This window comes from Strongylocentrotus purpuratus, unplaced genomic scaffold (genome assembly GCF_000002235.5).
Source record: "Strongylocentrotus purpuratus isolate Spur 01 unplaced genomic scaffold, Spur_5.0 spur5_scaffold_15, whole genome shotgun sequence".
NCBI lineage: Eukaryota > Metazoa > Echinodermata > Echinoidea > Camarodonta > Strongylocentrotidae > Strongylocentrotus > Strongylocentrotus purpuratus.
The window spans coordinates 25,263,409-25,328,017 of record NW_022145600.1 but is presented as its reverse complement, the minus strand read 5'-3'; the positions used below and the strand labels follow the sequence as shown (position 1 = coordinate 25,328,017).

The window sequence follows — 64,609 nt, the reverse complement described above, 5'->3', positions numbered from 1 at the left end:
TAACAAAGTGTGACTGTATTTGAATTTCCCATACTCTCGAATAAATTGTAGCCAAAAATACACTTTGGATTAAAATGTTTTGTTAATAATGATAAGGTTAATCTACATCGATCTGCATATTTCAACTTTAGCTTATGCAATTATAAGGATTTGAAAATCCAATTTAGCTCTTCAGATTCAAGTCATTCGTAAATTTATGCGTAACTTTACGCACAGCTTTATAAAACACGCCCTATTCTCATGAGAAAACGACACCATTTGGGTGTTAACCTGTTATTAACAGGTGTTCTCAATCAACCTGAGTGAACTTCACTTAACCCTAATAAGGCCTGGGGGCCATTATGCCCCCCCCCCCCCCCACAATCTTTCCGATTGCTCGGGAACGCATATGGATGGCGCCCCGCCGCTCGTTGACTTTTTTCTTTCGAGTCTTGCGCAACTTTTAAAAGAATTTTTTTGAAAATCGGACCTACGGTTACAAGGTCACGTGACTTTTTGTCTTTGCATGTCAGCCCGAAAATCGCTCATTTTCGTAATTTGTGTACAAAACATATGGAAAAGTCATTTTTCCTAAAAACAGATCAAACATAGTGGGTCTTGTTTAAAGATTAGGTGGTTGTTTTTGGAGTCAAAATAGTTGAATTGTAGTAAGAAATGAAATAAAACAACAAAAACATTGAAATACATAAGTTTAAAAAACAATGAAATACATAATAAATTATGAAAACAAGGGATAACATAAGGAATAAGCTGGCTCTTCCAAATTTTGTTGACGTTTTATTATTCAGAATGGTCTAATGAATATATGTAGTGAAAAAGAATGCTTAAGTATGAATAATATATGATTTATGGGTAAAAATGTGATTTTTATGACTTTATTTGCATAAATTACCATAAATATGCAATTGAGTAATTTTTCAAAAAATTGAAATTATCATATTATTCTATACACTTCATTTGACATGCGTGCAAATTTTCGCGGCAATCGGCCTCTTCGCGGCCGAGATATTAAGGGGGGCCATAATGCCCCCCCCCCCCCCATATGGAAACGTTGTATCATCCGCTCAATCTGACTTGCGTGCATAGAACAAATAAGCATTTTTCCATGAAAAAGTGAAGTTTTCTAAAATGTGCGTTTCTTTCCAGCATTGGGGCGCCCGGAAGTCACTCGGGTAACATTTCATAAAGTATAATATAACAAGACCATATGCACATTTTCTGTACTTTTGTCGGAAAAAATACATTTATCCAGCACAATGTCGTCTCTTTTTGCGTTGGAGAAGAGCAAATAGCGAGTTTCAATCACACTTTGGCCGATGTCGCAAGCTCTCACTCGTTTCACTGTGGTCAAGAGACTTTGGGGCAAGCGGTTAATGAAAATACTAATCGTTAGCTTTCTTCTGGTATCAAACTTATTTTGATTGATTGTATAATTTTGTCGGAATAAAGGAAACAAAAATGCTCGACCAACAACTCATCAGCGTCTGAATTGACCTTTTGACCTTGAATTCCCTGATGCAAGCGCACTAATGACGTGATCTTTGCTAAATCGGTGTCTTTTATCGTAAAATGCGACACTTTCACAATGTTTATACATCTTTTTTTAATTATTAGTAAGATATAACATATTTTTTCTGATATCACTGAAGTTTTGGGTTTCATTTAATGAGTAATTTTAAAATAAGAGCCATTTTATTGTTTTAATTTACTGGATCGTACCATTAAAGTTGCAGGGTAGAAAGATGCATTTTCCAACCGCGCCAAATTTAATTTACGTACCGACATTATGTTAAATGGTTCGTGTTGTTAAGAATCCACTGCTTTCTGCTCCAACAAACGTCCACATGCGGAGTCGTTTATCAACTAAATTATTCAAATTTATGGATGCTTCCTAGCTTCCCAGGTGTTTGTGTTGCTGTTGAAGCATTTCATTCACCTGCTATCATTCTTTGTACTCCAATTGCCAGAACGCAAATTTCATTTTGGTTTTATAGTTTCATCGGAGTCGTTTATCATATGTATTCAAATTTATGAATGCTTCCTCCCCAGGTGTTTGTGGTGTTTATGCATTTCATTCACCTGTTATTATTCTTTGTACTCCAATTGTTAGAATACAAAATGCATTTTGGTTATATAGTTTCATGCAATAAGTAAGTCAATAAAAGAGTATGTTCTGCACAATAAAAACAATGTGTGTCCCTATTGTACAATGTAATGTGTCCCCTCATTTTGTAATAGTTAATTTACCCATTCACATAATGGAACTACCTGCCCGATGAAGCCATTGGCCTGTGACCCCTGAGCACTCAACACCGTGTGGGAGTCAGTTCGTGCTCATATTCTTTTATGAGACAAATACAAGCAAACGTTTCCATATGCCCCCCCCCCCCCCGGCCGTACTAAGACCTCAAATAGCCCGGCCTTTTTAGGGTTAACGACGCGCATGTCTTATGTCATGTGCGCACCCCCGGCGTCTGCATGGGAACTGCATGCTCCATAAGGAAAGGTCCTCATACTAAATTTCCTCACCGGAACGTTCTCTATGGGCAATTTACAGTAACATAGGTTGGCTAGCGACCCGTAGCACAGTATGCACTGCACACAGAAACTGATGAACGGATGTTTCTAACAGCTTATTTGTTTGTTAAATTTTGGTTGGAAAACGACAAGTAAACATGATAAACAATCATTTACGGTGAATATCTGGGCCCTGTTTCATAAAAATTGTTATCAACAACACGTTACAAGCTACTGTTATAAGCTACTTAAAACATCACATCTCATTGGCTGAGAACAAATTTGTCATAGAAATTTAGCAGTTGTTATAGATAACAAGTTTTATGAAACGGGCCCCAGATATTTGCGCTGTATACACTTGCTAAATGATTGGTTGATAGGAGAGTAGTGAAGGTGAGTTGATCTATTGAATTTATCAGCGAAGCAGTCAGCATTTTCATTCACAATAACACCGTGCAAAACAAAACAAAATTGTAATAAAACAAAACAAAACAAAGCAAAAGAATTTATGCGATTGTATATTAAGTCACTATTCCGATGATATACTAAGACGAACGATTGTCAGCCATTTTCAAATGAGATTTAGATTTAAAAACACAGCCAAAACATTTGGTTAGTTTCATAGGAAGAAATGGAAGGGGACGGTTTGGTATCGCTTTAAACATCTATCCTACGGGAGGCAACGATTTTCATTACCAGCCGAATAATAGTCTGAAGAAAAAATGATTCTTTAAAAACGATTTAGCAATAATTGTATCCTGGAGAAAAAAAATTCCTTCTCTTTATTCCATCAAATTGTAACGTGGGAACTTAACCTGATAGGTGCTGACAACCCGTTCTTTTTTCACACTTTTGGCTCATATTTTGTCTGAAATATTGGACTGACCTCTGGTAAAATTGATTTGTTTTTTCCATTTACTGTATTGACAATGGACTAAAGCATGGTCTATACTCTATAGTGTCGTAAATTGACACATGTAACTCATTTAACGCTCTGGTAGCTACAGATTTCATTTTTGTAAGGCTGGTGACTGACTGTAAGTGTAATACCCAATCATCATCTCGAAGAAATGGGCCAAAAGCAATTTCCATTGCGGATATACAATATTTTGAGGGGAGGGGTACAGATTTCTTCGCCTAAATTCCAATGATAGAAAATGCAACATTAAAGAGGTTTCCCCTACAACTTTAAAGAGAAGGTTCATTGATTTAAAAAACTAACTTTAATGTCATTATTGCAAAGGTGACACTTTGATTGGCCAAGGTTATCAAAAGCCAATGTTTGGAAACATTCGAAGTACTGATTATTAACTATTACAAAACGCTTAGATACAGCCCGACATATAGCACCTGAAAAGCTCTCCGGTCGCTGCTGAGATATGACGTCACATGCTGAACATGATGTCCTATGACATCTCACACAATTTCAGTGCCCGTTTTGTCATCTTTTCTTCAGTTATTTCTCTAAATGCGACGGTCACAAAGGTTCGTACGAACGATAAATTCGTACGAATCTCCCTGTTTTTCCACTGTCTCCCCGAATTTCCATTGTCTGAAAATCGCTCGTGCGGCGTTCGTAGCAGTTCGTAATGGCATTGGTGACAGAGGCTTTACTTCAATACCCTCAGGCGAAATGTGTAATTTGTTGTCTCACTGTAAACACCGTACGAGGTATTATTTTGATGAAAAATGCAAGGATAAAAAAAGAAAAAGGAATCTGTCGCTTGTAAACAAAATAAGACGCCATTGTATTTTCAGCTGCATACACCGCGGCATGTTCGGTGTTTCAAGAGGAAACAAAATCATCCATGCTATCATTCCGGAGGTTTTTTTAATTTGAAAGTCTGGTTTCTTTGATTGTTCATTAACCCCTATCCTGTGTATTTACAAACTAAAGATTTTAGTTATCAGAATAGGGGTCATATCCCTTTTTGAATTGTGTAAAATTCCATCACATTTATATACACTAAACTCATTATAATTTGAGAAATAAAAGCATTGCAATTATGTTCATTCTTTATGGGATGTCGTCTGCTTAGGCAAGTTTGGTTCATATTGTGACTTCATAAAAACATCGTTATGTTTCCGGCAAATCTCTAGCATATCCCAGATGCTATGGAGGTTGTTTTATTTGTATTTTTATAAATCACCCGATATGTAGTTGACCTTAAGTTTGCATGATGGCCATCTGTTACCTTACTAGTTTCTAGTAATACGCTATATGCAATATTCATGAATTATTAAGAACCCGCACTTTAAAGCAAATATCAGGGCTGTGTGTTCGTATTAATTAAACATTAATTGCTATGTCTGCAAAACTCTCCGTGTGTAGCACTGGATACTGTTGGCTCGGTAATTGTTTAAACCATATCAAACAACGGTTCCCCTCGCTTTCAAATCGTCATATACATTTCCCGCTACCTACCATGTTTCACAGAATCAACCATAGTAATATATCGCCACTTTTTTATATCATCATTCACATAGGTGATAGCTAAAACATTCCAATAATGCGAATAGGTGTTTAGTTACAAACATGTTTTACTCCGGGTGTGAATCTTCACGGTCTGCGATATACACATTCTATCTCACACACACACACACACACGCCGCACAAGACTTTCTCTCCCAACATCTAGTCCTAAATTCTTTCTCACCCTGTGTGAAAATTATTGATGTGCACTTAAAAATAACGGCCTTCAATTACCAAGCCATTACGAGAACTTGACCCTCATTTGTGTAATATACTTTTTCAAAGTACCGCCTTTCGGAGAAAAATCTGTGCCTTGAGGACAATGAAGATTTGCAACACGGTATCAACACAATATTTGCTTCGTATGTTCGCTCGGCTTAAGCTACGTAGGGGGAGGGGGTCTTCAAATAGATTTAAAAAAATAAGATTTATGAAACTTGTAAACGTTATACTTACATATCGTTTTCAAGAGGTGTTCAGTGCACCTACAAAGAAGTATAATTACACTGGCTTTAGCTCAGCTGTCCTAAGACACTCAAAGCATTCAAAGAATACATTCCTACCAGGTACCCATTTACTACACCTGGGTTGATAGTGGCACATGTAGATTAATGTCAAGTCATAGAACATCAATACCGTGGCGGGATTCGAACTGCAAACTAAGTGATTTATTGTCCAATGACATATCCACTAGATAATGACATCTCTACTATTCTATAATTTCTAACATGAATAGGATTTTAGACAGAGGAAATTTCTAATAAGTTACATTTCAAGATATGGGTATGGGGTGTAATTACAATCAGACTAAATTCTTCTTTCATTTAGTATACCCTTGATAAAGTGCCAACAATAATATTCAAAACTTTGTTTTCTCATCTCCCCATATTTTTGTTTTGAAAGGAAGATTTAAACCAAATCTAAGCAGCCTCGAAACAATTTAATGGACCCAGTTCTCCTCACATGGACTGCTTGGATGACAAGCAGTTTACAATATGGTTAACACATTTTCCTTTCCAAAACTGACGTTCCTATATTGTTCGCATATACACAGTAAAAAAAACGTAAAAAAGCTCTAACTTTGTAATGGGTAATGCCATAAGTTAATATAGTGACACAATACTATAGGCTACTATAGGCTATTTATTATCACTATGAACATGAAGGACAAAGAAAGATGACAAAATATACAGTTCCTCAGGTAGTTAAAGGAACATCCTTTCGATGCAGTTATGTAAAAATGTGTAGAACAGGTGTCACATGCATAATCACCTGTTCTACACATTTTTACATGATAATAGCAGTGAAGGGATGTTCTTTTGTCTACCACAGCAATTGTTGAGGGTAGAATGAGGAACTGTATATTTTGTCCTCATTCTTTGTCCGTCATGTTCATAGTGTATACACGTTCACCCATAGATACGCAACTTACACCCACACGTTTCTGCAAACCATGACAGAACCACTTTCAAATTCAACTACGGGTTTGCTAAATTATCAAGTTATTACACAAAATTATGAGTAGTCAATCAACTTTAGGCATTTCACGTCAAACTGGAAAAAGATTGAATAGTGTCACTAGCTCGTAACACTCAAATCATTCGTCTTTGAATCTTTCTTATAGTAATTTTGTCACATCTCCACGTTTCTTGTATAAACCAGGCATTTAAGGGGAACTAACCTCAGGGACTAAATGTAGATTTTCTGTAAAACCAGATGAATCCCTGCCTTTTGATGTACAATAAATCTTACGAAAGTGTACAATAGATATATAAATGAAGATTTCTTGGCATGATGTTATGCTTTTTAGCATGACATGGGCGCAGCCATTTCCTTGAAAATGTGACGTACCAGTTGGAGTTGTACATTTATCATGCACTAAGCTGTAATTGGAAAACTTTTTTATTTCAATATCAAAACCTTTACTTTTCAATGAGGGGAAATCATAGACAAGAAGGTAAAAATTATATTTAGTAAAAATTGTATTTGGTGAAAAATATATAATAGGGTAACAATTGTAACTCCTTTATTTAAAAATAATAAAATATAACGGTTGAAAAATCTATTTCATTTATATGGGAAACCTTCACCCCAAAACAGCATCAACTTATTTATGCAATTTGCGTTCTGGCAACTGGAGTAAAAAGAATAATAGGGCTCAATGGAATGCTCCAACAGCACAAATACCTGGGAAAGAAGGATCCATAAATTTGAATACATTTAGTTGATAAAAAAAACTCCGCATATATAGTACCCCATGACATCAAGAAAATGGCGATGCCCATGTCTTGCTGAGAAACTGTACTTTATTCTTCCTTTGTGACTTCCTTAGACACGTTGGTGGGAAATCTTTTAGAATGACGGGCAAGAATACAATAAATCCCATAGAACAACCAAAGTTATTCTGTGGGGTTATAGTTCTCCTTTAAAGATAAAATCGTAATCGTGATGTTTGCATGGATTCAAATTGAAGCAAACCACATGAACACAAATCAATGTCAGTGACCCTAAACGTTTCTCCTCCTGTCGTGTATCAAACCTGTATCAACTGATTTCGAATTCTAGTATAAGATCCGTTTCCTTGCTAGTATATCTTCAGGTACCTGATAACATTCTTGTGACAAAAGACGAGATGATATTCAATCATTTTTTTAAACACTACTTTTGTATTGAAAAATCAGTTACTAGGTGTGGAGTTTGATAGGGAAATAAGAATGTCTGGCAATGTCATCTACCCACGTCGTACCCTCATCTGGCAAATTTTCAATCCAATTCGCATCAGAGGGTACATAGATCGAGGCACATGCCATGATGTTGTTAGAGTACTTGTGATCTCCAGGCTGGACTATGGTGGATGTTCGCTCGGGGGCATCAGTTAACAGGACCTTGGGGTGTTTCACAAAGACTAAGATCGACTTTAAGTTTGTCTTAACTATGGCAGGCCTTGGTTTCTCAAGGTATGTACAAATCGTGGTCAAAAATCTACAGAATTCACCTTTTTTGATAGTTCATTATTGAAGGAAAACATATTATCTAAAGATCATATTGAGAGACCAATGGTTGGAGCAACCAGTGGTATGAATAGCCTACCATAGTTAAGTCCAACTTTCAGAGATTCAGATTCAAATAAATTGATTGGTCCATTTGGAATTCAGTTGTTAGCGTTACATAAAGAACATGAAAATATCTAATAGAAAATATTATACACAAATAGGTTATACACAGTAGCAAATGTACAATGACATATTCATATGGAAACACGGATATATTAAGTCATTTTTACACAGTGGAATGATATAAGAAAATAGGATAAATAAATAAAATGACTCACAACACTATTGAAAATGTACGATTACGTAGAATTCGGAAATAATATTGTTATTATCTTTCATTATTATTATTGTTACTATTATTATTATTATTATCATCATCATCATCATTATCAACAGTATTTATTACACGTATCATTATTTGTCACGGTTATATAGCTGGATTTTTGTTCTTTTTTTCATAAATTAAACGGTATATAACTAAAACTTGGAATAACATATGATATCAGAGGGTATTCTTTATTTCTTTGCTTGTGATACTGGTACATGTAGTTGAAAAGAAAAGGGTACAATGCAATTGATGAATAGCGAAGTGGCAAGATACAGGCTTATTCAATTTGACTGGAGTTGTTCATTATATTTACGAATGGAAAGCGGGACAAAGGAATTAAGGAATCGTGAAGTTCGAGCCTTCATTGATCTGTACCGCTTCCCCGATCGCATTAAGGTATAGCAATGATGAAGGGGGTGATTATCATTTTCCAAAATCTGGGGTACCTGTTTCAGTATTGTACTATTAAACGCATTCCTGTTTCAGATCTGTCACTTCGCCAGTCATCTTGCCAGCATGATTAGAAATTCTCTGCAATTTCTTAAGTTTCACCTGTCTACACTCACTAAACCAAACCGCACAATTAAAAAGCATTACACTTTCTATTACTGACTTGTAGAATAACCTCAGGATGGTTCTATCAACATGGAACGAATTCAGTTTTCGTGGAAGGTACACGCGTTGTTGAGCCTTTGCATACAGAGATTGGCATTAGTCCTTTCATGATAGTTCATTATCAATTATTGTACCAAGGTACTTAAAACTCTTGACAATCTGAATATCATCTCCTTTAAGCATGATTAAATTTGCTTGACCTTTGTTTGAACGAAAATCGAAAGTCATCTCTTTCGTTTTAGATCTGTTTAATACCAAGAAATTGTCTTCACACCAATTCTCAAACATGAATAACTCCTCCAGATATTGGCGTTCATCGTTGCCATGGATCACGTCAATGATAGCCGTGTCATCGGCATATTTAACAATTCAGACATTATCATTTGGCGAGATACAATAATTTGTATACATGATAAATAATGGTGCTGACAGCACGCAACCCTGGGGAACTTTGTGTTCGTAGTAATGTAATCAGACAAAACATTTTGTGAAACGAGAGTATCAGAGAGGGTTTTACATTCATAGCGGTAAGCTTATTTATCAAGAGGTGGGGCTGAATTGTGTTGAAATCCGACGAATAATCGACGAATGACTGACATAACGACCAAATGTATCAATATGCTGTGCAACCAAGTGAATTAACACATCATTAACAGACTTACGTAGTTGGTAGGCAAATTGTAGAGGATCTATGTCAGGAAGTATATGTGGTAGAATTTGCTTCTGAAGAATTATGCGTTCAAAACATTAAATCACCAATGAGGTGAGGGATATTGGCCGATAGTCATTGGGTTAAGATGCTTAGGGTGTTTGGGCTGCTGGTATTAATGTCGGTGAATTCCAGCACAATGGGACATGGTTTTGGTTCAGAGATTCTTGAAAAAAGAGTGATAAAAGGGGTGGCTAATTACCAGGCACATGTTTTGAGGACTTAAAGTTGATCTAAGTCATTGTGAAACACCCCCCCCCCCCTGGACAGACTCGATCGTCTCCAGATAAAGTGTACTCGGTTAATTTGTCGAAAACAGAAATGGTCCCTTGCCACCCCATTGTTAAACGAACTACAATGGGTTCCAGTTAATGAGAGAATACAATGCTTGATACTTGTTCAAAATTGCTAATCATTATCAACCCCACTTCATCTATACATCTCCTCACTCTTTCAGCAACATCATTATGCTCTTCGATCTATATCAACTCGTTCCTATCTCATTCCAAAATCCCGAAAACAGGCTAGCTTCAAATTCTTTCATTCCGTTGTCCCCACGCCAATGGAGAAAAAAAATGTGTGAAAATGTTCCTCTGCAATTCTTAATTTGTCCTTAGACTGAGGGCCAGCGCTCTGTAACCTCCGGAAAAGATGCTATGTAAATCCTAGTATTATTATTATTATTACACATGTTAACAGTTTGTTGGAGAAATTTATATTCCGAAATTCTGTTGACACAATTACCTGATGATATATATTCACCAAATAAATAAACACAAACATAAACAAAAACAAGAAGAGAGGGGGGGAGAGGAAGAGAGAGACTTACTTGACATGACGAGAAAGGTAATCCCAAGCAATAGAGTCCATGCACATTTTTGCGCACCTTTATGAACAACGGTCGCAATGTGTTTTTTCTCACAAATCCTTTTATTGCAGGTTCTATCCATTTTGAAGACGTGATGATCCTTGGCTCCAAGAAACACTAGTGATAAAGTTTTGACCAAATTTGCTTCAATACATCCGCTTTTGCAAAAATACATCCGTTTTGCAACCAAAAAAGACCAGAGCAGACAGCAACGGAACGACGACCCGCTTGCGGGGACTCGTTTTCGGTGAGATGCACAAGTAAGCGGTTGTGCGTATTGTCTCGCTACCTTCAACCAATGGGATTGCACAGATTCAACACGCTGCCTTCTTTTGGAGGCAAATTACTGGATCAACGCAAGCATGTCGTCTTTAATGGAACCCCATATTTCACCTGTCATCCACGAAATCGATCCCAGGCGTCCACCAAGAGATCACGTTGCGAGTCTCGTGTTCTTTTGTCATCATATGTCGTTGATAACACAAACCATGCCTGGACACTTCATTAGGAAGGTTATTCCTTTTAGTTCTATCTTACTTCGAAGTATGAATATGGTACGTATCCCTCCGCGATGGGCAAAGCATGTAGTACGGAAAATCACGGTCTCTAATCGGCTTCCTACTGCTAAATAAGTGCCGTCTGCAAATAGTACATTATTTCACAACAGGTTTAGCTATTGGGAATTGCAGTTTTCATAATCCACGAATTTCATAAGGAGATGAGAGAATATTAGTTTATTTTTCGTGATCATATAAAAACTGTATCATTATATAAATTGAGTAAGCCTACCACCTAAAATTTATATCAGTATTTCCAGTGCGGCCTGTGTTTTATTAATATCAACTAGGTGACAAAATCTGACCTATAATTGGTCATTTTTTACTGTTTGAAGATACACTCTTTGAAGGCAAAGGGGGAAAGATAAATATGAAATCATGCAGTAAGCCAGTCTTGCAATGAAGAGTTTTACCTCTGTTAAGACTTTTATGCCACGTGCAATCACATGATAAAAAAGATTAGTATTTATATTTATGTGTCCAGTCATTTCATTATACATCATTAAAAATTGAGTCCAGGGGGGGGGGGTGGGGGTAATCACATATTAAGACCTACGGGGGTGTGCCGCTCTTATGGGAAGCTTTTTCACCCAAAATCCCTAAACATGGGTCCCATTTAAAAAAAAAATACCCCTAAACATGGTTCCGCTTTTTCTTTTCTTTTCAATGGGCTTTACTTCGAGAAATATCTGCCAAAATGACCCTAACAAATGAGTAGGAGTTTCGAGGCTTCAGCGGCACACCCCCGTCATAACCAAATCTGATTCCCCCCCCCCCCCGGATTTAGTTTACGTTGAAGTTTCGTTACCTTGATACTTACAACACAAATTTCATCGATTCCTAGAAGAAAGAGATCGTTTTGTAGCTGTCTACCAGAAAACATCCAATTGTGATTTAAAAATTGTATACACATCTCACGGTATCTTGAAGAAAAAAACACATTTCGTTTCATACACAGGCATTGCAAAGTTCTATCCATTTTCTCTCTTAATCGATAATTTGGGCTAGAAGTGGAATTCAATTATTAATGGTGTTGATCGCGATAACATTAGAATGCCGCTTTCCCGCCATAATCCTGCGGCGCATAAAAGGCGCGAGTCCGGCGAGTCCGTCAACACTCGGCTCGTATTGCCATGCGCCAGCCCGGCGCGCGCTCAGGATGCAAGTATGATCAGCCTGTGTGGAAAGAGTGATCCGCTGGCTCGAGAACAATCGAGAGAGCGCCGCCGTATTGCTTTCCCGTTAATGTAGATTAATACGTTCATGCACCTGGAATTGACACGCGCATTTACAAGTTGAATGGCCCTATTCGGGAGACAGCGAAAGAGAGAGAGAGAGGGTGTGAACGATACAAAATGAGAATGATAGACAGAGAGTTAGAGAGAGAGAGAGAGCAAGTTTGTTTGAAAGTTAAGGGAGAAGCAGGCTGGGACGTGGCGTTTTTCAAAAGAACGTGCTAAGTTTACTGTATTTTATACAACACCTATAGTAAGTAGATCCTTTTCATTTGATTGGAGGATTGTTGGTCACATGATATTCAATAGATATACTATTGCACGGGCGTGCATTTTTGGTACTATTCGCCGTAGTACTATTCAACGAGCGTGCATTTTTTGGTTATATGCAGACTGGGTAGTTCTCTGTCCTGCGCATATCCCATTGTTAGATTCGCACGAAGACAATGGGAAGTGCTTCGATCGACGTCCTTTTAATCCACAGCCTTGAATTATCGTCACACGTATCAGTACACGCAAATCTAAAAGTCCCTACTAGCTGTGTGCATTTGACGTGAAGGCAATCTGAATGTAATCGAGAAGGCCTGGCTTCAACTTTAATTTATCTTTAATATAAGGAGCAAGCATAATTTTGTGAAAGATTAATGTTCTATTAGAAATACTTCGATGTTGTATAAAACAAATAATGAACGTTTTTCATTCGTTCAATAGTGCGAATATTGAACGCCTCGTTGAATAGAATTAACGTTAATCTTCCAAATGTTCATTATTTTTATATTATTCAATATACAAGTAATATTTTTGGCAAGTGCAATAGTGTACATGTATTGCACGCAGGTTAAGTTAACATATACTAGGATAATGACTTGATGAACGAGATTCGTTGAATTCATCCCTGATGATAAGTTTGTTTTAGTAGGCCTATTAGGTGAAAAAGGAAAAGAACATATCAGTTAAGGTTTGGAAAAAAAGACAATAAATCAGAAAGTTATTTATTTATTTATCTATTTATTTATTTCGCATCTTCATACAGAGTAACATGTTCAGCTATAAAATCATTACAAAACATTGTTAAAAACATTAAAATAGGCTGGTTTACAACAGGGCTCTGTTTACAAACAACATAAAAATGACAATGAACAATATTATATATAGAAATGACAGGGGTAACGAAAGCTAACACACACACACATACCTGTTTACCACCTGTTTACAAAATAGAAATTACATTAAAATCAAGCATAAAATGAATTTGACCTCATTGCAACCCCCTCCTCCACCTTCATTAAAAAAGAGCTATTTATTTCCAGGTTTGATAAAAAAAATTGAAAATGGCTAAGGACTGGGCAGATCGGCATTCATCGGACGAACAGTTCCATTCATTTACACTAACTGGTACAAATGTCCTCTGATAAAATTGAGTTTTGCATTGAGGGATACGTAATAACAACCTCTTGGTGCTTCGTGTTACACGTGTAGAGACATTGTCATTTAGTACAAATTTACTACTTAACTGGGATGGTGCTACCCCACTTACACATTTATACACCATGCATGATATCGACTTGTTAAACAGTTATTTTAGAGTAGGCCAGGCTAGTATTCGAAAAACTGTTTCCGATGAGGTTTCCCAAGTATATCCACTTACAAAAATGCTGCGCGCTTGTGTAGCGTGTTTAATATTTTTTGCAGTTAGATTCGGATGAAGATGACCAGACGGTTGAACAATATAATGCATGTGGGAGAACAAATCCCCAATATAATCTTTTAAGTTGATCAGCATTAAATATATACTTGTTTCTTCTAATTAGGCCAAGTTTTTGTTTCATGACTTTTGCAATAGAAGTAACATGAGATTTGAATGTCAGAGTATCATCAATCGACACCCCCAGACACTTATATTCAGATACACATTCTAGTAAGGTACCATTAATTATAACAGATATGTTTTTATCCTGCAAGTTATTCAATCGTTGTCGAGAACCAAGAAGCATCACTTTCGTTTTTTTATCATTTAGTACCAATCTATTTTTAGATGTCCACTTGAAGACTTCATTCATTGCAGAATTTAGTTGACTTTCAACCGATTCAAGATTACTACCACTAACATACAGAGTTACATCGTCAGCAAACATGACAACTTTTCCTGACTTTATACTGGAAACCAAATCGTTAATATATATTGTAAACATCAGGGGCCCTAAAACCGAGCCTTGTGGTACCCCAGAGATAGTTGACCTTGTATTGGATAATTTACCCCCTATTTCTGTCAATTGATCCCTAAAGCAAAAGTAAGATTTAAACCATGCCAATGCATTCTCAGAGCATCCTATTTTTAGAAAGTTTGTTCAGCGATACATCGTAGTTAACAGATTCAAAGGCTACGCATATTAATAAACGCTATCCCACAAAATTTACTCCTATCAACTTCAGTTGCCCAGTCATCAACCATACACAATAGAGCACTTTCACATGAATGCTTTGGTCTAAAACCATATTGACTTCCGCTGAAGAAATCGCTATTTAATAAATATGTTTGTAAATGCTTTTGTACCCATTTCTCCAAAAGTTTTGAAACAATTGACAATAAGGATATTGGTCGATAATTTTCTATACATAATCGATCACCGCTCTTAAAAATAGGGCGAATTTTGGCCAAGCACCATGCTTTTGGAAAATGCCCTTTTGACAAAAATTGATCATATCCATAACTTTTCATGAAATACTTCAAAATATGAATGATGTCACCCAGGCGCGCCGGAAGCAGTTTGGGATTGGGGGTGCAAACATTCCAGGGGGCTCACCTTCCGAGGGCAGTGACGTAATGAGAAAAAACCTTCGGAAGGGGGGGGGGCAGACGAAAAATCTGCATCACCACCAGTCTTACACGTTACATGCAGGTCCCGCGGAACGTTTTTCAAAGTGAAGTATTAACGATCAGGTAGAGCGTAAATTGGCGTGGGGTCCAGCCTCGGCAGGGTGTCAAGGGGCTGAGCCCCCGGAAGCTCAGGGATTTTAGGTATTTAATTACGGTTAGATGAGCATCCAGGGGCCTCTTTAAGGCCATTGACGTGTTCCAGAGGGGGGGGGGGCCCCCAGAAGCTCAGAGGTTTTAATATTTAACTACGGTCAGATGAGCAACCAGGGGCCGCCCTAGGGCACTTGGTGGGGTCCAGGGGGCAGGGCCCCCGGAAGCTCAGGGGTTTTAGGTATTGAATAATGGTCAGATGAGCATCCAGGGGCCCGCCTTATAGGGCCCTTGGTGGGGTCCAGGGGGCAGAGCCCCCGGAAGCTCAGGGGTTTTAGGTATTTAACTACGGTCAGATGAGCAACCAGGGGCCGCCCTAGGGCACTTGGTGGGGTCCAGGGGGCAGGGCCCCCGGAAGCTCAGGGGTTTTAGGTATTGAATAATGGTCAGATGAGCATCCAGGGGCCCGCCTTATAGGGCCCTTGGTGGGGTCCAGGGGCAGAGCCCCCGGAAGCTCAGGGGTTTTAGGTATTTAATTACGGTCAGATGAGCATCCAGGGGCCCGCCTTAGAGCCCTTGGTGGGGTCCAGGGGGCAGAGCCCCCGGAAGCTCAGGGGTTTTAGGTATTTAATTACGGTCAGATGAGCATCCAGGGGCCCGCCTTAGGGCCCTTGGTGGGGTCCGGGGGCGGAGCACCCGTAAGCTCTGGGGTTTTAGGCATTTAATTACGGTCAGATGAGCATTTTTTATGCCTTATTTGTGACATTGGCAGGTCACTTATTTTTTCTCTCCGTCTTTCTTTCTTTTTCTCTTTAACATACTTTTTCAAAAAGTGAGGGGGGAGGGGCTCGAGCAGCCACTTTGCAGACCATGTCATAAAGGCTTCTAAATAAGCGTATTTTTCGCCCGACTGTAATTTGGGAATTTCTTATTTTCCAACAAACGCATAAAAAGGTATGACTTACAAAAAAATGGAGAAAAAATACCGGAAAATCATGTCATAACAGCAACATGTGTAAATCACTGGTATCGTATAGATATACCCCCCCCCCCCCATCAGTACGCCAGCGTTCAGGGGCTCATGTCTTCTCACCCCTATAACAAAACCAAAAAAACAGACACGTTTTCCCATTCTCGCACAATATGTCCACGATATGCGCGTATCGCTATTATAAACCGTATAGGTAGCATGCGCAATGTTTATAAAAATTTAATTCCTGTGAACTTTCCTTTTCTTTGAATGGAATGGTATATGTGCTTTAATTCAGGTTTTTATTATTGTTATGTTCTTTTGGGTTAAAAATACAAACCATGTTTATTCCTTTACTGCTTTTTTTTTTTTTTTTTTGGAGGGGGGGGGGGCGTTTTGGGGGGGCAAAAATGCGTTTTGCCCCCCCACTTTTTTGACTGGGGGGGCAACTGCCCCCCCTGCCCCCCCACTTCCGGCGCCTATGATGTCACCCTTTCACATTTCATCCTTTCATGAATGCAAGAAATGTCATTTAAGTCCATTTTGGTCAAAAGATATATTTTCTTCATGCCTATCTCGATTATGTATATCACTGATAACACGTTTTGTTCTACATTACATCAGTTTAGTCACATAGCACAATAAACTGTGAATAAGTAGGCTTAGCCAGCTATATAATTAGCATAGCAGCCGTCTTGGAAAAAATTGCAAAAAAAAAGCAAAACCGTAACTAATTATGCCGTGTGTGTGTGTGTATTGGGTTTTTATAGACGTGTATCAATCAGATATGATTATTTACGTCTGGGACCGACCTTTAAACCTCACCATCCGAAAGACGTGACTCAGTTTCTAACCTGCGTCCTCGGCTGAATCAGTTTGTAACTTCCACTTTTTTAGCTGGATTACAGGCGCACGCCACAACGCCTAGTTCGTTAATAATGCCCTGCCTCCTACTTTTATTTAAAGTCCGGATGAAAAACACGTTCTTTTTGATATTTGGCCTGATCATGATAATGTCCTTAAAATGACTTCGATTTCTGAAATTTTGATATCGGGGACGCTGTAGGTCATTTATCATAGGTTAATGATGGGGAATCAGGACACCATGCACGAGGTTCAATGTGCTGTCGGCGAAATTGTTCGTATGATGGTTTCGTGAAACACTGCCCCGATAAACGAAGGTATCTAGTACGCAAACTTAGGGTGACTGTTTTTTTTTCTAAATTGGGACTCGGATTCTATTTGTTATCATTTATAAATATCCCAGTGGATGTTTAAAAAAGTTCCATCGTGTATGTTATAAGTTTCATGTAGCTTGCAATACATTCTAAATATGAGCTTCGAAATTTAATACTATTTCTATAAAGAAATACTGTAAGTTTCAACACACTTTCATTTAGAATAAAACGGATTGGGAGGTGATAACACGATCGCAAAACGGGACACAAGTCGGAACATAAGTCTGACTTGGTTCTGTGCGGGGTAAAGAGAAAGATGCAGGGCAAGACACATGACTTCCGGATGGTGGCGCTATACTGGAAATCTGGGTATTTCTTTATTCATTTGCTGTCAGTGGTGTGCTCGTCTGTTGGTCTGTCTGTTCCTTATATATTATTTTTGTACATATATCTTGTGTGCATGTATGTGGGTGGGTACTTTATTTAAGTTTGTTTCTTGTTGCTATTTTCTTTTTTTTTATTCCAAGTTAAACTGACAAGTCATTATTATGTTAAACAACATCGGGGTAATGAAATCAAGAGAGGATGGGGTGGAGGCGGGTTGGAAAAGAAAGCTAAAGCATTCGAGGCATTACTCCCATGTACTGGCGTTATACAAGAAACCATGGTGTTAATTTTTCCTTCTTTATGTAGAACAATGCAAGACAAAACGATTTCTGATTGTTCTGCTTCTATTGAAAATAAATTATTTTTGGAGTGGACTTGCATGCCCTTTAGATCTCGAAGATTACTATTCAAATCTCTCTCTCTCTCTTTCTCTCTCTCTTCCCTCCCGCGTCGTTTGTGTGAGAGCGACTAAGCGTGTATGTTATTATGTGAACAATAACAATTTCAATCGTTATAAATGGGCACTGTAGTACTGACTTCGGCTAAGATAAAAATGGTTGAGATAGGGGGAAAATGATATGCTATTTTTTTTAAATAATCAGACCGTGTGGGTGTATCACTGTTTCTATTTATTGGCCGATCGATTTTAAGGATCCGTTTATTCAATTTGTTGTTGTTGTTGTTGTTGTTGGGTTATAATGTAATTTGAACAACCCATTTTTCTGACACTCACATTTGAACTTTTTGGTTTTCTGTTCATATATTTTATATTTGATTTTTAATTTATGCCGATCTATGTTCATTGTAATTGATATGTGTATTTTTGTAATTTTTAAAAAAAACTTGAATTGCCTTCTATGGCTGCGGGGATATTTTTTAATAAACCTTGAATCGATTTGAATTGGTTATACGGCTGTCCAATCTGAAAATTATTTTTTTTGCGCCTGGCTATACTGTTCTTCGAGTTATTAATCAACGATGATTAGATGGCGCTGTTTATTTTCCTCTGGCTCTAAAAATTGATTCAGTCCCTTCAGTTTTGAGTTTCACAGCCTCCTTCGATGGTGGTAACCGCAAAAATGCGGGCATATTTGAATTTCGCTGCGATCTCTATTGGTTTACGTGTTAAATATTACTTTGCGAGCTCGAGCGAGGATACCATAAAACCAGTGCGATTTGATCGCTAAATTGTCCTGTTCCACTGGAGCACAATTCCGATTTCCCTGTTCTTCTTGTGCACAGTTTGATGCAAAATGTTAATGCGATGACGCCACGATTGGTAAGTGAGGGGGACATATATTCTTTGACTCTGTTTACAGTATATAAAAGATCGATCGACTAAAAAGAGACTAATCGCAAAAAACCGAGTGAACGCCAGAGCGAGTGGCCTTTAGTAATCTGGTTTAGATTTCTTACGTTAACCCTTGTTTCCCACTGGAGTTCTCTACCGAAATGGTAGCGTCCAATCAGCGAAACTATCATCGCGTGACGTCGGCATATATTATCCATCACGTTCACATTAATTTCTATGTAGTACGAATATCTATAACATTGAACGAAATGAGTTGGACAGGTTCATTTTATATACAGGGAAAGTCCAATTATCTCACTTACAATTGTTAGCTCAATGTAAATTAGATTTGGATGTGATCTTTTGTATTAATCATTTATATGTTCATCTCATAAGCAAAGCTAATTTACGTCTTTTACCTTTTCTAACATGTTTTGATAATGAACGAATCACGAACGAAATCAACTGGAAGATGGCCATTCTGATTGGTCAATAAATCCAAAGTCATGAATAACTCATGCGCGCAGTTAAAGCCAGACTCCAAAAGGCCTCGCGGCTAAATGCCACTCGATCGCGCGTTCAACCCGGGTCTCTAGACACATCTCAGCCGCTGATTGGGATTAAAAATAGCCAGAGTCACAAGGCCTTGTCAAAAGGCTAGACACCTACCCGCTGGACATCCACCCCTTGGTAACCGCCTCCAGTCAACTACCCCCTAGGAAAACTACCCCCTAGGGCAACCACCCTCTACCCAACTACACGCAGACAACTCTACTAGGGGGTAGTTGTCCGGGGGAAGTTGTCCTGGGGTCAGTTGTCCTAGGGGTAGTTGTCTGGGGGTAGTTGTTCGGGGGTAGTTGTCCCGGGGGTAGTTGTCCAGGAGTTAATTGTCCTAGGGGGTAGTTGTCCGGGGGTAATTGTCCTAGGGGCTAGTTCTCCTAGGGGTAGTTGTCTGTGGGTAGTTGCAACCATCCTCTACCCAACTACACCCAGACAACTCTGCTAGGGGGTAGTTGTCCGGGGGAAGTTGTCCTGGGGTCAGTTGTCCTAGGGGTAGTTGTCTGGGGGTAGTTGTTCGGGGGTAGTTGTCCCGGGGGTAGTTGTCCAGGAGTTAATTGTCCTAGGGGGTAGTTGTCCGGGGGTAATTGTCCTAGGGGCTAGTTCTCCTAGGGGTAATTGTCTGTGGGTAGTTGCAACCATCCTCTACCCAACTACACCCAGACAACTCTGCTAGGGGGAAGTTGTCCTGGGGTCAGTTGTCCTAGGGGTAGTTGTCTGTGGGTAGTTGTCTGTGGGTAGTTGTCCGGGGGTAGTTGTCCAAGGCGTTAGTCGTCATAGAGGGTGGTAGCCCTAGGGGGTAGTTTTCCTAGGGGGTAGTTGACTTGGTGTGGTTACGCATCCCGGGTGGATGTCCAGGGGGTGGGCGTCCTAGAACCATAAGAAATATATTGACTGCTTTAATATTAAAAGCATAGTTGTTTCAATAGGCTCTCGGGGACGTTACCTCCTGTTATGATCCCTCGGCGCGGCGCGCTTTAGGGGTCATAGCAGGATGTAACGTCCCATTGAGCCTATAGAGACAACTATATATGTCTCTCATAACAGTCAATATATCTATACTAATAAAAACATATTTAGATATTTCTCTTTATACTGAAAATTGGATCAAATTTTAGGTTAGTTCGAATAGTAACAGTAACATAGTTTGAAACGTGTACGTTGGAATATATCAAAGACTCCTTTTCATTAGTATTAAAGAATGGACAAGGACCTAGGTCAATGCAAGTAAGACCTTTTTTAGTCTGATAGAGTATAAATTTTAGATCTAAATCTAGCATTGAATTTAGATTTTAATCTATGACTATGGATCGTGCTTGGATCAATAAGAGATCTCAGTTTACACCGTGCTATATTGCCACTTGAAACAGGTTATTTTATTGTATTCAAATCTGCAGGAAAGATATCAACAGACTCATGAATAAATACATGGTTTATGCTATCAATAAATGAATTTAGTTCTCTAATACATGTAAAATAGTTTCCTTTCCTTTTCTCACTGCATGAATTATCCATCTAAAATAACAACTCCAACCCCTTTCAGAAGCCTGTGTTTCAACTGAATTCAACTAAACTTTCTATCTTTTATATTATTGTTGTGTTGTATTTAAACATTCTAACATGCCAAATAAGATGATAAGTTCATTGTATGTCTCACGAACTGCTGTTATCTCATAATTAATTAATCTCCAAAGAGCAAATATTACTTGCCCTCCTGGGTTCTAACAAGTAACAATTTTCAACCTTGTCCATCGCATTTTTTGATGAGACAATTGTATACATTACAATTCATCATATATTAGAATATCTCTTTGAGTTTGAGTTTATTGGTTTCACATTTCACATGCAGATATAATACAGATAACAAAATATACATAAAAGACATATTGTTTCATAATTCAAAAAAATGATTATAGTAATTTACAAATTGTTTATATCATATCATATTTTATATGTACAAAACTCTAAATAGCTCTAAAAGCATATTGGTTTTCCTTCAAATTATGCGCCACTTATACAATTCGTAAAACGCCACCTACGGTCAAACCAATTACAATTACACGAATGCAATACACTCCAACTCCTGGGGGGGGGGGTGTTTCACAAAGATCCTAAGTTGAACTTATCTCTAAGTTGGACTTAAATATTATGGTGAGCCAATTGTAGCCATATTTTGACAAATATTCAAAAGCAAAAATTCAAATATTTTAGACTTTTCATAAATTCCACATCAAGAACATGAAATCTCTCATGATAATAGGAAATATAAATGATTTGAATCAACATTTTATGCCTTTTAAAATAACTTTTACAAAATACTTTCAAGGATGCTAATGGCTTTCGATAACTGTTAAGTCCAACTTGGAGATAAGTTCAACTTAGGATCTTTGTGAAACACCCCTCTGCACATATACTAAATAGAAATGTCAATTTCAATACCAGCTTATTCTTTTTGCTTGAGGTCTGACAATCACGCATTTCTAACACTTCTATTACACAAAAATGAAATCACTGAATATTCAATGTCAATTAAATAAAACTCATTTCCAATCTGGTGCCACAATTAATTTGTCTCTCGACAACTGCTCTGACTTCTTGTTCTGTATTCTGTCAAGTAGCGTAATATGGTTTCTTTAAAAACCAAAACCTATAGCGATTTTAAACTTACTTCTTATGATCCTTCTTTTTCTTCTTCGTTTGGAATTATAATGGCTATTATTCGAATTTGACTATTGTTGCCAATTTCATCGCATCTCTTTCTCGTTGGTAAAAAAAAAATCCCAATCTCATTTTAATATAATATTAGTCATAGTCCACCCAGTGTTATGTAACAAAAAGGGAATATTATATCAAATTAAACCACGATCCGCACACAGTTCCAACTCACGCTGGCCCTGTCATTTCTATGATGCCTTCTTACCAGCCCAGCGAGTTACGTTACGCCGTACGCCTCTCGGTTGATAAACTCAACCCCGAAATAATGGTGTCTTCAAAATGACTTTCAATAAAAAAAAAATTTAAAAAAAGAAAAAGAAAAAAGAACAAATTAAGTAGAAATACAAACTACGGTTTGTTAAACAAACCAGTGGTCTTGACATTTAGAATTACATCAACAAAAAACACCATAGCGTACTTGGCTTCAGGAATAGTCCTATAAATACATATTACTTTAGTCATCCTACAACTTTGGTGGTGGTGGTGGTTATTCTCTTTTGGGCATCACGAAAATAAATAACATATTGAGATCTAATGCTTGGTGTAGGTAAATCAACACCCCCAAAATTAGGTTACGGCCCTTTTGACATAAGGCTGACGATATTATATACATCTTGATATCTATTTTTTCATAGTTAATATTTTCAACTTTTTTCCTTTTATTTTCCGGTATTCTGTATCATTAGTCATTAATGATTTTAATGTATTGATTCAGTAGTTCTCAATATCAATTTCCATTATTCTGCTGTTAGGGTGTTCCACCCCATGAGAGGAAAAATAAATGGATGAAAGAATAAACCTCATATGAAAATTGGGTATACAGGATAATGTTGAGAATATTATGGAGATACGTTTCTTGAAGCGTGTGCGCAGTTTAACCTAATACATGTAGATGTCACTGTTTAAGAACAGTTGCTCCCAGGACTACAACAATTATGCCATTCGGAGTTATGCCACTGTACTATCGCACAATATTGTCTGAAAACTGACCAACTAGTTTAAAGGTACTCTGTCCCATTTGCAGGCCAAACAATTCAAAAGGTTACTTTCCAACGGCATTTGAAAGATAATACTAATTTTATAACTTCACAAAAAAATGGGGGGGGGGGGGCTTGAAAATGTCTTTAAGTGGGATAATAACGACTATTGGTTGTCGAATCGATTTAAGTGATACCAATACAGAAAGTAATAGTCTGAATTTTATACCATTGTACCGAACGGTCGTACGTTTTGTGCTGCGCAAAGATTCGATCAGTTTAATCTTGGCCATTACAAGAAGTGGGTTATTGATGTAGACGAATGCTCATGTACCCTTTACATTCATTTTATGTATGTTTTTACCAAAAAGCCAGTCAGTCACTCAATAGTGTCTGACAGTGAAGTCTAGCAAGTAAACGGGTTTCCCTGCATAATTTGAATATTAGGACACTGCTAACGTTAACATCTTGCAGATAAGACACACATGACATATTCATAATTCCTGCAAAACTCTACAGAATTTGATGTTGGCTGCACTAAAGGGACATAGTATCTTTAACATGCAGTGTAGATCCTGAAATGCCTACTTATTGCTAATTTGCCTGTGTGATAATTATGAAATTTTCTTCTAACTGTAAAGTAAACAGCGACTGAGTAAGATTCTCCCCATTCCCGAGTCCTACGCTGGGCATATATATGATAAGGTAAGGTCTACAATGTTGACTAATGTTGAACGTTTTGGATGGACGCCATCCGGGTTGAATTGAGCCACGGTCATATCCCATGCATCTATCAATACAACATGGGGATAATCAGAGAACATTTCTCTCACTATCCTATCCAACGTGTAGATATACCATTCGTTATTTGACAGTAAATGTGACAAATTCTGGAATTCTCGCGTATTTGCACTTTTGATGATGAAAAGCGTCTTGGGGTTACGCTTATGTAGTCTTTCCACGGCTGGGCGTATGATCTGAAGCCTCTGTCTCAAATAGTCCGGGCTGTGTAGTGAAAAATGAGCAGTGATCGAGAGAATGAAAACGTCTGGTGTGAAGGTCATGTGGTCAAGGACATTCACTACACTTTGCCTCAAGCACCTGCTCGGTCCGCCACCATGACCAATAGATGGCAGGCCGTGGAACTTATCATAGATGGTAAAGTTTATCGAGTCACCTTTTGCGTGCTCCATACAGTCGATGGATGGGATCTTTCGAAGTTTGAGAAGTGCTAGTAAATAAGTATACAGCTGCCTTCCCGTTGAATCACCGAGTATGAGGATCGTCTTGTTCTTGAGGCACTGAGCTGCACTTTTGACACTGAACTCAAGGTTCCGACATCGCGTAGAAAACCACTTGTCTTTGTAAAGATAACCAGACGTGATGTTCTCAAACTTGTTGAAACTCCCTGGAAGGCACTTAGGTAACGTCTTCCATTGTTTCTGCCAGGGGAGACGTCCATATTTATCATTTTGTCCTGTTGATACACAAGATTGATATAATAGATTTTTTGAAAATAAGGGAATTTATACTTTTGTATTCCAAACAAAGAAATCTATCTTTGGTCTGGAACGACATGAGCACATAACTTTCTGTAATGTTGCCTAAGGATTAGTTTCGTGTCTATGTATTATACTTCAAGCCTTATGTATCTAACCATCGTTTTAGTGCATGTTTATTGATTTCCAAGTTTGTATGTACACGCTTACAAGCAGACCTCTGTTACAATTTGATTTAGATGCGTCGATGAGGGTAACAAATCTTAAACTCATGGTTTATTTACATCAAGAGTAAATGAGTTATTTGTCTCCTTTATGTACAAATCTTGAAGTGTGAATTCTGCACCCGATTCACCAATTCACAAACGGTAGAATATTGCACCGCTTTATGTAAAGTCACCGTTTTAACTGTACCTAGATTACAATTCCTATTTTAAAGCCAGCTTACGAATAGCTCACAGTAGTAAACCATGTAATTTCATAACCTCACAGGCGGTACAAGTTCTAGACAAGGAGCCAATAGCGAAGGTGGCCACTTTAGACGGTTGGCCTTGGAAGGTAGATGAGCACAACTTCGGTACATGTGAATGACAAAGATCACTGTCTGATGAAGTGGCGATGTATTCGTTTACATCTACATTGACGCCATATAGTCCTCATTTGAGGTCATGAGAGTACACGGATTATTACCGTGAGCTATTCATAAGCCGGCTTAGGGATTATAATCTAGGTTCAGTTCAAACTGTGACTTGTTCATAAATATGGAACAGTATACTACTGTGTGAAAATGGTGAATGTTATATTGGAAGGGAAAATTTGTATACAATTGAACAAACCTTTCGACCTCCCTTTGTCGAGGACATTTATACTGCAATTGTTGCAAGCCAAATATTTCTTGTTGCTGCATAGAAGGACAAAAATGAGATCATGAAGAGACTGTTAGCGCAAAATAAACATACACTGTCGCTCATAAAGGTGGAATATTTTGTTGTTATCCCAATTTATGGAATTATTTTTAAAATAATTTAAAAATAATAGATCTAGATAATAGTATACATTCTCAGATTTTATTGAACAATAATTTGCCAATGTGTGCTTTGCGTGACTTCCAAAGCATATGTATGCTACTATGCTTATCAACTAGGGGACCTATGCCCTTAAGTCATAAATGATAGTAATGAGGATTAATGCCCCACAAAAGGGCACTCATATAGCACATCGACACGGTTTTGATCATGGGGCCTCTCAGTTACGAGGCCATTGTTTTGTCACTGAACCATGACTGTACGCAACGGGGGCTAGGGTAGGGGGCAGTTTCCATAAATTAAAAAAAAAACAGAAAATGCAATAAATTTTCAATAATTTATTGCATTTTACCCCGGTTCCCAAAATAAAAAAAATCTTCTGTGTACCCATGCCTTGAGCCATAATACATGGCCGTCCAGAGGATTTGTTTATGTCAGGGACCGGGGTAAAATGCAATAAATTATTGAAAATTTATTGCATTTTCTGTTCTTTTTTTAATTTATGGAAACTGCCCCCTACCCTAGCCCCCGCTGCGTACAGTCATGGTTCAGTGACAAAACAATGGCCTCGTAACTGTGAGGCCCCAGGATTAAAACCGTGTCGATGTGCTATATGAGTGCCCTTTTGTGGGGCATTAATCCTCATTACTGTCATTTATTACTTGAGGGAGTAAGTCCCCTAGTTTATAAGCATAGTAGCATACACATGCATTAGCAGTCCCGCAAAACACACATTAGCAAATTATTATTCAATACAATCTGAGAATGTATACTATTATCTAGATCTATTATTTTTAAACAATTTTTTAATAATTCCATACGTTGGGGTAAAACTAAAATATTCCACCTTTATGAGCGACAGTGTAGATCATGTAATCTGGACTCAAATTTAGTTTCATGAATACCAATCAGTTTCTATTTTATTTCATATCATTATTAAATTTCCAGGAACACTAAAGATTGTAAAAATAACTAATAAAAGGTAGACGAAGAACAACAACAAATACACTTATAAAGAAAAGAAGCCATCAACTAATGACTACCAAAGACTAAAAGATATCAAGAGTCTGTATACTGCTATCCTCAATAGCTAATGGTATAAAACATGAGAATCAGATTTCCTTTTCATAAGAATTTTTTTTTTGTTTTTTTGTTGTCTCTGGCATTAGTCAGCTGTTGATACTCATCGCATTTTGTATAGATAATTTTAATATGAATTTGCAACGATGGTATTGAATGGGAAAAATAGCCTCTCATTTTGTTTGTGTACAGGCTGTGGATAAGAGAAAGGGGGGAAATAAAATAGAATTTGAGGGCAAGGAATACATATATATGTTATAGGAAAATATAATGGATCATCCCTCAGATCTTTCAAATCATCTTTATCATTTTTATTATTTATTATGTGTTCAATAATAGGTAATACAAAGTTTTGGTATGGGGTCATTTAAGTTTAAATATCGATCGGCCAAATTTTCAAATTTTGGAACAAAAAAACAAAAAAATATGTCCTCTTACCCCCCTCTTATCACAACCACATATTCTGAGATTTTCATGGTCGCAGCTACCATTGTATGGCCGTAGGCGCTATTTGAAAATTCATCAAAATTTGCCTGGAGCACCGGTAAATTTTGATATTTAATTTTTCTCGAAAGCAGAAGTGTTTTAGGAGCTAAATTTTCTAGTGCTTATAAAATATCCGCATGGCATCTAATATATCAAAATTGTAAATAATCACCATCCAGCCAATTTTAAAAATTTCCCAAAACTTTGTATTGCCTTTAGTATAATTCTTACTTACGTAATGAAATGCGCATCTTCCCCAGGTCTTATATATTTGGGTTGCTGCTGAAAGATATATGTGTTGTTCGAATTATGCTTCCACCAGTGCTTGCAGTTTAAGTTTGGATTGGTTGGGCGCACACAATACCAATGGATGTTTGTCTCTTCGTCGGTGTAGTCGCATTCCTTCTCCTACATGATAAAGGGAGAAGGGGAATGACCAAAACATGATCGAGTTTCATTTAGGAATGAGGTAATTAAATTTTTCCGGATAAGGAGTTTTAAGACTCAGTGCTCAATATATTACGAGAACTCTAGCTTCTTTAATCTAGACTAAAGTCACTTACTTTTTCAACACCACATAGTTTTTACAATTTCGTCATTTTTCATTTTCTCTAAATACTGAATACCAATATGTCTCTTTGTCAATGTGTCTTACTTCGTTAATCACAATATAAATAACCACACTAGATAACTTAACCATTTAACTTTATTAAGTCTTCTCTCTTTCACGTCGAGGAATTGTAGCGATTCAGAAAGTTAAACCGCGTGATTGAACTTCGTCTAATGCATTTAGAGAAGTGTGTTATTTATACATTTTTGCAGGTTTTCTTCTACTTACAGGTATAGCAACATGGTCTACATTGCACTCTGTGTCTTCGAGGATGGTGCCATTCAAGAAATGGCCAACGTACGTTCCTCTGTTCGGGAACTCGCGACGCATTCGCTCAAGAATATAAACAGCATCGTTACTGTCGACCAGCATCACCATCACGTCAACACGCCCAGGCCATCGGAGGACAAACTCGGCCTGATATTGCCCATTCCCGAAATCAATGATTTCCCCATCTGATCGTGAGGAGGCCTTGATGTCTTTGGATACCAGCTTCGCTCGGAAGTAGGCACCACCGGTACGCTGAGGGCGCCCTTTAGAATCGTAAGCCTCGATCAATACTTGAATCTTGTCGTTGATATAGTAGGTGTCTTTGTGATTAATTACGTGGTATTTGGAGAAATTCAACGATGTGGTTACCGCGTCAGCTTCATCCTAATGAAAAGTAAAGACGGAAAGGAAGGGCTTTATTCTAGATTTCATTTCAAGAGGTAATAAATAAACAGACCTAAATAAATAAACTAAAATGTTAAATCACAATTTCAAGAGATTGAATTCTGAAAGTTCTGGGAATGACTAATCAAATCGTTAGTGAGCTTTTTAGTTTGAGAGATTAGCATGGTAGAAGATAGCCATGATAAGGACTGCTCTTCAAACGACAACGTAATTATTTGAAAACGACGTGAAATAGCTGAAAGGATTAGACCTAAAAATGTAAGGCAATGTATTTGTCGGCCGATGCTCTATATGCAGTGCATGCATTTTTTTCACATCAAATGTCATTGTTAAATTCTGCTACGTTCTTTTTTAGGATCCCCTACACGTATTGATTCTGCACTAAAACATTCTGTGCATGAAAATTCAATTTTTCAAAGAACACACTTCATTACATCCGCACCTGATATGTGACTTAAAGGTACTATGTCCCATTTGCAGGCCCAAAAAAATGAAAAGGTTAATCTCCAGAGGCATTTGAAAGACAATACTAATTTATAACTTCCCTTTTAAAAAAAAAGGAGGCTTGAAAATGTCTTTGAGAGGGAAAATAACGATTATTAGTTGTCGAATCGATTTAGGAGCTATAGAGCTAGTAAGTAATAGTCTGATTGTTCAGACCATTGTACCGAATGGTCGTACGTTTTATGCTGGTCAAAGATTCAATCAGTTTAATTTTGGCAATTACAAGAAGTGGGTTGCTGATTTTAATAGACAAATGTTCATGTACCCTTTACAACTCATGTTATGTATGTTATTACCAAAGTTGAAAAAGGGCCAGTCAGTTACTCAATAGTGTCTGACAGTGAAGTCTAGCAAGTAAACAGGTTTCCTTGCATAATTTGAATATTACATCACTGCTAACGTTTACATTTCATAGATAAGACATACATGACATATTCATAATTCCTGCAAAGTTCTGAAAGAATTTGACGTTGGCTGCAAAAGGGACATATAGTATCTTTAAAACATATTTTGCATATACCTCTGCAGCGCTTATCAAAACGAGGATACACTTTGAACATAGGCCTATCTCAACAATTTTAATTTCCTGGTATCTGCATGACTTTCTTAAATAAAATTACGAGTTGGGTCGATTTAATTGGATGGCACTAAAAGTATTGATAATATGTCACGCTTGAATGAGCAACGGCTAATTTCGGTTTACAATGGTTCCATAGCAACATATTCAAACATTGCTTTCATTTCAATGTCTTTGATTGTGTTGATCATGAATGGAAGTATAGTGCAGCTGGTGTTTAAAACAGTCACTATGCACATGACGGACAAAGAAAGAGGTCAAAATATACAGTTCCTCATTCTACCCTCAACAATTGCTGTGGTAGACAAAGGAATATCCCTTCACTGCTATTATGTAAAAATGTGTAGAACAGGTGAATATCCATGTGACACCTTTTCTACACATTTTACATAATAGCAGTGAAGGAATGTTCCTTTGTCTAACACAGCCATTGTTGAGGGTAGAATGAGGAACTGTATATTTTTCCTCTTTCTTTGTCCGTCATGTTAATAGTGAGTTGTTACTGGACTATTATGTTGATATCAAGGATAGCCTTCAATATCAGACCCTGGTTCTGTAGACCATGCACTGAAGACTTCAATAAATATTTATTTGTTTAATAAGAGTTTGGAGGAATGATGCAATCATCACAATAAAGCACAACTCTAAATCGGATCCGAGCCTTTACTTATAGCTGGTCTTTTGTCACCATCACTTGCCATTCACCTTTAAAAAAGGTATTTTGCAGCAGGAGTATTTTGAAGCGGTTTAAGACGTCATATTCAGCATGCCAGGCAAACTATTGCCCAAATCAATTTTTGCCAAACTCGGGTCTATTTTTTAATCTTAAACTGTGTTCTCATTCAAAATTTTATCTGCCTACATTTTATTGGTAAAAAAATAACATGACAGAACTTTCGTCTCTTTTTTTCAATTTCAGATGTAATAAAAAATGATTTAGACAACTATTTAATTAATTATTTAAACATATTTTTGGCTTACACCCACTAAAAAAGATCGATTGATCGATCTGTAATTGAAAAACAAGTCAGAAACATCTTGGAACCAGCGGGATTTGAACCTGCCATCTACTGCTCGCCAGGCAGCGTATTTTTTCCCACTTTGAGCTCCGGACCCCGGTATAAACTCATTTGCATACAGGCAATCAGAGCTCATCTTGTCAATAACTATATTATGATGTCTACTAAATGTACCATGTAGGGTTATATATATATATATATATATATAAATCAAACATTCTCCGAATCCAAATAATACCTGTGGTCGAAGTATTGGCTCGCCAGTCAATGAAGAGCGAAAGTGTGGGACAGGAATACTTTCTTTGTCGTTTCCTTCAAAGACCAGACAGGCTGAAAATGAGATGATGAATATGACTGTAGGTACAGTTACCAGGAATAGGTAGTTGGTATGTAGGCAATTGCTGATCTTCATCTTGTGTTAGGTCGAATGTAGACCTTGAACAGGAATAGGAGAGGAGAATGAATTCAAGGACGGGCATGCCTAGTAGGAGAGACCAAGGAGTGATTGACTAAATAAAACATTATATTTTATAGTTATCAAATCATCGAACATATATTTAGCAACCAACGCTTCAGATAAGTGCCCCCTTAACCACCGATACATGCCCCTTTAAAATATGATTAGTGCCCCATCAAATAAAAGACCCCCTCCCCCTTCTCATAAGTGACCCTTCTCTGGTATGTGTAGTAGAGATAAGTGCTTACTCTGCTATTTATTGGCTCGTTACTCTTCTTCGTTTTAATGTATTTCTTTTTCTTTCTTTTTTCTGTATTGTATTGTATTGAACTCGCAAACAATTATTTGTCAAATTACTGCCGTCTTAATTTTAATTGTTTACCTCTCGCTACAGTAAACATTTTCTGTCCCTGTTATTTTTCAAGTCTCCCAGGAACCTTTTCTTTACAAGCTCTGTTTTTCTATAGGTTCCTGCACATTTCACAGTTTGTACTTTTGTCTGGGTTTCCTTTAATTGATATTAGTTATCAAACAAATGTGATGATTACCTTGTCAATTTAATAATATAATCATTTTTTGTTAAGTATGAAACAATATGTATTTTATGTATGTTTTTGTTATCTATATTATTTCTGCATGTGAAATGTGAAATCAATAAACTCAACTTAACAACTCAATTGACCCTTTTCAGATACGAGAAAACACTTCTTTTCACTTCAGAAAAGTGTCCCTTTTCAGGTGCGATAAGTGCCTGTTTTCACCTCTGATAATTTCACTTTTAACAATGATACGTGTCCCTTTTCCTTTGTAATAAGGGACCTGTCCACTTTTCATAAATGCCCCTTTTCATCTCCTATAAATGCCCCTATCAAAATCTGATGGGGGCCTTTTTCCGTCGACAAATGCCAAATTCCTATTCTCATGACTGACTTTTGTCATCCCTAATGAGTGCCTCTTTTTGAGGGTGTAAGAAGTGCCCCATTTTCACCTCTGATAATTACTATTTGTACTTTGACACATGCTCCTTTTCTTTTCTGATGCATGCCCCCTTTCCTCTCATCATTAAACGCGCTCCAAATTTCGAGCAACTAAGAGCAAATTCTCCCAAAGCTCGCTCGCGCGCATCTATAGATGATATACTTATGTTACTTATTAAAGGTCTTTTCAGTCTTCCGCTATGAGAATGTGCTTATAACCCTCATCAGGATTGGGTTTTTCCTCTTTGTAAGATGTAATTTTTCGCACTGCGATCTCACAAATATTAAAAATTTTCCTTCATCGCTTGGCTTGCTCGATAATAATTTTCAGACCATCACACCTAAATGCAAAGCATGACGCTCAATCAATATCTTGTAGTGTGTATAAAGTGAAACAAATATTGAAATCATCCCTGATAATGTAATAAAAAATGTAGGGTATAAACCAATGTCTAAAAGATTGATTATTTTCGCTTTGAGATGTCCCTTTGTAGTAGGTACCCTTTTTCAGAAAGTGCCCTTTTTTCTTGGTGCCCCCCCCCCCAACTTTGGAAGTCGCTCATCTGCCTCTGACAGAGGCGGAGCTCCGGGGGGGGCAGGGGGCACAGTGCCCTCCCATTTTTTCAAATACCCTAAAAGTGCCCCTTTAACTTTGTCAGAAGTGCCCCTTTTAACATAGGAAAAGTGCCCCTTTTATTTTGACACGTACGACTTTTCCATTGACACGTTCCCATTTTCCTTTGCAATAAGTGTCCAATTTCCATTCTCGTAGGTGCCTTTTTTAATCTATAGTAAGTTCCCCTTTTCAGGGATGGAAGCGCCCCTTTTCACTTTTGATAAGCGCCCCTTTCACCTCTGATAATTGCCCTATTCAAATGTGAGAGGTTCCCCTTTTGCTTTGACAGGTTCCCCTTTTCCTTTGTAAAAAGTGCCCCTTCCCCTTTTAATAGCTACCCCTTTTTAACTAAGAGCACCTTATATTTTCACATATGTCCCCTTTCCTTTTTAATAAGTGCCCCTTTTCTGTACAAGAGCCCCGATTTTAAAAAAAAGCCCCTTTTCCTTCTCATAAATGCCCCTTTTCATCTCTTGTTAATGACCCTATTCAATTCTGAGAGATACTCGTTTTACTTTGACAAGTGCGCCTTCCCCTCCTGATAGTGCTCTTTTCATATCTTATAAATTCACCTTTTATTTTGACATGCACCTCTTTTTCTTTTTAATAAGAGCCACTTCCCCCTTTTCATAAAAAAAACATTTTCACCTCCAATAAATGCCGCTATTATTATGATCGGTGTCCCTTTTCGTTCAACAAATGCACATTTCCCTTTATCTTTTAGTGCCCCTTTTTCATTCGCATCGGTGTCTCTTTTCATGAATGGTCAGTGCCCCTTTTCAGATGCAATAAGTGCCCATTTTCACATCTGATAATTACCCTTTTAAAAATGATATGTAATATTCCTATTCCTTTTACATAAGTGCCCCTGTTCACTTCTTATAAATGCCCCTATCAAAATCTGATGGGTGCCTCTTTTCCGTCGACAAATGCCCATTTCCTTCTCATCCCTGGTGCATGCCTCTTTTTTTTGGGGGGGGTGTAAGAAGTGCCCCATTTTCACCTCTGATAATTAGCATTTGTACTTGACACGTGCTCATTTTTTTTTCTAATAAGTGTCCTTACCTTTTCGATAAGTGTCCCCTTTTCCTCTCATTATTAAACGTGCCCCTAATTTCAAGCGACTAAGAGCGATTTCCCCCAAAGCTCGCGCGCTACGCTCGCTCATAGTTATATATTGTAACGGCCCTCCATCTTAGAACGGGTACTGAATGCTGGAGGGCTGGTCTGTCCCTTGCCTCTATCACCGTCATCTGACGAAGAGTTTGCCATCCTTACTAATGCGAGCGGTTTCTATTTGGCTTCTAGTTTAGAGGCCCGGACGTGGCTCCGTTTTCCCAAAGTATATGGGTGTGGAGATGAGAGGTGTTTTGGATAAGTTAATGTGTATTCTCTATGAGAGGGTTATATTACGTCAGTCTATGGAGACTCAACTAATCACACGTTATGAAACGATGGATTGTTTAACTGTATACTTTAATAATACAAACATAAGTCAACATCTCCAACACGTTATCATAGTTAACACCGACACCGATTACCTAGATTAATCTCAACAAGTAGTAAAGGCAGGGATTGCCTTTTGTAGGAACTCTATTTCTCGTTTCCAATCATTTTCCTTATTTTAGCTCAGTTGGAGCGGAGCGGATAGTTCGCTATCTGACCAAGACGAGAGCGTCGAAGTAACGAAATTATCTTACAACACCGCTATTTATAGTCTTCGAGAGCTGCTTTACGCATGGTGCGTCCGTAATCGCGCTCTGAACTCTTACGCCCCAAAAGCTTACTACGCCCTCTACGTTTTACTACCTGCAACGGGCTGGTCCGTTACAATATGTTATAATTATGTAACTTATCAAAGGTCTTTTTGGTTTTCCGTAATGAAAATGTGCTTATAACCCCATCATGATGGGGTTTTTTATCTTTTATTATAAGTTGTAATTTTTCGCATTGCGACCTCACAAATCTTAATTTTTTTTCCTCACTCGCAAATAAATTTTCAGCCCATAACACCCAACTGCAAAGTAGGATGCTTTTGCAATATCTTATATGATGTATAAAGAGAAACAAATATTAAAATCGTCCCCGATAATGTAATCACAATATAGGGGTATATACCAATGTCTAAAAATTGTATATTTTCACTCTGAAATTTCCCTTTGAAGGTGCCCTTTTTCCAGAAATTGCCATTTTTTGTTGGTGCCCTCCCACTTTGGAAGTCGCTCCAGTGCTTCTGCGCAGAAACAGATACTCCCGGGCGTAAGTGAGAGCAGGGCCATCTATACACAGAACCCGGCCTACCCAGTTCGAGTTGGACACAACACGACGACTACTGCTTTGTTGAGCAAGCACAAAACAAAAGAATGAACGTCGCGCCGTGACCCAGTGAAAGCAAGTTGACCAAACTCTGTATATAGACGGCTCGTGAAAGGTCACAGATACTTCCGAGCAGGGGCGTACGCAGGATTTTTTCAAGGGGGGGGTTTTAAAATATTTTGCTCCCGAAAATTTGAAAATCGCGCCGGCCGAAAAGTCGCTCAGTGGGGGGGGGGGGGGGGGGGGGGGGGGGGGGGGGGGTAAGCGGACACTTTTTTTTTTTTTTGGAGGCCAAAAAAAAATCGCAACGACTCAGCCGGCAGAAAAGTCGCTCAGTGGGGGGGGGGGGGGGGGGTAAGCGGACACTTTTTTCTTTTTTTTGGTCTCAAAATTTCAAAATTTGACATTTTTTTACGTATGGGGGGGGGTAAGGTCACCTTATTTAGGTTAGCCGTGGGTATAATTTTTTTTTTTTTTTTTTTTTTTTTTTTAATTTAAAAAAAAAAAAAAAAAAGCCAAAGGGGGGTGTTTTAGTTTTTTTTTAGGGGGGTTTACATACATTAAAATATCAAAGGGGGGGTTTGAACCCCCAAAACACCCCCCCTGCGTACACCCCTGCTTCCGAGTGTAAGTTGAGAGCATCCAAACGGTAAACTTGCGCTACTCTCTAGTCGTGTTAGCGAATTACTCCTTTGTCTACTCCTACCTTTACACCTACTTCGCCATATTTACCCCGACTAGCTCTTAACACGACCTTTACCCTAGGGTAACTTGCCTCCGTCTGAATAAGACTAGTGTGTCATCAGCATACTGAAGGATCTTAAATTATTTTGAACCGACAGAAATTCCTTTCAATGAGTGTGAATTTCGAATTAACAACCCAAGTATGGCGAAATTGGATCTCCTTGTCTACATCCCATTCCTACACGAAATCTCAACGTTATTTGCCCATTAACCATAACACGAGTATGCATGAATATGCAATATCTTTATCCACTTTATAAACGAACTACCATACTATAAAAAGAAAGTGTTTTATACAAAAAGTGGTGAGAAACAGTATTGAATGCTTTTTCAAAATCAATTAACAAAATCATTCTAGGAACATTTTCTTTTTCAGTATAAGCAATTATGTCATATCAAATTCTAATATTTTCACCAATAAATCGTCTAGACAAAGAACCTGTTTGATTAGCATTTATAATGCGAGGTAGTACCTTTTCTTAGTCTATTAGCAATACAGCTTGATGGTATTTTATAAACAACATTTAACAAAGAAATTGGTCTCCAATAGTTGATAAAGTGTCTCACATAATCACCGTTAGGAAGTAATGTCATTAAATCGATATTTTGCGAGATAGATACTTTTCCAGAAGTGTAGGCATACTTCATACTACGCTTCATATAAATGCCTAATTCCTCAAAGACAATTTTGGAAAATTCCACAGTAAATCAATCCCGGCTTGGAGCTCTATTATTTTTCATATTCTTTAACGGATATAAGAATTTTTCCCTCTAAGGAAATTAGTCCAGTAGACGGAACCATATACAATGTACATGACCTGGAAAAGTAGATAAGTACAAGGGTTTTTTTTTGTTGATTTGTGTTCTAGATGGGTATTGAAGTAAATTCAGCTTGGTTGCCAGCTTGGCAACCTTGGGCAACTTTTTTTAATAGCCATATTAGCAGAATCATCTAATTAGCATATTTGCAATATGTAATAATGTTGCTTATCACAATCCAGGAAGCCTGAAAACATGGATAATACGACTTTTCAAGGGTTTTCTATGACAAGGAATTCATTTATGACACCAATTTTTATTTTTAAGTAATACAATTATCTTAAATAGCATAATTAGCATAATATGTACAATATATGGACTTTATTTTCATTGTTTATCTATAAAACCTAAAAATAGTGCAATGCAACATTATAAATCACTTTTGAAAGATTAATCATTAATTCATGAGATAAAATTCCATGTATATGTAGTGTAATTAGCCTAATTAGCATAATAATCTAATTGGTATATATGTGCAATATGTAATAATGTTGCTAATCTTAATCCAGGAAACCTGAAAACGTGGATAATATGACTTTTCGAGGGTTTTCTATGATGAGGAATTCATTTATGACACCAGTTTTTGATTCCAAGTAATGCAATTGTCTTAAATAGCACAATGAGCATAATGGGCTAATAAGCATGCCTACAATATATGGACTTCATTGTCATTGTTTATCTATAATACATCTATATTATCTATATACGGGTCATCATCAGGCACGTAGCCAGAGTTTGATGTTTTTTTTTTGTTTTTTTTTTTTTTTTTTTTTGGGGGGGCACATACATGTAATCGATCGACGTCCTGGGGAGGGGTCTAAAAAAGTTTAGCCGATCCTGGATTTTTTTTCGTGGGAGGGCACGTGCCCCCCCCCCCCCCCCCCCGTGCTCCCCCGTGGCTACGTGCCTGGTCATCATACGCCTATAAGGTTGGGCTTCAGGCATCGGATTTAATAGAGAGACTGTCTGAAACACACTGAAGATGGTTAAAGCAGATGATAGTGATGGAATGAATTGATGATGTGGTGAGACAGGTACGTACGTAGGCCAGGGATGTTGAATACAACAGTGCGAACTATGATCTGTCTGTGTTTACCAAATCTAGAACCATTGAGAGTACAAGCCCGACGTTGCTCAAGCTTGTGGCAGAATTCTCGGAAAAGTCATATTATCCATGTTTTCAGGCTTCCTGGATTAAGATTAGCAACATTATTACATATTGCACATAATATGCTAATTATATTATTATTATGCTAATTAGGCTACTTATACTACATCTACATGGAATATCTTCTCATGAATTAATGATTAATCTTTCCAAAGTGATTTATAATGTTGCATTGCACCATTTTTAGGTTTTATAGATAAAAAAAAAATGACAATGAAGTCCATATATTGTACATATTATGCTAATTATGCTATTTAAGACAATCGTATTACTTAAAAATAAAAATTGGTGTCATAAATTAATTCCTTGTCATAGAAAACCCTTGAAAAGTCGTATTATCCATGTTTTCAGGCTTCCTGGATTGAGATTAGCAACATTATTAAATATTGCACATATGCTAATTAGATGATTTAAAGAATAATAGTATTTCAATAGACAGAATCCGAACTGCATACATTAGTTGTTGCCAGGTTGGACAAACATTATGGCTTGACCTACCAAGCAACACTTAATATATGCAGTTGCATTTCGACTATTGAAATACTATTATTCCTATCAAGTGAATAAAATAGTATGTATAGAAGCACTTCACAAAGACTTATGCATTAAATTTGGTTACATTACGAAAATGGCCTATTGTAAGCCATCTCTGTATTCACCTATGTATAAAGACACGGTGATAAATGTACTGGTTCAGTGAGGTCGCGGTTAAGCTAGTCACAAAAGACTGAATATTCATAATAGAACCATGTGATGACGCACGTTGACAAATACTTTTGATTGTATATCTGATCATTGTAATTTAGTGGTATTCTAACAAGAACTAGTTTTGTATCATATTTGCTAGGTTCAGCGCAAATTCGAGAAAGGTTGAGTCAGCAGTAGTGCTGCAAGTTGTATCATGATACCACCCTCCAATACGAAGACCACTGGCCAGTCGAAACGCGGGCGAATAGACTCCCTCTGTATAAATAATGTAATGATGGTGCTAATTCCACCTACAATGTATGTTACGTTAATTAATAATCATAGTATGATGTATTAGTTTAAAGATAAAATTGGGGCCTTCAGCTCGTGCGATTGCATTATGAAAGAAACTATCAGGGAAAAAAGGATTAATCGAGTAACACATAATTGGTGTTTATACTGGGATGCTTTCGGAATCATGAGGATGATAATAAATGCACACATAAATGTGTATACATGGGACGACACAAGCATGTAGCACAAAAGTTCGGTCCAAACATTTCAGCTATTTCTTGTCACATTTTGAATAATGTGGGCGTTTTAAAAGCCATTTCTCTTCAGCCATGTTGGTGTATAAAGGGGGATTTTTTTTTTGCTATGAAATTCTTCAACACTAAGATGAACACAAAACAAAAGCAAAGCTCACAAATTATTTTTCACCTTTCTCAGAACTCAACCTTTTCTTTAAGTTGAATCAATTGGACTAGTTCTTCATGTCCATTGTCTAACTAAACAAAACATTGCTCTAGTATCGAACAGGATCTACCGGTTTCAAACCATACCCCTTAAATTCTTAAATATCTTTGTAAGTTTCCAACAAAAAGATTCGAAATGAACATGATAAATATCTAAACAATCATTCGCGAACTTGTCAGATTTTAGCAAACAGTGTTCCACCATGCACCGTCGATAAATTATGTCATAAATAATCTGGAAGTGGGCTTGAAGTTGTACAATATGGTATCGTCATATACTCATGGAACGTCTGGTAATACAGCATATATATACACAAGAAAATGAATCTAATTCTAGTATTCAAAGCTCGCCGTGATAACTCCGTGATATTCCCACTGGCGTCCATGTAACTACGGGTGTTACGGGGTATGTGCCCTTCTCCCAAATCAAATGGCAACAAAAAAATAGGGGAAGAGAGAAAATAAAAGGGACATAAATGGAAAAGGGAAAGTAACTTGAAAAGGAGATGAGAAGACTGTCAACCCCTAACTTTTAGCATTGTTTGTCCAACTTTTCTCTACCTATGATCCATGCCACCCCCAACCCCCCGCCAATATTTGATGCAAGTATTAATTCATTGGCTGAAGCAACGCTACGTCACTGATCATGTATAGAGTGTAGCAGAGGATGGGATATGGAAGGGGGGTATATCAAATATGTGGCACGATGAGACTTGATCAACATTATTATGTGGACACATTAGACCGTTATCATGACTATTCCTGATACCACGTGTGGAATTATATCCCTTACCAAAATGTATTCGCAGTTGGAAAATGTCTAACTCCAAGACACACATGTATGGCAGTTGTTCAATAATGGGTAGATCCAATGATAAAATATGTGTACACTGGTGTAGAATTGGTGGCTTACGTGTAGTGCTGGAAAACGGTTAAAACAAAACACAACGCTTGAAATATTTACCTATGACGATATAGCATAAGGTAAGACACTCATAATAATATGCATGTGATTTTTTTATATTTGCATTTAATTCAGTCATGCACGGTTACCATATGTTAGTTTTGATTTTGTTCCAGATTTTACATCACTTTCATTCTCGAGGTTTGGTCAACCACAAAATGATAGCTAGGTATAATTATCATGTATACCAATCTATGTGACCATCTGCTGTTGCCTTTAGACGGGACTTTGTCTTTGGAATACATGAGTATTTTCGTTCATCATTGAAACTGTTCATCGTTGAAAGTATATGAGCAACATTATTACAGATGCTTGTAATTCTTCAAGAAACATATCACTCTAGTATCCCCACCTTTACACTTGAACGTTATACTCTAACTTTAAACATGTAAAATGCTATACAAGAGTACAAGATCTGTCAACCGTACGTATTGCGTGTATATATATATATATTCCATTGAGTGGTTTACAAGAGCTTGATATTAAGGTCAATATTTCCATTAGGTCCTAGTAAATACAATGTTCGCGACTGAAGAGGAACAGAGCGTCGCCTTTCCTTGGGAAATGTTCAGGAATGTCACTCCTCCCCCAAAATTTAGAAAATCGCCCCCAAAACTGTATAAAAGGAATTATTTCTCTCTTAATCTATATATCATTTATTCATTGATTTATTCATCTATCTATCTATTTATTCATTTATATATTTATTTATTCATCTATTCAATTATTTCACTATCTATATATTATTTTATTTATCGTTATATCTATCTATATATTGTTTTATTTATCGTTATATCTAATTATCTATCTAGTGTATCTACACTGTACCAGGAAGAATTCTTTTAGAAGTCTCATTCGAGTGATAACTAACAAGGAAGCGTTATTCATGTACTTATTTTCCAATTGTCCTCCAATTCTACGCAAATGTAGGAGGAAACTGTCGGCTTAGTTGTATATAAAGCAGTCAGTAAAACTTCCTATGTTGTTTGTGAAAAACTGGAGGGCAGGTTCCAAACTGCTTATCCTTTTGTCTACCTTTGAAATTAAATGTAGACGAAAAATTGTTTTGAGAGCTCTACGAGTACGACATTATTTTATACTACTACTCATACTACTACTACTATTACTACTACTACTACCACCACCACTACTACTACCGCCACTACTTCTACTACTACTACTACTACTACTACTACTATATCACTACTACTACTACTACTACTACTACTACTACTACTACTATTACTACCACTACTACTACTACTACTACTACTACTACTACTACTACCACTACTACTACTACTACTACTACTACTACTACTACTACTACTACCACTACTACTACTACTACTACCAATACTACTACTACTACTACTACTACTACTACTACTACTACTACTACTACTACTACCACTACCACCACAACTACTACAATTACAACTACTACCACCATCACTACTACTACTACTACTACTACTACTTCTACTAATCCTACTACTACAACTACTCATAATATTAATAATGATACTCATACAAATAATAATAATAATAATAATAATGGTAATGATATTACAATCTCGTACAATGCATCCTACTGTTGCCGAAGATGCCCTGGCTTAGACCAAGTTGCCTTGAACTCAGAAGCACTTCAAACAAATTAATTCCTACCGAGCACCCATTAACTACACCTGGTTGAGATTGACAAATAGATTAATGTCTTGACAAAGGGCAATGGTGACGCGGCTGGGACTCGAACCGCTATCTAGTCTGGTGACGTATCCACCAGACCACGACACCTCCTTACACAATGATGTTGGTCTCCAGGAAATCAACACAATCGACACAATGACTCGAACCGCTATATTTGATCTAGTCTGGTGACGTATCCACCAGACCACGACACCTCCTTACACAATATTATATGCTAATATGGCTATTAAACAAGTTGCCCAAGGTTGCCAAGCTGGCAACCAAGCTGAATTTACTTCAATACCCATCTAGAGCACAAATCAACAAAAAAACCTTGTACTTATCAACTTTTCCAGGTCTGAAAAACTTCTACAGGACTAAATACACTCTTTTTCTGTAAGACTTTGAAAATGTTCTTCACTTACGTGAGAAAAAAGATCTTCTGCATCACAATTTAGATGATATTTATACAAGCGTACGCAATATGATCCAACCTCTTTCAGGATATCTTTTTGTTGTTGCAACACTTTATCATTGTCGTCGATCATTTTTCCTTGTTTTTCTAGATTCAAAAAATATTTTGAGGGGTTTTCCCCATACTGCATTATTTGAAGCCAAAGTCTATTGGCTGTCATGTCAAGCTTCTGGTGTCTGAATTGCTCCAATTCATCTCTCAATATTGTACCTTTTTCCAAAATTCATCTGGTATTTGTGTTACGTTCCAACAGTCTCTCTAAATTAACTATCTCAGTCTCAAGGTCCTTTTCTAGAATTCCTTCCTTCCCTTTGTGTCGAATTGCATACATAATTGTAACCGCCTGCAACTCCATCAACAAAGTCTCAGCTGGTCATTATTTGTAAATTTCAGATCTTACGTTGAAATTGTTTACCATTAAGACAGTCAACATTAAGGTATGTATAAGGGAACTTCATCATTTACCTTCTCCGTAATAAGATTAACAAATTCAGACTTCAAAAATGAGTTATTAAACTTCCAATAGTTAAATCTCTTTAAATGGCATTTATCTAACACAATGCCTAAACTGATCATTGAATGATCAGTGCGATAGCCTAAACCAATTTCAAATTTTCTAAATAAGGAAAATATATCTAATGACATTAAAAAGTAATCCAACCTACATTGCTTCAATGGTGCAGGCTTTCGCCAGGTAAAGGATTTTGTATCAGGATGAGGTTGTCGCCATGGATCAGCCACATTAAATTCATTTGTTTATGTCACGTACCTTTTCCATTGCTTTTTGTTACTAAGTCGAAGGTAATTAAAAGTATATCACTCCATACTCTGTACCAGGTTCTAATCACCACAAGGAATTTTTTGAGGATCATCATACTCTAGTATAACAAGAATTTTTATACAACTACAAAATTCTGGGAAGTCACTATTTGGCCCATACATTGCAATCAGTGAAAATTCTAGAAACTATCAGTATTACTCTTTTTATAACCAAATATCCGTTTTATTAAAATAATATTGCAACTCTTCTTGCATCAGATGATTTAATTGAAAAGAAACCTCTTCTATCCCACTCTTTAAATAGTTCTTCTTCCCATTGAGGGAATAATGGTTCCTTTTTCTATATAAGATTTGCCAAAGCTCTTGTATAGGTTATTTCCTTATTATTTCCTTATTATGAACCCACGAATCCGTACAGTCGTACTGTACATGACCGAATTATCGGCTCATGAAAACGCCGACGAATAAATATGCATAAATTGCATGCAATCCTATATAGTACAGGATTTATAGGCGTTGCCGTACCAAAGTAATGCATTCACTGATACTCAAAATAGTATCTACTTCCATTACACTCAAATTAAATACGACTTGCACATTCACAAACATGCACATACCATGCCATATTTACCGATGATTTCAGGTTAATAGGAAAATGGCTCAATCTCGCTTTCTTTACCTCAAAATAATCTCCAGTATTCCACCTTCCCGTTTGTATTAATTGATAGTAGAATATTTTTGACTGAACAAAGAGGAAATTAGAGTCCGTACTTACGTGCACACTATTAGTGCTCCGCTAGCCATCGCACACGCGGACATTGGACGCGCACGCACTATGCACGTAGACACCACAGTGACATACTGCACATCAACAGCTGCTATGGCACCACCAACTCACAAGGATGCCAAATGCCTGGCCTGGACTTCATGGCAACAATTTACACAATGTAAAGCTACTGTATAAACTTGGTAAGTGTGTATTTAGAAAAAACAAGGGTCCCCAACTTTGGACCGATGTGAACTTGAATTTTATTTCATGGTAAAGGGTAACTAATACCCTGTCTAATGATACCATATTCTTAAATGTGCTGCCCCGGTTGAATGAGCAGCAAGCTTTTCAAAAAATTATTGTCAAAGTCCGCTTGTATCAAGTTTGGGCTTGAAGCAATGAAAGTGGATCAAAAGCCATCATCTGTTTTTATCCAATGCCAGAAAAGAATACTAACTTTTTGCGTTGACTATTAGGCAGTTGAAAAGAAAATGTGACTCAAGGAAATGCTATTTTACACTTAAAATGTGTAATACTCTCTTCGTTACAATCTTGACTTCATTTTAACTACTCTCAATCTATTTGTCGTTAATTCTTGACTTTGACTTAAACCCCTTGATCCCTTTTCTTTCTTTTTCTTCTTTCCCATATGTACATATGTACAGTAAGTATCAACTAAGATATTGTCAGAATTGGCGAGATCATTGTTCATTTCAAAAGGGTTTACTGATAGACATTGTAGTCTTTCAATATCTATATTTTGATTCAGTTCAAAGTAACTATATAGATTCCAGAGAAATTCATTGTGTGATATACAGTTGTTAAATGGGAATATCTCAGCATTACACTGGGTACAGAAAGATGCATGTGTAGATATATGAAAACATGAGTTGAAGTGAGCTTTACATAGCTTGCAATAGTTAACCATTTCACAATGTAAGAAAAAAGACAAAAGAAAAGTATAACAACAATATCAAAATCACACACGAGCAGTGGCAATCACATACAGTCACACACAAAACACACAATAACTGTTAAAAGTTTGTATGTATATTAAAAGTTTCAAAAAGTTCAAAAAGTTCCAAGGAAAGATGCATGTGGAATACCAGGAAAAACATCTTCACATCATGGTGCATGCAGTAAATTGATATCCAAGGTACTCAATCTTGGACTGTGCAAAATTCAGAGAGTTCAGTTGATCAAGTGAGCTTATCAACTTCTTCATTGGTTTACTTCCTGTTGTCTTGACTGCTGCAAACACTTTTCCATCTATTGTCCATGCAGTCTCTACTTGTTTTGATCTGCGAGTATCCATTAGTAATTGAAAGTTCCTTTTTGTGAGATCTTCCACAATCATAAATCCTGAATATTTGAGTTGTGACTTCTTACTCATTATGATCCGCTTATGGCGATAAGAACATAGTTTGACTAGTATCGATCGGGGCCTATTCGCGGACTGGTGTAGATTCCTGGCTATACCATATATTCCTATTTGACCTCAGCACTCAGAGAGCAATAACTCATTGATATCTCTATTTGGTGTCAGAGAAATATTATGAATAGGGTATCATTGGACAGAAAAGTTAATATTCATCATGAAATAGATTTCAAAGTCATGTTGTTTATGAATTTTGAATTAGGAGCTACCAAAGTTGGGTACATTTGGTATACGCATTATATAAGGAAATTCCAGCCTTGCAACATATTTTTGTTATCATTATCATCCTTAGATAATTTATGTTTCCACTGTCGTGATATTAAAATTTTAAATTCTAGGAGTTTAGAATTTGCACTATAGACCCTCGGCTGATGAGGTAATGCTACTAATAATAATAATTGGATGACAAAAAATCAAGCTTTTCTTTGACTTTTATCATGACTCTTCTAGCCAATTTACAATGCCACATTCTCCCAATGTCATCATTATTTCTTTTGGTATACAGCTTAGGAAAGTGAATTTTAGAGAAGGTTCCTTGTATACTCTCTTTTTCATCATTCGTCTTTATTGGATGGGCCTGCATAATTCTCTTTTGAGTAGGCCTGAGTAACGCCTTGTGGGATATCTTGTTTATTGTGTTGAACCTAATTGCGTGGATGACTGAGGCCAGATAATAAAAAAATATGTTTAGCGTCCTTCCTGTTTAAAAAATAGGAAGGAGGAGGCCCTTTTTTTTTTTACTTCTTCAAATGGCCGCTCGGTACAGTTTCCCTGACAGTCGGGCTATTTTTAAAGATGGCCGCAGGCATTTTTTTTTTCTTAATCAGAAATAGATCTATTTTAGCAGTTTTTTTCATGTTATTTTTTGCTTTAATAAAATAAAAATTTACGACAATAATTAAATATTTTAAAAAAGAAGAAACAAAAAGGAGGCGGCCCCCAAAAGGGAAGCGGGCGGGGACGCTAAACATGTATATTTTTGTAATGGCCTAAGATACCACTTCTCAATCTATATATAATATTTTCGTAATTTAGTCCGTTAGTAGTAAGGCGCAATAGTTAATTTCTGAAAATCTTAGCTTGACTGAACAATGTAAGACACACTGCAAAATAGTTTTATACTTCACAATGCTGCCTGATATGGCAGTTGCACTGTGTATTCACCATGTGTACCAGACTACACTCAGGCTATAGAGAAAATACGAATTACATACCGCAGCTCGAAATTCCAGCTTTCTGAAGAAAATTTGAATACTAAAATCAATCTTTCCGGCAAATGTGACAGACTTTTAAGGATCAGTCAAACGCGTTGCATTTTATGAGCCACGTATGATACCGAAGGGCAAAGGTAATATTATACAAGCTTATACTTCATATAAACCCAATAAAGTAGGCCTCTATAATTTTATATTATTGACATGGAGGGTATGGTTTTGTTTGATTACGTCGTATATTTGTGATTAAATATTACTTTTTCTGCCCTTAAATGAAAAAAGATCTCTCTTCTAGATGGCAATATTTATGTGTCAATAACATTGGCCCCCTACCTTTGTGAACGGTTTGTAAAGCCTCTGTATGATAAATGCACAAGATCAGTGTCGAAAGCGTCACTTCAAGAAGCTAGGATTCCTTTGGTAAATAGTTGTGAGCGGACTTACAGTATAATAAAGGAGCTAGGGAATTGAACAACCTCATAAAGAACAAAGGCAAGCTATGTCTTAAGCATCTGTTATGGCCTCCGTTAGAAATTAAAATATGTTGCCCTCTTCAAGTTTCGTCCATTTTCGACTGCCTTTAGTTTCGTCTTGTGTGTTTTTTTTTTTAGGTTGTTGTATTATTGCTTCATGTGGCTTTTACATCCACTTTATCTATAAATAATTTTTCTTCTTCCAAATTCTCATTTTTGGGAAATATTCTTATCCTGCCTCTTTTATTTTTCCTCTTACCCTCAATTACCTTCCGTCATGTTGCTTTTACTGAAAGTTGTATGATGTCCACTGCATGACTAGATGGAAAAAAATGCGTGAATATTTAGGAAAAAGTGTTTTCAATGGTTTAATTCAGGGTATATAAACAACCTGTTTCTCATTTTCCATCATTAGTCTGTTTGGCGTCATATTTTTTGAATATGTAGCTTGGAGTTACAAAAGGATATTAGGTTTATCACTGATTTTTGCGTTTTCCAGATATACACTGTCGCTCATAAAGGTGGATTTTTTTTTTGTTATCCCAATTTATGGAATTATTTTAAAAATAGTTTGAAAATAATAGATCTAGATAATAGTATACATTTTCAGGTTTTATTGAATAACAATTTGCCAATGTGTGTTTTGCGTGACTGCTAAAGCATGTGTATGCTACTATGCTTATCAACTAGGGGACCTATACCCTTAAGTCATGAATGACAGTAATGAGGATTAATGCCCTACAAAAGGGCACTAATATAGCACATCGACACGGTTTTGATCCGGGGCCTCACCGTTACGAGGCCATTGTTTTGTCACTAAACCATGACTGTACGCAGCGGGGGATAGGGTAGGGGGCAGTTTTAATCCATAAATTAAAAAAAACAGAAAATGCAATAAATTGTCAATAATTTATTGCATTTTACCCCGGTTCCCAACATAACAAAATCTTCTGTGTGCCCATGCCTTGAGCCATAATGCATGGCCGTCCAGAGGATTTTTGTTATGTTGGGGACCGGGGTAAAATGCATAATTTCAAAATTATTGAAAATTTATTGCATTTTCTGTTGTTGTTTTTTTAAAGTTGATGCTAAATTAAGAAAAAATATTAAAACAAGCCTATCCATTTATAAGGAGGAATGGCTATACACCTATTTTCAATCAAATGACCTCAAAATGTTATATAATTTGGTAACTGAATCTATTAAGCACGATTATTATCAAGCAGAAATTGGCATAGTATCGCATGATAATAGTTACAATAGTATAATGTATGCCAAATCCAATAAAACAGTTTAAAATGTATGGCCTGTCGAGGATTATAAACCTAATGCTACAGCGACTCCATAATTAGGATTATATTGTTTGTTAATGCTGGATTGTGCGGAGTGATGATGATGAATCCAAGTGATATGTCTGCTAAAAGCCGCGTGTAACTGCTTCATTTTGCATTTAAGCGCCCCTACGTTAGCTTACTTTTTGCCCCTCTTTAGGCAGATATTTCTTAGTTGTGAATACTTTTAAACATATTTTTGTATTCATTAAACATTTTTTTTCTAAAAAACGGTTAAAAAAAACATGCCGACCGTAGATTTCAAGATGTTTAGGTCGGTCGCAAAGGGCATAACAACATTTTTATTTACGCCTTATCTTGCAACATATATTTTATTATCATTGTCAAACTTACATAATCTTTTCTTCCAAATATTAATTGTGAAATTAAAAGCCTGATACTTTAGGAGTTGTAGGGCGTGACTTTAGATTGTGCACTTTGTGTAAAATGTAACTCCCCTGCTTCTGAAGAAATAGTTGCTTATAATAATTATGTTAAAGGAAGAAAAGGACACTGCCTTCTGGAATGTTCTCATGACTCTTTTTTGTTTTATTCTAGTCAAACTATTTCAATATTTTCGACATCTAACCCGTAAGCAGTGACCGCGAAATAGGTTCCAGTCAGGTACGAGACACAACGCAGGCATGAAAACACTAGCGGCACCTCATACTCCACAATACTGCCTTATGACAGCAATGGTGGTAGAGGTCAGCGTATGGCAGTTGCAGCGTGTTCTCACGATGGGTAGTAGACTACACTATCTGTAGAAGACTCTGATTACTAGAGACAGGTTTTTCACATGTTACCTCTTTTGTCCCCTCCCTCTGCCTTAAAACAAATAAACTCAAGCTTTTCAAGCTTTTATCTTAATATGCAATGTGAATAGGAAATATTGGATTTTGTACTTCTCGTACTTGAACTTAGCTATTATGATGAGCATTCAACGAGAACGAAAACAAAATCTCCATAATACGTACAAATAAAAAACCAAGATATGCCGTTTTACGGTTGTCGCCCGTGTGCGAGTATTAATAAAGCTTAATTGTGCAGTGCTTAACTATAATTTTCCCTTTCTCCCCGAGAGAGAGAGAGAGAGAGAGAGAAAGAGAGACAGAAGGCGAACATGAAATAGTATAAATACAAAATAAACATTGGCGTCGAGGCCTATATGAAATAAATCCCCAACAATTTGTTTTATTGCGTATATTAAACTATATCAGTTACGGAAAGACAATGTGATTGTAAATCGTTTACACTTCATACAATGACAACCTACGAAAAAAAACCTGCCCATATGTTATCCCTTATACTAAAAATACTTAAAAACTCACATTACTGAAAACAGATTCATACATATAGCTCAAGCTAATTACACACACCCCTACACAACTATAAGCCCGCTAAAGCTTATGACGTAACCCAATAAAGGCTATGTACACTGACTAATATACAAATAATACACAGCAGTGAGGGCATTAGTAAGAATTACCCACACGATGTACCTTTGAGACGATAGCCGAGGGTGTTTGGACTGTTTCGAAGGTACCGAGTGTGAGTAATTTTACTAATGCCAAACAAAATGATATGTATTATTTGTTTTATAGATGATGTTGTATTTGTTTTATAAAATGAGGTTTTATAACATGAATTTTTTTTAAAGGAGGTCACATTGCCTTAAAAGGATGTCACACAAAGCAGTCCACATAGGGACTTTTAGATTTGCACGACGAGAACGTGGACTGCTATGTGTGACTTCCTTTTAAGGCAATGTGACCTAAAAGGATGTCATATGTGGCAGCTCACGTTCTCGTCGTGCATATCTAAAAGTCCCTATTATCAGGTGGCGGTGGTCATGGTGTGATCAAAGAAAGGGTAGTGTCCATGCTCTAACTATGAATTGGTATAGTAATAATGACTGCTATGGGAGAGATAGTTGTTTGTATACGCTCAAGGGGAGGTTACATCCTGCTATCACCCCGAGGCGTGCCGAGAGGTGATAGCACGATATAACCTCCCCGAGAGCCTATAAAAACAACTTTGCCTCGAATATTAAAGCAGTCATTATAATTTTCATATACCGTAACGCGTCATAGAATACATGTGGGACTTACCAATCATGGTAATCAAGTTTGTTTACGCTATGGAGACCTAATCTTAATAGGGTGTCTGATTGCAGTACATTAGCTTGGCTTGGTTAGGCCTTACAATTGTCAGTCATAGTACATAGTACATTGATTATACCTTACTTTACGAATCTTACCTAATGCTGTCATCTGATTGGTTAAAAGTGAATTCGTGTTTTTAACTATGCCCGCAAAAATACGGGCATATATAAATTTTGCTGCGATCCCTATTGGTTTACGTGTTAAATATTACTTTGCGAGCTCGAGCGAGGATACCATAAAACCAGTGCGATTTGATCGCTTAATTGTCCTGTTCCACTGGAGCACAATTCCGATTTCCCTGTTCTTCTTGTACACAGTTTGATGAAAAAAAATGTTAATGCGATGACGCCACGATTGGTAAGTGAGGGGGACATATATTCTTTGACTCTGTTTACGGTATATAAAAGATCGTGTCTCGACACCTACTAGCCTTTAGACAAGGCCTCATGTCTGATAGACGCCGGGCGACTAAAAAGAGACTAATCGCGAAAACCCGAGTGAACGCCAGAGCGAGTGGCCTTTAGTAATCTGGTTTAGATTTCTTACGTTAACCCTTGTTTCCCTCTGGAGTTCTCTACCGAAATGGTAGCGTCCAATCAGCGAAAGTATCATAGCGTGACGTCGGCATATATTATCCATCACGTTCACATTAATTTTTATGTAGTACGAATATCTATAACGTTGAACAAAACGAGTTGGACTGGTTCATTTTATATACAGGGAAAGTCCAATTATCTCACTTACGATTGTTAGCTCAATGTAAATTAGATTTGGATGTGATTTTTTGTACTAATCATTTATATGTTCATCTCATAAGCAAAACTAGTTTACGTCTCTTACCTTTTCTAACATGTTTTGATGAACGAATCAAGAACAAAATCAACTGGAAGATGGATATTCTGAATGGTCAATAAATCCAAAGTCATGAATAATTCATGCGAGCAGTAAAAGCCAGACTCCAAAAGGCCTCGCGGCTAAATGCCACTCGATCGCGCGTTCAACCCGGGTCTCTAGACACATCTCAGCCGCTGATTGGGATTATAAATAGCCAGAGTCACATGGCCTTGTCAAAAGGCTAGACACTACCCGCTGGACATCCACCCCCTTGGTAACCGCCCCCAGTCAACTACCCCCTATGAAAACTACCTCCCTAGGGCAACCACCCTCTACCCAACTACACCCGGACAACTCTGCTAGGGGGTAGTTGTCTGGGGGTAGTTGTTCGGGGGTAGTTGTCCCGGGGGTAGTTGTCCAGGAGTTAATTGTCCTAGGGGGTAGTTGTCTCGGGGTAATTGTCTTAGGGGCTTGTTCTCCAAGAGGGTAGTTGTCTGTGGGTAGTTGTCCGGGGGTAGTTTTCCAAGGCGGTAGTCGGCATAGAGGGCGGTAGCCCTAGGGGGTAGTTTTCCTAGGGGGTAGTTGACTTGGTGTGGTTACGCATTCCGGGTGGATGTCCAGGGGGTGGGCGTCCTAGAACCATAAGAAATATATTGACTGCTTTAATATTCAAAGCATAGTTGTTTCAATAGGTTCTCGGGGATGTTACTTCCTGTTATGATCCCTCGGCGCGGCGCGCTTTGGGGTCATAGCAGGATGTAACGTCCCATTGAGCCTATAGAGACAACTATATATATCTCTCATAGCAGTCAATATATCTATACTAATAAAAAATATTTAGATATTTCTCTTTATACTGAAAATTGGATCAAATTTTAGGTTAGTTCGAATAGTAACAGTAACATAGTTTGAAACGTGTACGTTGGAATATATCAAAGACTCCTTTTTATTAGTATTAAAGAATGGACCAGGACCTAGGTCAATGCAAGTAAGACCTTATTTAGTCTGATAGAGTATACATTTTAGATCTAAATCTAGCATTGAATTTAGATCTTAATCTATGACTATGGATCGTGCTTGGATCAATAAGAGATCTCAGTTCATACCGTGCTATATTGCCACTTGAAACAGGATATGTTCTTGTATTCAAATCTGCAGGAAAGATATCAACAGACTCATGAATAAATACATGGTTTATGCTATCAATAAATGAATTTAGTTCTCTAATACATGTAAAATAGTTTCCTTTTCTCACTGCATGAATTATCCATCTTAAATAACAACTCCAACCCCTTTCAGAAGCCTGTGTTTCCACTGAATTCAACTAAACTTTCTATCTTTTACATTATTATTGTGTTGTATTTAAACATTCTAACATGCCAAATAAGATAATAAGTTCATTGTATGTTATACGAAATGCTGTTATCTCATAATTAATGAATCTTCAAAGAGCAAATATTACTTAATAATAATAATAATTGGATCATTCGATAAATGAGACCGGACGCCGCTTGTAAATTGCATAACTGTTTTATTCAATCTGTAATCAAAAAGAAGATACAGATAGAAAATCCGGTGTTAGCATTCAGATATTCAGTCATAGAGTTACACACAAGATATTTCATTGAATGGTTCACTGTATGTCTTGCCAAAAATCTCAACCAAAAATTAACTCCATGATGTTCAGAGCACAAGCATGTGCATATACATGCAACGCCTTAATCCAATAGCTTGTCACATACACCTGTCAAAGTGACTTTCACAACTGACCTAAATAATTATGCACAGAAGCACACATGACTTCCTTTGCATTCAATCCACCTTGCTAAATAACTGTTGCTGATTTTCAAACTCAGCCAAAATGAGAATTTATCAAACTTGTAAATCTCCTTTCCTTTTGATACAACCAAATGACCAAATTATTCTTTAGAAATTTGCATACAATTTATGCGCACTCATTAAGTGTTTTCTTTTATGAATTTATAGTCTACAAATAGCATGGCATTCTTTAATTTGCCAAGACTAAACCTTTTAATTCATACACTTGCATAAATTGCCTGTTATACGTACATGTTTACTTTCTCCAAATAAACCCAAGTTCTTTGTTCATATGAGCAACCAAAGTTCAATATGCATGCAGTATTTTTACAAACTAAATATCAGGTCCTAGACACTTCACTTTGTGAATGACCCTAATAGCAGTGACCTACTTTTTGCAAGCCAGATTTCATGCATGGTGAAATTAACTCTTACTCTTAAAACCAATCTTGGTTTTCATCATTTTTATGTAAATAAGCTATAATCAAATATCTCACTCCATTTACACTCACTTCTAACTATATCTGTGCAACACTTTGTGTCTCTGCGTTAAATTACAATTTCCACTGAATTTACGGCTTTTCGAAATAAACAACAACTTTCACTTGACCGATAGACGTAAAGTCTTAACAGTGCGCACAATGCCCTATTTGAAACTGTACGCACATACCAAATTAATCTGACACGTTGACACAAAATCTTGCACAGTTTATATCTCAACATTGAATTAATCTACACATTTTTATCCTTTATTAAACAAGTATTGAGTATTTCATGATTTAAACTTACTCTATGGGCGGCGGTAAACTCTACGTAAAAGGACAAATTTGGGGACTTTCCGTCCCACCGGAACACTCGTACTTTGACTTTCTCTGGAACGTAATGTGTCTGCAAAAAAACTCATGTTACGGTGTCTTCAAGTTTCAAACAACATTTAAAAAACAGATCAAGAAAAATGATTAAAGAAACTGCTGTTTCAATGAAACACACTCCCCGCCCAGATGAGGGCAAATTATGGTCCTTATCTTTTAACCTACATCACACTCAAACTTCATATCCCTCAGATGGATAAATGACCACTATTTTAGTTATTGGTCTGTTAAGCTTAGTGCTTACAGTTTTCACTTTCACATTCCTAATTTTCCCATCTGACCCAGGATAGACATGAACAATTCTGCCTATTGTCCACTTGCCCCTGACCGCGTTATGGTCAGCTACCATGACTACGTCATCAACTCGTACATTTCGTTTCTCTGTGTTCCATTTACGTCGCGGAACTAACAATGGGAACACATCTCTATTCCATATCTTCCAAAATTCATTCACAATACGTTGAACAAATTCTACCATATGATTAGGATTCTTAGTTTCTTTGAAAGGACCCTGAGGTATCTTAGAAGAAGACCTTCCCAACAACATGTCATTCGGACATAAGTACGCACCGTCCTCTGGGTCATTGGGCGATCTTCCTATTGGTCGTTGATTGACCAAGTTTGCGACTTCTTGTAGGCATGTGTGGAGTTCAAACGGTGTCAACACTTGGCTTCCTATCGCTTTTTTCAACGCGATTTTACAACTTCTAACAAGCGACTCTGCGGTGCCGTTCTGATGAGGCGCTTGAGGCGTTATGAATCTCCACTCAGTTCCACGTTCAGCGCAGAAATCCTTCAACTCCTGATCGTTCCAACCTTTCACCATTTCTCGCAGTTCTCTTTCTGCGCCTACAAACTGTGTACCATTATCACTAAACATACGGGCTGGTTGTCCTCTAATCGCGAAAAATCTGCGAAACACTTGTAGGAACTCTGAAGTTGAACAATCGACGGCCAACTCTAAATGCACAGCTCGTGTATTGAGACATGTAAATATTACCCCGTAATGCTTTGCGGTTTTGTTCCTGCTAATCTTTACATTAATTGGCCCAAAATAATCACATGAACAATAATGAAACGGTGGGGTAAATGGGGCCACTTTCTCTGTTGGCAAATCTGCTATCTTCTGACTTTCGATCTTGTACTCTGGATCGACACTCAACACACCTGTATTTGATGGTTTTAGCTAACCTATGCCCCTTATGATCCAATATCTCCTTCTGACTTTAGCCACTATCGACGCTACTCCATCATGACCCTTGTCATGGAAATGACACGTGATAAGAAAGCAGATTAGTTGGTTACGCGGTAGGAGAATGGGGTGCTTATCTTCATATGACATTGAACCTTTGTCGACTCTCCCTCCTACACGGACTACTTCCTTCTCTATGAACGGACTCGGTGATTTCAGATCCACAGACTTCAATCTCTCGCGTAACGATTTCTGAGCGTGTTGAATCCATTGGGTCTCGGCATCATCAAGCTCATTTGGCGTCAACGATGTGTCGGTTGCTGTAGCTTCATCCTGCTTCTTCCGAACTCTGGACTTCAATTGGCGAACAAATCTCAGTATGTAGGCCGTTACCCGTACAAGCCTCCTCCAGCTTGAGAATCTTGCACAATCTATTACCTCCGCTTCAGTTATGTGGAAGACTCTCTTGATGCTGCGTTTCTCTTCGTCGATCTCGACTGGATCCGGTTGAACTCTTTCTTCAGGCCACTGTTCCTCGGGTAAGCAGATGAATTCTGGCCCACTCTTCAATCTACCTTCATGCTCATCAATGGTTATACCCCTTGAAATGTCATCTGCTGGGTTCAACGGGTCAGGCACGTGCTTCCACTGTTGTGGATCTGAGTTAGTTTGAATCTCCCCTATTCTGGCTGAAACAAACGGCTTGAAGTTTCTGGCTTGACTTCTGATCCACGATAATGCGATCATGCTGTCGACAAAATATATTGTCCTTTCCAAATCCAACTTCAGCTCTCTCTTGATCGGCGCACTTAGTCTGGTTGCCATTACTGATGCTTGTAGCTCTAGTCTTGGTATCGTGAGCCTTTTCAAGGGAGCTCCTCTCGACTTAGCTGTGACGAATTTGGTTTGAAACTGTCCGTTCGTGAGCTGCCATCTCAAATAAGCACATGTTCCATATACGCTTTCTGACGCTTCTGAGAAAACACACAACGTAGGTTTCTGCTCTGCTGTTGGTGGTGTTAGACACCTATCTTTCCTTTCAATGTTACAGAAGTCTGATACAGGTAGGTCCACTGGTGATGCTAACTGGACATGGAGGACCCTGCTAGTAGCAGATGAGGATTGATTAGGCCCAAACACTACCCAACCTATTGGGGACTTTCTCGCAACTAACTTTTCTGCTTGTCGTGTTCGACCTGTGTGAAGGGTAGGATGATCTATGCCAACCAACAGGTCGATATCTCCACCTCTGCGATGAATACTTTGATGATCGATTTTCAGTACTTCTGCTATTTCTTTAACGTCCACTTCATCCACATCACTTATGAAGGGTAGAGCTACTGCTCGTATCATGTAAGTTGGCGAATTACCATCTACAGCTTTGACTGGAACTTTGTAGACATGGGTTTCTACAGTCTCTTCCTGTCCGCCTATCTTCTTGATTGTTATAGCAGTTTTAGTACCCTGAAGATTCAATTTATCGGCCACGGACTGCTTGATAACACTGACTTGAGATCCTGAGTCTATCAAGACGTTCCCCTTCACCTTACTGGAACCCTTCTGCCCCATTATCTCTGCTTCAAGAACTGGCAGCATTGCTTCTCTCTCTGCATAATTGGATGCAACTGCAATGTTGGATGCTACAGTTACACTGCTACTCCTTTCGTCTAAGTGTAGAAGGGGATGATGAAAATATCTACACTGACCTTCACTGCACTGCCTTTTCCTTCTACAGTTACTCATTCTGTGGTCCTTGCCTGCTTTCTTCAAGCAACTGAAGCAGGCTTTATTCTCCTTCATTAGCTTAAGCCTCTCTGGTTGTGTCATAGTAATGAGCGTCTGACACTGATCAACCCAATGGGTATCTGTTTGGCAGATCCAACACTTTGGCGGAAGTTTGGTACGGAAGGTTGTGTCTTGCCTGGTTGTATCTGGCCTTGTTGAATCTCTCTCTTCAGTCTTGATATGATGTATTTGCTGACTTGTCTTTGCTGCTCTGATCGGGGCTGTAGCTCTGATTCTTGCAGTCATTTCCCCTGTCATCCAATCTATGAGCATGGATACGGATGCTTCAGAGTCCTTCGTGTTTAGATGACGGAACCAAACCTTCTTGTCTTCAATGTGCAGCTTTTTTCTATCGTTGCTAGCACTTGGGGATTGTCCATATCTGCTTCGTGTCCAACATCTTTCATAGTGTTGTGACTCCGGAGGACAAGCTGTGTCAACTCGCAAAACCGACCATCCTCTCCTTCTCTCAATGCTCTGAATGTATTGATGTCATTAAGCACAGCATCAGCTAAGAACCGGTGACTTCCATAAATTGCATCGAGGAACTTCCATGCAGCCTTATAGTCACTGACTCCTCTCAACATTTCTGCTGGCTTTCCCTCTAAACAGCTTCTCAGTAGAGTGACAGCATCTCTATCTGTGTAGATACTGGAAAGATGCACGAAGTCTGTCTTAAAGATGTTATATTCTCGAACATCTCCCTTGAACTTTGGAAGTTTCAACTTCTCTAACTTGAAAGACGACGTACCTGATGATGAAGGTGCTGATGCTGAACTGGAGGGGGGCGGTGCTGATGTTGAACTGGAGGGGGGCGGTGTTGATGTTTCCTGAGGCTCTACTCGGTGTAAGTACTGCTTACATTCAATCTTTAGCCTGCTGAACTCACTATGGATTTCGTTCATCCATCGTTCTTCGATTTCAAATTCTGCATCATCAACTATCTGCTCAGCAAACTCCTCGTGTGCCGTCTGTACTTCTTCAAACGCTGATTGGAAGTGTTCAAGTGCTTCCTTTACTTCTGTTTCTGGTCTGCTGGCTTCTATAATTGTGGAAAGGGTGTTGCTGTATCTTGAAAAACGCCCCTTTTTTCCTCGACGTCTTAGCTTCAGGGATTTTGTATCCGTCATCTTGAATGGATCAGGAACTCTCTACTCTGCGGTGACCCCTGGTTACTTCAAGAATTGAATTGATGGATCATTCGATAAATGAGACCGGACGCCGCTTGTAAATTGCATAACTGTTTTATTCAATCTGTAATCAAAAAGAAGATACAGATAGAAAATCCGGTGTTAGCATTCAGATATTCAGTCATAGAGTTACACACAAGATATTTCATTGAATGGTTCACTGTATGTCTTGCCAAAAATCTCAACCAAAAATTAACTCCATGATGTTCAGAGCACAAGCATGTGCATATACATGCAACGCCTTAATCCAATAGCTTGTCACATACACCTGTCAAAGTGACTTTCACAACTGACCTAAATAATTATGCACAGAAGCACACATGACTTCCTTTGCATTCAATCCACCTTGCTAAATAACTGTTGCTGATTTTCAAACTCAGCCAAAATGAGAATTTATCAAACTTGTAAATCTCCTTTCCTTTTGATACAACCAAATGACCAAATTATTCTTTAGAAATTTGCATACAATTTATGCGCACTCATTAAGTGTTTTCTTTTATGAATTTATAGTCTACAAATAGCATGGCATTCTTTAATTTGCCAAGACTAAACCTTTTAATTCATACACTTGCATAAATTGCCTGTTATACGTACATGTTTACTTTCTCCAAATAAACCCAAGTTCTTTGTTCATATGAGCAACCAAAGTTCAATATGCATGCAGTATTTTTACAAACTAAATATCAGGTCCTAGACACTTCACTTTGTGAATGACCCTAATAGCAGTGACCTACTTTTTGCAAGCCAGATTTCATGCATGGTGAAATTAACTCTTACTCTTAAAACCAATCTTGGTTTTCATCATTTTTATGTAAATAAGCTATAATCAAATATCTCACTCCATTTACACTCACTTCTAACTATATCTGTGCAACACTTTGTGTCTCTGCGTTAAATTACAATTTCCACTGAATTTACGGCTTTTCGAAATAAACAACAACTTTCACTTGACCGATAGACGTAAAGTCTTAACAGTGCGCACAATGCCCTATTTGAAACTGTACGCACATACCAAATTAATCTGACACGTTGACACAAAATCTTGCACAGTTTATATCTCAACATTGAATTAATCTACACATTTTTATCCTTTATTAAACAAGTATTGAGTATTTCATGATTTAAACTTACTCTATGGGCGGCGGTAAACTCTACGTAAAAGGACAAATTTGGGGACTTTCCGTCCCACCGGAACACTCGTACTTTGACTTTCTCTGGAACGTAATGTGTCTGCAAAAAAACTCATGTTACGGTGTCTTCAAGTTTCAAACAACATTTAAAAAACAGATCAAGAAAAATGATTAAAGAAACTGCTGTTTCAATGAAACAATAATAAATTACATTTATATAGCGCTTAATACAAAGTTTCTAAGCGCTTAACAAAAAATAAAATTAAAGTAATGTTAACTTACAAATTACAAGAATATAATACATGATACATAATTATAATAACGAATTCTTAATAACAATAATACAATAATAATAGTTAATATTTACATAAAGCTTTATAGTTAAACAAACAAAATATGATTACATTACATTACATATTAAACAGATAAGTCTTAAGTTTACTTTTGAATGTCTCTAAGGTTGGGGACTCGCGTATTTCATGGGGAAGATTGTTCCAAAGTTGGGGGGCACAGACAGAAAAGGCACGATTTCCATAGCGGGTGTGGGTGCGAGGGCCTGGGGCAAGATGAAGATGTGCTGTGGATGATGATCTGAGACGCATAGATGAAGTACGAGTTTTAGGAGTGATGAGTGCCGAGTGATATGAGGGAGCAAGTTTGTGAAAGGCCTTGTATGTCAGCATGAGAATCTTGAATTTGATACGTTGTTGGAGGGGGAGCCAGTGTAGTGAACGAATGATCGGTGTGATGTGTTCATGTTTTCTTGTACGTGTGATGAGGCGTGCTGCTGTGTTCTGAATATGTTGAAGAGGGGCTAAATGAGAGCTAGGGAGATTGATTAATAGTCCATTACAGTAATCAAGGTGGGAAGTTACAAGGGCATTAACAAGACGATGAGTAGAACTTTGATCCAGAAATTTTCGCAGTTTTCCAACTTTGTGGATCCCGAAATAGGCGATACGACACACGTTGCGTATATGCTGGTTCACATTTAGCACGTTGTCCACCGTGACTCCCAGATCCTTGGCAGATTGGGAAAGAGTGATTGTTGTGCCATCCATGTCAAGATCAGGTAGCACACTGGAATTGCGAAACATGGAAGTTATATGCATAACTTCTGTTTTTGTGCCGTTGAACACAAGATTATTGCCGCAGGACCAGCTTTTCACGTCACTGACGCATCTGCTGAGCTTGGAAATGCAACTGGAAGCATCACTTTGCTTGAGCACTATGTACAGTTGCGTATCGTCGGCATACATCATATGCATGACGCCATCATGAGCATGGATGACCTCACTGAGCGGACCCGTGTACAGTGAAAAGAGCAGAGGTCCTAGAACGGATCCTTGGGGGACACCCCAGGGGAGTGGGAATGCTTTAGAAGGAACTCTGTTGACAACAATAACTTGATGACGGTCCTCCAGGTAAGAAGCAAGCCACTGCAGTACCTTTCCATCAAATCCATAATCATGACGCAGACGACACATCAATTTGGCATGATCTATGGTGTTAAAAGCAGCCGAGAAATCAAGCAAAACCAGAACAGCCTCTAGCCCTCTATCGACAGCCAGTAGCAGATCATTGTAGACTTTGATGAGGGCAGTCTCTGTTGAATGGAACTGTCTGTACGCAGACTGCATACACGGGAACAGGTCGTTCGTCTCTAGGTATGCACGAAGTTGAGCTGTGACAATCCTCTCAAGGACCTTCGAAATGAACATCAAGTTGGAGATTGGCCTGTAATGCCTGAATTCATCTGGATCCAATTGCTTCTTCTTCAGAAGTGGAATCACGTGAGATTTCTTGTATGCTGCGGGTACTATTCCGGACGACAAGGATAGATTGATAAGTTCAGTTATGAATGGCAGGAGCTCATCTAAACACTCTTTCATCAACCAGGTAGGCACGGGGTCTAGTTGACATGATTTTGAAGGACTCTCCCGTATTACCTTTCGAACAGTACTTTCAGACACCTGTTCAAACTGAGATATTGCTTTTGAGGTAGGCTGACTCTCGAAGTCCATCGTATTACAGGATACTTCAAGACTATTGACAAGATCGCCAATCTTATCATGAAAGAACTCTCCAAATTCGTCTGCCAAATCCTCATTGGAGTCTCGGTTTGGTAGGACCTGCTGTGATTTTGGACAGGATAACTTCTGTACAATCTGGAACAGACCCTTAGTGTCACTCTGTGCTATCTCATTCGTTAGATATTGCGATTTCGAAGCACACAGGATATCATTGTAAGATTTACATTGGACGTCGTAAATCTGTTTGTCAATCTCCAGGCCAGATTTGGCAGATTTGCGCTCAGCACGCCGTCTCATCCGCTTAGCTTTGCGGACCGTCTCGTTATACCAAGGAGCGTTCGGCCTGAGTGAGATTAGTGTCAGGTTTTCAGGTGCATGTTTGTCAAGTAAATCTTTGAGCACCAAGTTGTATCTGTCCGCCATATCAGATGCATTTGTGTCATTTGTTGCTGCAAGAGATGAGTTCTGGATGTCATTCCGGAGTTGATCCAGGTCAATGCTCCGAAACTTCCTGCATGCAATTCGCTTCTTAGTTGGTGCAGGACGATCAAAGTTGAGGGTACAGGAAACAGCTAAATGATCAGATGGTAATCCAGAAATTATATCAGTATTGAGAACAAAGTTGTCGTCCTCCTTCCTGGAAATCAAAAGATCTAGTGTATGCCCAGCCCGGTGAGTAGATCCTTTCACATGCTGAAAGAGATCTGCTGAATACAGAATATCAAGAAATGTCTTGGAATCTCTATCCCTGCCATTATCAACGTGTATGTTGAAATCTCCCAACAAGACTGGTGGATGCTCAGAAATTGTCACCGATTCCAAGAAGGATGAAAAGTCTCGAACAAACATTTCAAACGTGAGTTTGTTCTTTGATGATGGAGGTGGCCGATAAAATGCACACATTCTGAAGAGAATGGAAGAAGAGACACGAACTGACATGTCCATATGTTCGAAAGATGCAAATTTGGTAGAGGTATTTTGTGTCAATTGGAGACATGATCGATATATGATGCATATGCCTCCACCCCGCGTCAGACGATGTTCGTGTAGTACATTGTAGTTCTGTAGAGTACTGTTGATATCTGCAATGATGGAATGATCGCGAAAATCTCCCGAAAGCCATGATTCGGTCAATACCAGAATGTCCAGGTCATTGCTTAGAACAAGATCACATATAACTGTTGTTTTATTGTTCATTGATCGAGCATTCCACTGGCCGATTCTCAGTAGAGAATGGGGCTGTGAGTGAGATCTGATGTCACTGGACTTTCTGCTTGACTGTGTCAGATGTATCAGGTTTGTATTTGCCCTTGTGCTACGAGCTGGTGATACAACATATTGTTGTGATTGATGTCGTGTGTCTTGAATCGAGACTATTACTGGAATCGGTTGAAAAAGACTGACTTTGCCTTTTCTCTTTCCGCGTCTTCTCCATCTTTTCCGTTTGCTATATTTCCAATATCGCGAGCTGGGAACAGAATATTGGTGCTGTATGTGAACAGAGCAAGTTTTCCGTAACAAATCTAAGGACTGTAAACTGAAGCAGACGTCACTGTCTAAACTACATTCGTCCTCAGGGTAGTAATAGGGACACAATCCATGAAGATACAACGCTGAGTACTGGATTAGTCTCAGACCCAATGTCATGCCTGAACGCAATGACTTTGGTTTCAGATCAAAGGAGTGAAGATTAGCAACAAAAGTATCAAAAGAAGGGCTGGCATAATCTGTCTCTCCAGTGAAAGGCTTGGTTGGATAAATAGTCTGAAAGGGTCTAATGGGCTGGATTGAAGATGATGATGATGAATAGCTGTATGTAGAAGTCCAATGTAGAAATTGAGTACTCTGGAACAAAATCACAACCAAAATCAAGCAAAAATTGAAGGAGATTGCAAACTTCTTCGTTACAGCTGTATCCATAGTTTTTGTCTATGGGATATTCCCTTCCATCTGATATAAAAATCACTCGATGAAATTGACAATTCAAGTGTGAAAATCAGGAAAAAGGGGAGAGCCTGTGAGAGCCACCATCAGGCGCTGCACAGCACTATTATCCTGCCCTCCTGGGTTCTAACAAGTAACAATTTTCAACCTTGTCCATCGCATTTTTTGATGAAACAATTGTATACATTACAATTCATCATATATTATAATATTTCTTTGAGTTTGAGTTTGAGTTTATTGGTTTCACATTTCACATGCAGATACAATACAGATAACAAAATATACATAAAAGACATATTGTTTCATAATTCAAGAAAATGATTATAGTAATTTACAAATTAATCATATTACAAAGTTACATATCATTTTAAGGATCGATGCAATCGATCATATTTTATATGTACCAAACTCTAAATAGCTCTAAAAGCATATTGGTTTTCCTTCAAATTATGCGCCACTTATACAATTCGTAAAACGCCACCTACGGTCAAACCAAATACATTTACACGAATGCAATACACTCAAACTCCTGGGGGGGGGGGGGTGTTTCACAAAGATCCTAAGTGGAACTTATCTCTAATTTGGACTTCAATATTATGGAGAGCCAATTGTAGCCATATTTTGCCAAATATTCAAAAGCAAAAATTCAAATATTTTAGACTTTTCATAAATTCCACATCAAGAACATGAAATTTCTCATGATAATAGGAAATATAAATGATTTGAATCAACATTTAATTTTTTTTTATAATAACTTTTACAAAATATTTTCAAGGATGCTAATGGCTTTCGATAACTGTTAAGTCCAATTTGGAGATAAGTTTAACTTAGGATCTTTGTGAAACACCCCCTGCACATGTACTAAATAAAAATGTCAATTTCAATACCAGCTTATTCTTTTTGCTTGAGCTCTGACAATTATACATTTCTAACACTTCTATCACACAGTTTTTTTGTTTTTTTGTTTTTTTTTTACTCCATTTTAACCTAGTTTTACCATATTGGAGTGAACTTAATTAAATTTAACTGAATCTGTCATGTGACAATAGCTTATCTCTTGTCTACTTTAGGCATGGTTGTATATTTCCACTTTGTGTTGT

The 64,609-nt window shown here is 37.7% G+C and overlaps 2 protein-coding genes across 2 annotated transcripts; both read right to left on the bottom strand.

The window, feature by feature from the left end:
- Positions 1-24,079: 24,079 nt before the first annotated feature.
- Positions 24,080-51,563, bottom strand: LOC105438337 (NXPE family member 3-like). The gene is made up of 5 exons (XM_030986004.1): positions 51,552-51,563; positions 28,328-28,753; positions 27,725-27,897; positions 25,735-25,799; positions 24,080-24,876 (listed from the first exon to the last, which is right to left on the bottom strand). Exons 1-5 carry the CDS (start codon positions 51,561-51,563, stop codon positions 24,080-24,082), a joined length of 1,473 nt encoding a protein of 490 aa, XP_030841864.1.
- Positions 51,564-57,272: 5,709 nt separating this feature from the next.
- Positions 57,273-59,734, bottom strand: LOC115924113. The gene is made up of 2 exons (XM_030985895.1): positions 59,534-59,734; positions 57,273-58,466 (listed from the first exon to the last, which is right to left on the bottom strand). Exon 2 carries the CDS (start codon positions 58,340-58,342, stop codon positions 57,515-57,517), a length of 828 nt encoding a protein of 275 aa, XP_030841755.1. The 5' UTR covers positions 58,343-58,466; positions 59,534-59,734; the 3' UTR covers positions 57,273-57,514.
- Positions 59,735-64,609: the final 4,875 nt, after the last annotated feature.

Coding starts and splice junctions, on each gene's coding strand:
- LOC105438337 (XM_030986004.1), bottom strand. Junction 27,898..28,327: donor TAGACCATGTTGCTATACCT/GTAAGTAGAAGA, acceptor TTTATCATGTAG/GAGAAGGAATGCGACTACAC. Junction 25,800..27,724: donor GAAGATGCGCATTTCATTAC/GTAAGTAAGAAT, acceptor CCTTCTATGCAG/CAACAAGAAATATTTGGCTT.
- LOC115924113 (XM_030985895.1), bottom strand. CDS start 58,342: ATGACGGATACAAAATCCCTGAAGCTAAGACGTCGAGGAAAAAAGGGG.